General features: G+C 45.9%; 1 pseudogene; it reads left to right on the forward strand.

The window, feature by feature from the left end:
• Positions 1–38,202: 38,202 nt before the first annotated feature.
• Positions 38,203–38,900, forward strand: LOC142785211 (uncharacterized; annotated as a pseudogene).
• Positions 38,901–72,089: the final 33,189 nt, after the last annotated feature.

Consider the following 72,089-nt stretch of genomic DNA (forward strand, 5'->3'; position numbering starts at 1 on the left):
CCACAGATGCCGGTGTAGATTCGTCTACTGATTTCGCAGATGAGCAGTTAAAATTTTCTGCGACTTGATCTCCGCAACCTTCAGCCGCGTCCTCTGCTTCTGTCACGTCCATAATGTGGTTCGACGCATCTTAGGCCTCCGCTGACGCAGTCACTGCGGAGTACGAACGGACGCATTCCGCGTCCCTGTGCCCGAAACGCCGGCAGCGAGAGCACCGTGGCACCTTACACTCGCGACGCACATGTCCTGTTCCGCTGCAACGCAGACATTGCATGGGCCGACCTGGGGCTAACACTAGGGCTAATTCACCGGCGACTCGTATCTGATGAGGCAGGTCCTGAACTTTCATACCGCTTTTCAACTTAATAAAAACAGTGCGGGTCGTCGAATTTTCTCATTTACTCCTTCCACACGCCAGCGTTCCCGGGTCACTTCTGTAACTTTCACGAACGCTGCCAACGCCATGCGGACATCTTCGTTCGAAACGCCGTGTAACAGCCAGTGAAGCCGCAGCCTCACTTTCTGCGTCTGAGCGTCGATAACGAGGCAGTGGCGTCCCTTGGCCTAGAGTTTTTTCAGATCAGTCAACCTCTTCGTCGCCTCCTGGCTGTTAAAGGTGACAGCCCACACATGGTTGATCTGGTTAGCGCCCAATGCAATTACGTCGGGAAGCAGTCGTTTCTTGTCCAGGACATCCCGGAAATCTTCGACCTTGAAAGGCCTCACTCGAATATCACCGTGCAAAAACACTGTGTTCAAAACAATACGTCCTGTTGGCAGATTCGGCAAGACGATATCAAAATCCTTGTCACTTTCGTCTGTATTCCTGTTTCCGCAGCCACCAAGGACCGCCTTTGCCGCTCCGCGGGAGCCCATGATTCCTGCGTCCGACGCGTGCGAGTGCCGGCGAAAGAATGACAGACTGCACATGTTACTCGACTGTACTTTCGATAATCCGGTATATATAGGCACGGCTTTTCGACCGGCCGTGTGGTACCGGTAAGAGAGCTCTTTCTTTGCATCGACTAACAACAACGGTTAAAGAATCAAGCGTAAACTTGAAGTGGGTTGCCGGCCGCTAAATTTCACGCCGACCTTTTATTTTAAATCGACCCGATCTCATCTTTTTGATTATCAAATAATTATTTGACTCACCGAGCCCTTTTCCCCACACGTGTTAGCACTGCTGATGCGCAAGTTCATAAAATATACCGAAGTACACACAAAACATGGCAGCTAAATGATTTTCATTGAGCGACGGTGCACAAACACAGTAGCCGCACGTATTCATGACAACGGGCGTAGAAGAGCGGTGCAGATTGCGTAGAAGCTGCTTACCGACGGCGTGCAAGGCCTAATCGAGGAGCACGGCTACGCGATGAAACACAGCTGGCGATCACAGAGTGCACATCTTGTGCAAATTTTGTCGTCATTTCGGACACAAATGAACACGTGTGGGCTATCTGCGGGGTCTTACGGGGACGGGGCGATGTGCAGTGGTTATCCCTGTTAGGGTGAACACGCGAGCGCTTGGCCGATGGCACTATCAGCGCCACGTAACAGCCATCGTTGAAAACATTGCACACGCGCAGCATGTGCTTTGCGAAACACTTTTTCCACCGCGCGCATCACGTCATCGATACGCTTGTTCGTCGTCTGCTAGCCGCATTTTTTGTTCGTTGAGCTGATACCTTCTGCATTTCAAGGTCCATCTGGATTGAAGATTGGCGCTTGAAGAAATAAGTGGGTGTAAGAGGGATAATTATTCAACTTTTTATTAAAAAAATGGCACTTTTGCAATTAAAGTTTAACAAGACCATGAGAACAAATATAAAAACATGAGCAAATCGAATAGCAAGTCATGCGACCACTTACAGCAACGATTGCAGCTATTCTGGACGGTAACGAGTCGTAAAATGATCGAACATATTCCCGATCGACTTTCAGCCTTTCCCACTCGTTGCTGACTTTTGCCCACAACTGGTCCGAAGTCGCGGAATAAAGGGGCTTCCTTGCCAAAGATGCCTTCAGACGGCCCCACACGTTTTCTATCACATTCAGGTGCGCTCCTTTTGGAGGCCATTCCAGTAGCTGCATGTCCTGCTCCGCCTGGAACTCCTTGACAGCCCGCGCCGGGTGTAACGATGACCGGTCCTGTTGGAACATGTAATCACCGTCTGGAAATAAACTGCTTGCATATGGCGACAGCACATTGTTCAAAATGTTGCAGTATTGTTCCGACGATAAGTGCCCACGTATATGTTGTAGGTGCCCTAAACCATATCTTGAAACAGCACCCCACACGCTCACACTCGATCTCCCGCTGGCAGAAACACCTTGAACGTTGTCTGGGTCGTTCCTGCGTGGTATTTTGACATTAACTAAACCAATTGCTTTTCAAAGCAGGAAGTTTGCCTCACCGTGTGCCTGGTAGTCTGCAAACACGCAATCTTCGGTCTTGTCACGTCGAAAACGTCGACTCATCCGAAATGATGACGCGACCGCACTCTTCTGATGTCCATGCTTCGTGCAACTCAGCGAGCTGTCGTCGTGCGTCCTTGTGTGCCGCCGTTCGTAGTGTCCTCTGCGCTGCGACGCGACTGCGAAGGCCCGCAGTACGCAGGTCACGTTGAACAATGGTGCCCAAAACATCCAATTCCAAGTCCTCGCGTACTGCTGGGGCTGGCAAGAAAGGGTTTCGAACAGCAGCTGCAACTATGAGGGCGTCTTTATCGTCTTTGGTAGCTTCAGGGTGGGGCGCGCAGGGTACATCCTGAATGCGAGCTTCATACTTGCAGGCTTGAATTATCTTGTTCACAGTCTTCAGGAGCCTAAACACTAAAGCGCCAATATACCGCCTGGAATAACCTTTCAGAGAAAGATCTACGATTGAGCGCCGTTCATCATCAGGAACCCTAGCAATAATACGATCTGGCGACAAAATGAACGGCTGCAAAAGATGTTTGGTTTTTTTTTATATACGGCGTTGCATGCACAACAACTTTGAAGGGAATGAATAGACACGCTCTCATAGATATACAAGTTTTTTTGTCTTGTTCTGTTCAGGCACAGATACCTAAAGAAATCTTAAAATGCAGGATGCATGGGCTTAGAAAACAAAAATGCGGCTAGCAGACGATAAACAAGTGCATTCATGACGGCATGCGCGCGGTGGAACAATTATTTCGCGGAAGGCGTGATGCGCATGCGCAATGTTTCTAGTGATGACCGTAACGGGGCGCTGACAGTGTCGTCGGCCACGTGTTCACCCGAACAGTGCTCATCGCTGCACATATGTACTTCCGACGAAAGAGACGGCCCGTCTCGGTTTTCTTCGTGCTCACCGGCAGCCGCTTGTTGGTTCCATCTGACTCGTATCAGTGCTCGCCTTTACGCTACATGTTTGAGAACAGTTGACTCATGGGGCGGACAATACGGGCTGCACTTTACTCCAACAGCCATCGTCCTCTGTGGAATCAAGTATATGCGATGCTTCATTCACCTGCCCCGGCGACACACTCTCATTGGTCACTGGCGGCCGCGGCTCGGTGCCGACGACTTAGTGAAGCGTTTTCCTTATCGCTTCTCCAGCAAGCAACCACGAACGATGACACCAGATTCATTTTGTTAACACTGGAAGATCTTCACGATTCGGCACGGAAGCGAAGTATCCGCGACGTGCAGGTTCGGAGGTGCTCAAATGTGCATGGTCGCTCGATGATGTAGGAAACACATGGAATCCATCAGCTCAACCAGACACACAGATCCCGAGCTTCTTGCACTGTCTGTCTCCAAGGCCACCGCAGAGCAAAAGCCAACAATTTGCGAGAATATGCAGGACAACTTTCCACAGGAGATTTTCTTTTTTTTAGAGCCCCCCCCCCCTTTTTTTTTTCGTTCACAGAATGCTGTTCTCGCTTGTTGTGCTTATGCTGCCCCCAGTTCCAGTGAAAGTGCGTTCATTCGAGGTCAGCCAGGAGGCACGACGATGCACTCATAATCATATGGTGGCGTCACTCATAAGCATATGGCGGTTTGGGGACGTTAAATCCAACATATTGATCGCTCTTTCAAGCCGGGCGACCTCTTCAAAAAGAAGAGGTGCTGTCGACCGGAAGAAACTGTCCTAAAAATAATTACATTGAAGGTGTAAACCTGGCTCGGGCCAACCATACTTCACGTCCGAGGAGCCTTTTGGGAGTGCGTGAATACGTGGCTTGGTACGGCAATGCATGTGAAACTGAGGACCCCTCTGTCCGCCCTTGTCTCGCATCTGACGTGTACGGCTTCACGCAAAGCTTCCGAAGTATTCAGGGGCCTGTTATGCAGAGCCCCGCGATAGCCTGCAAGGGTACGTTCCAAACAGGGGACGTACTAGCTAGAGGGGCATTAGCAATTCAAATAGGCACTAAACATTTCGGGAAGTTAAACTGCTCGCACACAGTACGAGGGAAAGTGGCTTCAAGGCAGGTGAGAGTATTTCCGGAAGGTAAGATTTCTGGACAAGCGAATGTTTATGGCCCTGCAACCAAATTGTTGTGTTCATTCACACAATGTAGTTTAGGGTGTCTCTTCTTTGTCTTTTTTTGCTTGCAACTTTGCTTTTTCTGAACTTTTGGAGAAACCAAGTGAGACAGGAAGACTGCAAATTGAACAGCAATACTTCGACACATGTAAAAAAATCAATGAGGTAAATGAGTACGAAAACTAAATTTGTCTTCGTACTCAATTTTAATTTCAATTTTAATTTGTCTTCGTACTCTATTGCAATTTGTCTTCGTACTCGGCTGTAATATCTATTATTACAGGCGAGTAAAAAGTATAGCTGCAATGAAGTATGGTGTGGTTTGTAAATTCAAGTAAGTTCACTCTTTTCGTTATGTTATACTATTACTAAGGTATATTGACCGCTTTCACGGACCAACTATTGTCGTGACCTCAAGATACTACAGATGACTGAAAATTATGTAACTGAAACGGTATGGAAACGTTGAATCAACAAAACCAGCCAGCAAGTCATTAAATTGCTGGGGCAAGTATAAATGTTACTTCTAACTTGTGTATTGACTGAAGTCCAGAACATTCTGGGGTTTTAGGCTCAGAGTTGCGTGCTTTTTTTTTCAGTTTAAATTTCTCTCAACTCCCGCCGTAACTATTGCAGTATTGCTGAGAACCAGAAATAATGTCAGCAATGCGCTCCTTGCCTGATTGATTTGTTGACTTGGTTGGTTTGTTGATTGTTCCTCAGAGTCCTTGTGCAACCCATCACGGGAGATGGGCCACGAAACGGACGGTGCCTCATTTGTGAGATGGAAGTGTTTTACCAGCCGGATTATTTAGATCCGGATGTTTAAACAAAGAACCCATTGGTAAATGATAGATTAGAAATAAAATAAATACAGGTATTACAAAAAACGAACAAGCTAATATTTGAAATAAAGTGAGTTCATGCCTTAGCTTAACATTCCATTCGTTTTGTTGCCATTAGAAATTCGCACACAGCCTCGCAAACGTTCCTGTGGCTAAATCCCTTTCCAGATTATTTGTTTATTTATTTATTTATTTATTTGTTTATTTATTGTACCCTCAGGACCCGAGGGCATTACAGAGGTGAGTGGGGATATACATAACGGAAGCAATGTAAAACAGCAAAGAAAAAAATACTCACAGCAGATAAGTAAGTGGAATAAAGTAGATAAGTAAGTGAAATGAATGACAACAATTCAATCAGGAAAAAAGTATACTAACAATAATAAGCTTATATATACACACAAATATGTATACATATATACAAACATATATATAAATATACACAATCAATTAGACAAGATATGAAACATATTATTATCAGTTATATAAGCGATATCATGGGAAGATCATTCCAACTGAACCAAGTTCTGGGTATGAATGAGTCATGAAAACATTTGGTGTGACATGATGGAACTCCAACTTTATTGCGGTGATCAATGCGAGCTGATATGTATAATGGCCTTGTTAATAATTTTTGTTTACTGCGAAGAAAAGGACCACCGGAAGGGATATATTTAAAGCCAACCTATTAAGAGGTTCTTCTAACAGTCTCTTCCTTTGGTTTGTATATAACCTGCATGTTAAAAGGAAATGGTGATGGCATTCAATCTCTTTGCACAGGAGGCATAGGGCAGATAGTGCCAGACCAGACCTGTGTAGATAAAAATTTAGGGTGGGGGGGACTCGGCATCGTAGCCTCGTAATTGATATCTCCAATTATTCTGGAGGAGCACCATTTATTTTTCCAGGGTACTTAAGTTGGGAAAAATCAGATGTTGCCAAGTGAGATTTTTCAAAATGATCTGATATTACAAATTTTCCAAAGCGCGCCACGGCGACAAATGCTAGCGTCGGCAATATAGAAATTATGGGATAATTATGTGAGGCCACTGCGAGTGCATCTGCATATGCATTGAGAGTTACACCTTTATGCCCTAGTATTCACACCAAGCGAATGAGTCGTAAATGTCTTGGGCAAGGGCATAAATTATTTTTAAAGCATTGGACATATTAGGCGCAAGTAATGAAATACACACAGATAAGAAGCCTGAAAGAATAATAGGATCTGTTATTGATTGAGGTTATTTTCGTAATGTTAGAAGCATTGCAAATAATTCCGCCTAATAAATAGGTGTAAAATCAGGTAAACGAATTGAAAAACACCAGGTGGTCTTTCAAAATGGCATTTAGGTCTCTACCGGGAAGAGTTTTGCAGTTATTAGGAAATATATTGTCGAATTCTATTTTCATTGTTTGAATAGGTGTTCTTAGTACCCGCACTTTACAAATGTTAACTTGTATTGTTTCCAAGAGCTTTTGTACGACGATCACTTGTGGACGCTTTGATGTAGACCACTGTTGTTAAAAAATTTGATTGCTCATTCTCAGTAAGAAAATAAGAGCCTCTCGAAAAATTCATCTTCTTTGCTAATGGCTCAGAGAGGTCATTACAGCCATGAGTTACCTCAGGTTAAAAAAGGTAAGGAAACATGTATCGACATACATACATACATACACGCATACATACATACATACATACATACATACATACATACATACATACATACATACATACATACATACATACATACATACATACATACATACATACATACATACATACATACATACATACATACAAACAGACAGACAAACAGACATTGTATGTCTATGGATAGCGCGATTCACTTATTTGAACGGAGCCTACGTGAAAATTTTCTCAGCGGTTTTCAACGGGTCCGTCAGTAGTAATGGCGCTCTGTGAAAAGCCATGCACAGGTTTAGTTTTATGACGTTGAGCAGTAAAATAGAATAAAAGTAAAAGAATTCTTGTGTGGTCATGATACTTCATACTATTTTCAATGAATTCAAAGTGGGGCCATTTTAGTTCAGTTAAAACATTGGATCCATTATTTAAGAGCCAAAATAAAGAGTATACAGCTTTCGTAGACTATCATATCTTGAAATATTTTTCTACTTATGTTCTTTTCTTCTCCGTATATAAACGCACCTATGCGTTGTCAACTGTTGCCTGACTGCTTTTTTGAAAAAAGCTTCTTGTGCTCGCTTTAACAATGAACAGCCTTGCTTCTTTCTTTTGTTTTCAAAAATAGAAAGACGCCAACGTAGTTTGAGGCAAGAAGCATTGATCACCTCCAACCTCATTGATTATTTAAGGTTGGTGAGTGCCCAGGAAACAGCCACGTCTCAAGATTTCCCAGATTAAAATCGCCGCTTCCTGGTCACCTCGCAAATAAGGGTGTTCATGATCTCCCCTTTTCTGTTTTTTTAAAGAAAACGTAATTTTGTTTAATGTGACCAATTCCGCTTAAATATATATTGAGCATCTCTCATAGCCAACTTCTTTGTGGTGACCGGAGCTTATTGTATTGACGCTGGTAGAAGTCATCCACGGAAAACGATGGGCTCTCGTTAACGTTGTTTTTTCTAAACACAACGTGCCTTCACTGAAAGCCACTTGCCAGAATAAAATCATCTTGCAGAAATCATTCACAAGTAGCCGCCCCAGTAAAAAAAATAAGTGCAGCAATCAGAGAAACCTCGGAAATGTTACGCTACGTCGTAGTGACAACCACGAACGTTTGCTCCGTGAAGCACCATTCCTTTTCTCCTTTTTTCTGTTTTAGAGACATTGTTATGTCGGGATACCTGAAAATAGAAATTTTGGCCTGTTTGTCGTTCTGCGTATTCTGTTCTTTGTGTTGCAAAGAGACGTAATGGTAAGAGGCAAAGTCTCGTGTCATGATTGGGATATGCACAAAGATAGAACACTAAAAAGACACAAAAACAACTCACGTTTCTGTCCCATCTCTCTGAATGAGTGTTATTTCTTCTTGCTCTTTGATAAAAATTGGTCGTAACTTTCGGCCTATAAAAACCTATGACAACTTTTTATCCCGCGACCCTTATGTTGGTGGCGGAAAACAGGAACACCTGCGCTTGATGTTCCATTTGTAGCAGGCACACCTGCTTTGAAGTACCAGGCATGGGGAAGAAAACTGAACGTTGTCGCGAATTCGAGCAAGGTGATGCAATTTTTTTGCGTGGCCTTTTACTATTGGGGGCTGCATCATTCTTAAGAGAGCATGTTGGAAATAGTAGCGTCATAGCGCAGTAACAGCAACATCGTGCCAAAGTATATGTAATGTACACCAACCAGCAAAAGTTTCTGAGACGTTGGCTCCACAGCAAAGGCGAGTGTTCGCTCTGTTACTTCATTGTGCTTCTAGCCATACTGCTGAATATGGCCGCTGCAAAGCAAACTGCACGCTGTGACATTCATTTCAAAGTTACTTTACTATACAAACTGAGAATACATATTTTTCTAGAGCATTTGCCGCCGACTTTTGCTCTTGGGTTACAAAATTATCACTAGCTGGACATGAGATATGCTGTGATAACGCTTCAAGCGACGCCTTTCATTTTTTTATGCAGTTTCAGTGGTGCACTTTCTCTCCGCAGAAAAAAGAAGAAACAGCTATCTATAAAGTACATGAATCTTGGAGGCTTGTGTTCATGGTTAACAAAACTGCACCTGTACTAGCCGCTGTTTGTGCGTGTGTGTGTGTGTGTGTGTGTGTGTGTGTGTGTGTGTGTGTGTGTGTGTGTGTGTGTGTGTGTGTGTGTGTGTGTGTGCTTAAGAGGTCTGCACGATATTGCTCCGGTTCATTTTAAGAGCTTACGATATAGGCTACACTTACAGCCTCAAAAGAGTGCAGGAAACTATGTTCGTGGAGCTAAATGCTTGTCCCATATTTCACTCTCTTTTCAGGAGTGCTGGAAACTTTTTGCGTCCCAAAGTGAGCACCCTTTCTTGACAGAGTGCCGGTACTCTGGCCGAACGAGAGTGAACAATCTCCCTCACCGAAGCAGAGTTCAACTTTTGAAACAAAGTACATTCACTCTCTTCGGGAGTTACACTACAATTTTAAAAATTTACATAGTGGTCGGTCTAAAGTGAAGCAACTTCCCCGAAGAGTAAGTCACTTTTGCTGCTAGAATTAACGTTTTGAAAAAAAAAGATCTATCATTTTCTCCAATTCAACAGAGAACGTGCAGTAGAGATTGCTTGAAGCTCACGTCACGCATACAGGGTGGACATTGGCGCACACATTATAATCGTACAAAACGCAGAAACACTGGCCATGTACCTCTCGCGATAGGGGCAACCATACATCAACCGGCATTTGTGTCCATTACGCCTAGCCCCTTCTAGCGCGTGTGACACCACATCTCTATAACGCGAATTCCAAGAGCTGTTATACCATTAGAGCACGTCTGTCTGGTGATCGTTGGGTACTCTGTAGGCCGTTCGATGTTTTATTATAGAGCTACATGGCATTTAACACCGTTTTCTTTACTACATTCCAATAGACCTCTACCGGCGTACGTCACAGCGTGACGTCACCGGTGCATTTGCAAGGCGGTGGTTAGTAAAACACTCCCGCCAATGGCTAAGTGGGGTGCAGTCGCTCGGTGTTTGGGGCATTTACTTTTTTTCGGAAACTTAATCTTCATTCAACAGTGACAACAATAGCTGTGGTATTGTCATAAAACATCTAGGTGTGTGATAAAATGCGTGATGAAATACTCGCCACGCTGGCTGGCTGTTTATCTCGGAGAAGTGAACAAACTTGGCGGCCTGTGCGAGGAACAGCGGCATCTTTTTCGAAAATATTCAGTGTTTAATGAGGGAAGTAGTGTGCGTTGAAAAGCATCGACAATATTGGTTCACCTTTACGGACGGTGAAACTGGGAATATTGTGCGGGGTGTGTGCAGTGTGAATAACGCGATGCGTCCTGTTGGGCGAAAACACTGGTGTTCGTTGTGGGCCGGTTTCAGTAACCGGTTGTCGATGGAACTTCACGATCTCAATTTGTACTCAAGGTAAAAATACAGTTTAAGCGATCATCTGCGAGTGGGTACATCTCAGCATATGCGCAGTGTGCAGAAAAATAAAAGTGCATGATCTCCGGGTGATATATACGACTACGCATGAGCTATAAGCAGGTTGGGGCGTTGCCGAACCTGCATATATGCTTCACCATGGCTATAACTCGTATTATTGAATACTGATACGTGTTAATGAAAACAGCGGAGATTTTCGTTTAACATCTACTTTGTATTTTACGGCTCGATCCTTATGAAGTGACAACTTGCATTGGAAGCGTCTCAGGTCGAAAGGAGCAATAGGTACGAAAACATGATTGATTGATATGTGGGGTTTAACGTCCCAAAACCACTGATGATTATGAGAGACGCCGTAGTGGAGGGCTCCGGAAATTTCGACCACTTGGGTTCTTTAAAGTGCACCCAAATCTGAGTACACGGGCCTACAACATTTCCGCCTCCATCGGAAATGCAGCCGCCACAGCCGGGATTCGAACCCGTGACCTGCGGGTCAGCAGCCGAGAACCTTAGCCACTAAACCACCGCGGCGAGGCGAAAAGTAACCAGCCGTGAGCAGGAATCGAACCTACGACCTTCGAATAACGCGTTCGATGCTCTAACCACTGAGCTACCACAGCGGCCGTACGAAAACATGTTATAGGTGTCAAATAGAGCAAGGTAACTGCGCCAGATAACATTATATATTATTATTGTGTCGGGTTTTACATCACATGAATTTTCATTGGGTTATTTAGAAACGCAGCGGCAGAATAACACTAGTGTTTCTCTTTTTTTTATTCATCTCTGATCAGATTTTTCGGCAAGGAGTAAGAATATTTTCCGTATCGTCACGCATAGCAACTTAAAATCACGCTACCACCAATGCTCTTCCTCGTTTAAAACTACATTGCACATGCCACGATGTAAATTGAATAAATTTACATCCATGCAATGCAAATAGTTCTCAAAGTGCCAGTAACCGTGTGCATTCGAACCATCCCCTCTCGAAAAAGATCAGCTTTTTTACGGCTGCCATCTATGTGGGTGAAGCCCACTGCGTGCTCGTCGCGTCTCTCGGTACTCCAAACAAAATTTCCCCATTCATCCAACTACGGCGAGCAAATTTCCACACTATGAGCAGTGACCCTTCTGCGACCCCCTTCTTTCAAGAACTGTGATTTTAAACCATAGAAATGTAGAAATTTCTGTCAAATGAATGCCGACACTCAGCTCTGCTATGCAGAAAGATGCCCCCGGAGTAACTTTCTTGCCAACAGGCACCTGCTCCGATAGAGTGTATGGGGGGTGGAGTGCCTGCAGTGACGTCACACTGTTTACAAAGAGAGAGAGGTCTATTATTAGCATGAATTCTCTCACATCCGCTCAATGCGATGAAGCCACTTATGCCTAAGTATCAGAGTTGTAGCTAGGTGCTTACACAGTTAGGACAATGTTTCAGCATTGCTGGCCGAGAAATTATCTACGAACGTTACCATCCGGCATCCGATTCACCTTGCGAAGCCATGGCGTGTACTAGAACGCCAAAAAAACTACACTTGTCGGCAAAATCCCAACTCAAACGCATGTCTGGCTATCCTTACACTTTCGTTTGCCTCGGCTACATATCAATGTAACCTTGAGAGGCTTGCGGAATTCTCCAACTTCCACCTTCACGATCCACATCCGGCGACAGCGGTCCAACTATATGTCACGCGTACGAGTTCGACTCTCAGTAAATGTAGGCCTATCGCTTATCGGCCGAAGGCCTCGTATGTGTCATCGGCGCTTCCGGGTTTACTAATAAGTATTACCGAGGAATAAGGATCACTATGACTGTACAGTAGAACCTTGTCATCTTCGCCCATGTACTCAGATTTGGGTGCACGTTAAAGAACCCCAGGTGGTCAAAATTTCCGGAGCCCTCCACTACGGCGTCTCTCATAATCAAATAGTGGTTTTGGGACGTTAAACCCCACAAATCAATCAACCTTGTCATCTTTAATTTTGAATTACCTATTGTTTCTTGCGTACGCTCTCCGCACAAAGAATGATAAGCGTCGATGCGACGCGCTTTTAGCCAGCGACGCAGCCCACATGGGTCACTGACGAAAGCCGCCGGGTGCAATCGCCGGCACTTCGATGACTCATACGTCCAAACACAGGCTTGTCGTTCAGTGTGAATTCATGAAGTAACATGATCCAGCACATTCGTGCACATGCAACTTGGGTTTTAACAATTAGCTATGTATTACTTGAAGTCTTGGCTTTATCGGCATGTCATGCACGCACGGCAGCTGTTTTCATGTTATGAAGGCGCAACGTTTAGTCTGAATAGAAAGTCACGTCTGCGTTCAAACTGTGACCCGTGAAACGGAACGTCGTCTTCTCTTTGCACCAGTTTATACGCAGCGAGGGTGGCAGATTACTTGCCTAGTATTGGCTAGATTTTTTAAGGCCAGATTTTAGGGGCGAAGCTCCTTATAGCGGCACCTGTTTGTCCCTCGTAGTCGTAGTAGAAGTCGTAGCGGGTAACCAGTCTTATATTTTGACCTCCAAGGTGGTGCCGGTGACAGATTTCTTCTGTGCGTTGTTGAACAATAGAAAATTCGCAGCGTGTGCGTTAACTAAAAGCCGAATCTTCCTGTCTTTCATTCCCCCTTAGCAGCCTTTGACATGTACATTGAGCACCATCTGACAAGAAAGGGTTGCCACGTTATATTCGCTGGGCATAACCTTTTTGGTTTTATAAAGGTTTATCAAGCGTTGGGCCGTAGTGCAATGAATACGGTGAACTATAATATACCATGTACCTTAGATGGTGAAAGGTAGGAAGTAGACACGAAGCGCAAGCCGTAAGAAAGTGTGCGTGTGTCACCTCTCGTTTAGTCCTTGAAATATGCACTGGATGGCGGTGCATATGCGGAATATATGATGAAAAGATGTGAGATGGTGGTACTTGGAGTGTTGAATAGATGGACGAACGGACACACAGACAGATGCATGGACGGACTCACGGATGGCTGCACCGACGGATGGACGCATGGACGGACGCAGGGGCGGATGTTTGGACGAACGCAGGGACGGACGCACAGATGGGCGTGCGGACGTACGAACAGATGCACGCACGGACGGGCGAATGGCTGCACAGTGGTCACACAGACGGACAATAACGGACGGAAGCAAGAAAGAATGGACGGACGGATGCTTTGCCCACTCTCCATCATTCACTTCGTGGATATGCTGCCATTTTTTCTTCATTATATGTGTAGAACCTCTACCTTAACCTAGTGGCAATTTCTCTGTGCCGTAAAAGAAATCTTGGCCACGTGTTCGAAGTAGCTGCTGTTCCTTGCTTCGAAGGAATCGCTGTAGGTGCTCCAGGAACGAAACTTCATGATCACAAAACTCAATTTTTAAATGCGAAGTATTTCTTGGCGAACTTCGGCGAGTTTGAGCGTATCTATTTATCTATCTATCTATCTATCTATCTATCTATCTATCTATCTATCTATCTATCTATCTATCTATCTATCTAGCTGCTTACGACTTTTAGCTCTCCTGGCCATTTCAATCATGGGATTGATACCAAACTTGGTATGGCATAACATGACTGTATGAAGAAGATTTTTGACTAGTTATGACATGAAAATCACGACATGTATGCCACGAATGTCATGATTTACATTTCAAGGTTCTGCAGCTCTTGCGGTCGTTTCGTTAACATGACATGTTGCAAAACTGGTACGGTATGGCATGATAGCATGGCAAACACAAACGACAGACCCCAACTTGAACATCATGCGATGCGTGTCATTTAACAATATGACTACATGCCATTCTCATGATGCGCTCGTGGCCGTTTCGCTAGCGTCACATACACCAAATTTGGTATTACAGTACGTAAATGGATGACGAAGGTATGTGGCTGGTGCAAACATGATAATGAAGAGATGCGTGTCATGTAACAACATGACTACATGCCACGCTCATGATGCGCTCGAGGCCGTTTTGCTACCTTTACATGTAAAAAAGTCGATATTACGCGACGCGAACGGACGACATACGTAAATGACACATCTAAACATGATAATCACGACATGCGTGTACCGACATAACTACATGCCACACTGACGATGCGCTCGCGGTAGTTTCGCTAGCTTCACATATCCCAAATTTGGCATTACGTGACGCCAATAGATGATGAAGGTACGTGCCTGGTACAAAAATGATAATAATGAAATGCCTGTCATGTGAGAACATGAATGCATGACACAGTCAAGGCGCCAATACATTTCGACGTGACGCGGTGCGCGTGTTCGCTGGCATTCATTTCGCCGTGTCACGCTGGCGTTGCCAGCCAGGCGCCGGTCCTGCCATATATTCGCAGGCGCGTGCCGTGCTGCGTTGCTTTGACGCATGCGCGTTTCAGCGCGTCCGGCATCCCTCCGTCACGAAAAGATGGAAATGCAGTGTTGTCTGGGTAACGCGTCGGCACGTAATGCAGCATGTCGCATTTCGCACCAGTTGCCACCGGGCCGCACCAACAGACGCTGGTCGTACCTGGCGTCAGACTATAGAGTGCTCGCTTTTTGCTCACGTAGACTACGCTGTGCCCAGACAACAGCTGCTCCTCGCCGCGACGCCGGTGCCACCCAACTCCATCTGACTCGCCCACGTTGAGCCCTACCTTCAGAAATCGCAGCAGTGTTAATCATAGAAGTGGTCGAAGTCGAAGGAACTGAGATCGCCCCTGAAGACGCTACCCTCAAAGCCGGATGGATCTCTAGCCACCGAAACAAGCAACGCAAGCATGCCTCGAACGCTCCGGCATCACCAACTGGCCAGGGAAGCGTGTCCGATACTCCAATGCTGAACGGATCTGCCCAGCGTCTCTCTCACAAACCCAGGCAACCATGTCTGCCAGATGATCACGTAAAAGTTGTGATTCGCCCGAGGGACGGCCTCAATCTCTCCAAAGTGAGGGAAGCACAACTGTGCGATGTTATTCTACGCGAAGTGGATCTGCACGCAACGCTACTAAAAGAGGACATTTACCGCACATGCGTTGAAGCTAATCTCATCGTAGTAAGCACACCTCATCTATCCAACGCAAAAATCTACAGTCGGATCTCCGAACTACATGCGGAAACTGAAACCTATCACGTTCGAGCCTACGTTACTTCCCCTGAGAACACAGCAAAGGGTGTGATCCACAATATTCCCCCCTACGACTCCCCTGAAGACATCTCAGCAAGTCTTGTTCATGACCGAAGCCCCACGATACTACAAGCTCGCCGAATGGGAAAGACAAACACGGTGCACATTGTATTCGATGGCGACCAAGTCCCTTTCCATGTCTACTATCGAGGAGCCGAATAGAAATGTTACCTACATAAGAAGCGCACCGAAGTCTGCGACAAATGCGGGGCAGTCGGCCACCACTCGGATGTCTGCCCCAAACCAAATGCCATAATCTGCACGCTGTGTGGCACAGCGAACCCTGCTACTGCTCATTCATGCACCCTTAAGTGTCTTCTGTGCGGCCAAGCCCACCAGACAGGTGACGAAACCTGTCCTCAACGCTACCAGACACCTCGCCTTCTCATTTATCGTCGCCAAGAAAAAGCTAAGCTCCAACAACAACAGTACCTCTCAACCATGATTTCCACGCAACATGCTCATCTGGAACGCCAAGAGGTGAAGCCTAGCGACACCCGCTCCCGCAGTACCAGTCGAACCTCGAAGCGTCGTGGCTCACGCAGCCGATCAAAGCAGCGACGCAAGAATCAGCCCCAGGAGCTCCGATTGGGTTCTGCGGCACCCGAGGCTTCGGATGGTCCCCCCCTTCAGCAGCGGCAACCCACTCTCACCCTCGCCACCCCTACAGTAATCTGGGCTAGCATTGCCTCCCAACCTGCTCCTATACATATTACAGCATCTACAAGTACACACACGACCACACCTAATAAGGAAGCCATGTTAAGTACTATCGCAATGGAGCTGCGTTCACTCCGTACGTTAGTACAAGAACTTCGCGTTGAAAACGCTGCTCTTCGGAAACAACTTGCCCAGCAACCTCCGTCCTCTTCTTTGATTCACGCTGCTGACCTGCACGCCAATACCACCCCCACCTCCTACCCCCTAAACGAAAGGCTGCAGACACAGAAGAATCAGCCACACCATCGTCGCAACCACCTACCGCCTCAGCACCCATTTTCCTGTAAAATCTGTACCGCATCAGCAACCCCACGAGACGATTCAAACCATACTTGAACGGCAGTTACCGATAATGCTTGAACAGGCCATCACGCAAACGCTAGAGCGATCGCTCGATTCAATCCTCACAGCAAAGTTAGAGCACCAACTCACTTTAATGCTCGACGGAAAGCTGGAAGCTCGAGCGACCATTATCCAGAACAACCTTGAAGCCACACTTTCGAGTATTCTTGCCAGCTACAATAGCAGAGTCACGGAGCTTGAGCGGTTTACACATCGCTCTCGCTCACACTCGCATCAGAAGCCTTATGGCCGCATTAACCAAGATGGCCGTGAGTAATCCACACACTCAGTACAGCATCTGGCAGTGGAACTGCCGTAGCTACCACCGTAAGAGGAGCGTGCTACAACAATTTTTATCCACACTCAAAGAAATGAGATACACCAGATAATATTGCTTTACAGGAATCAGGCAGACAGGCTAAGCTGGTCGGATACGCCTCCTTTACGGCTACTCAAGCCCCTGACAGTCGCGAAGTCCTTACCACCCTCGTGAAACAAAATATCTCTGTAATTCAACACTCCTCGCTCTCTGATACAGTGCCACACATTATATTGGAAATCCTCTCTTCATCTCGCCGGACATCCACCAGTATGTTCTTGGTCAATGTTTACAGCAGCCCACGACAACCACATCTCTTTCACAAGCTCCTATTTTATGTCAAAAAGTGGGCAAGAATTGCCCCCCTTCTCGTGGTAGGGGATTTGAACGCTTCCTCACCCACTTAGGACTATATTCACGACACCAGAAAAGGGCGAATGCTGTGGCAAGACACCCACAATCTTGGCTACACCCTTATCACAGATGCGGCATACCCTACGCGGTTGGGCAACAGAGTTGCCAGAGACACCACTCCTGACCTCACTTTCACTGCAAACATTACGCATGCAGAGTGGTCCAACCTTCATGAATATCTAGGCAGCGACCACTACATAATACAAACGATTGTCAAGGCTGGCCCGCAGCGCAGGAAATCCAAACAGCTTGCCCTCGTTGACTGGGATGTCTTCCGTGAATTGTGGGCAACGGCCTCTCCAGAATGTGCCACCTCGATCGACCAATGGACAGCTTCCTTCCTACGAGACGTTGAGCGTGCTACCAAGTCTCCCACAGAAGAAGCCGTAGGCGACACGGTAGACACCAAGCTGCTGTACATGTGGGAGGCCCTCGCTGGTCTGCGCAAGCGCTATAACTCCAACAAATTGAACCACTCATTACACAAACGAAATGCTATATTAACGCGTCAAATTGAAGATTACGCTTTTCAACTCTCCCGCCAGAACTGGCATCAGCTTTGTAACATTATGGAACGCTTACCTGAAATATTACCTGGAAACGTGGAATATTTTACGTAGTATGATAGAAACAACTTCGACAAAAACTGCTCAGCGCCACTCCTTAATCACCGCTCTGCACAATTATCCAGGTACCAATGAAAACCTTATCCAAGACCTATCTAGTCGGTACATTGTCAGTGCTACTTCGGTTGATCTTACATGCTACAATGGCGTGGATAATCCAGCCCTCGATTCCCACATTACAAAAGCGGAAGTGAGGCCCGCAGGTTCACAACCGAGACCCCAAACAGCGCCTGGCCCGGATAAAATTACGAATAAAATCTTACGAAACCTTGACGAAGAATCACTTAAAACGCTCACATCTTATCTGCAAATGGTTTGGGAGTCGGGAGAAATACCACATGGAAAACCGCCACAGTCATTCTGATACCTAAACCAGGAAAACCACTCACTATCGAGAACCTTCGGCCAATATCGCTCGCATCCTGTGTCGGCAAGGTACTCGAGCATGTTATTCACACTCGACTACAAAAGTACATGGAAGAACATGCCCTCTACCCGAATACAATGCTCAGATTCCGCCCTAAAATTTCGACTCAAGACGTGATGCTGCAACTGAAGAGTCACATTATCGACGGTGAAGACGGCTCTCGGTGTGGGACACGTGCTATTCTGGGGCTAGACCTTACCAAGGCTTTTTACAATGTGCTACATTCATCCATCCTTGCCACCCCCGCCACGTTCAACGTAGGCGCCCGTACCTACCGCTAAATCAACAACTCTTTAATGGACAGGACAGCCACACTCTCGGTCAAGGATTTGCCTGCACCTTTCATCACTCTCGGTGGGAAAGGGACACCAAAAGGGTCGGTCCGCTCTCAATTCCTTTTTAACCTGGCCATGCTTCACCTTCCGCCACTTCTAGAAGATGTCCCCCACCTCCAACACAGCATATACGCGGACGATATCACCTTGTGGATTGCCAGAGGTAGTCACGGAGAGATACAAGATGCACTTCAATTGGCAACTGATAGAATCACAACTTACGCTGAACAACGAGGATTGTCCTGCTCGCCCAAAATGTCAGAGTTACTCGTCTATCCACCTAGATCTCCCTACAACAGAGACCTTCCCACGATAAATCTGCATGTGCAACATCACCCTATACGAACAGTCCATACCATTCGCGTATTGGGCTTCCGCATTCAGCAGAACGGCGGCGATTCGGAAACACTTCAACTACTACACCATCATGTCTAACAGACTACTATGCTCATCTCCCGCATCGCCAATAAACAACACGGCATGAAAGATGCTAATCTCATACAACTGGTGACCGTCTTCTCCATAAGCAGAATCCTTTACGTTGCTCCATTTATGAAACTTACGCTCACCGACAAGAAAAAAACTAAACATAATAATCAAACGCTGCTACAAGTGCGCGCTGCATCTCCCCATGTCTACGCCTAATGCGAAACTCAATGACCTAGGACTTTAAAGAGCCCCAGGTGGTCAAAATTTCCGGAGCCCTCCACTATGGCGTCTCTCATAATCAAATGGTGGTTTTGGGACGTTAAACCCCACAAATCAATCAATGACCTAGGACTTCACAATACTATAGACGAATTCATTGAAGCCCAACGTATATCGCACTACGAACGATTAGGCCAAACCCCTACAAGACGTCATCTCATGTGCTCACTCGGCATACCTTACGTCTCCCAGTTTGGCCAGAAACTCCCAATTCCTTCGCACATTCGTGACACTTTCGTGATTCCCCCCATACCGCGCAATATGCACCCTGAATATAACGTGGAAAGACGAGTAGACCGCGCCAAGCAACTAGGCAAGCGTTACGCGAAAGCCACGTACGTGGCGAATAGAGACGCAGCGGAATATTTTACGCATCGGGTCATGGTCCTCGCTGTCGCAACCGGGCCGCAGTACATAATTACCGCAACTGGCACCATTCGCGCAAACAAACCAGAAGAAGGCGAAGAAGCAGCCATCGCTCTTGCCTACGCTTCAACCCAAGCATCCTGCATCATCAGTGACTCCAAGACTGCCATCCGCAACTTTACCAAACGTTTGATCTCCCATCCGGCGCTCCGAATTCTCACAAGTACACCTCTGTTACGTTGTCGCCGCGTTGAGATCATCTAGACTCCGGGCCACTCGGGGCTTGCGGGGAAAGAACACGCTCATGACGCCACCCGAGCTCTCGTCCACCGGGCGCGTCATCCAACCTAGCACCACCCCTTGCGACCTGACGCGGCTGAGCGAGAGATGATGGTCTCCTCGTTTCGCGACAATGGGGCGGACAGAATGGTTACCTTTGGAGAAATCCTAATGTATTACCGCAAGGCCAGACTGAAATACCCACCACCAGACAAGTGCCTTAGTAAGCAGCAGTCCACTACCTGGCGTCGATTACATACACGCACTTTCCCCTGTCCGCCACTGTACAGCCGTATTTACCCCGCTATTCACACACCACAATGCAAACGTGCGGTGCACCTAACACTGAGCCCGACCATATTATATGGGCCTGCCCCGAAGCTACTCACTCAGTTAAAGACAGAACGAACCCTACATTCACAATCACCATGGCCGAGCAGTGGGAGGCTTTGCTACTCAGCACGTGCCCGGAGGACCAGCTCTGGGCTGTCCGGCTTGCCGAAGAAGCCGTCAGGACTCAAGGCCTGGCCGCCGCCTGAAGAAGGGGGCTACAGAGGGGCCCGTCTCCCGGCCCCCGCCCCCTTTGATTCCAGCAGGGACAATTGAATAAAGTTTCTTCTCTCTCTCGCTGTGCCCAGCGTACGGGTGCGTCAACGTTACGTAGGAGTATATTGGGCCCTTCATGATGCGCTCGCGGGTGTTTTGCTAGCTCTACATATATTAAATGTGGTGTTACGTGGTGTCAATGGATGACGAAATATATTAATGTTGCAAACATGATAATCCTGACGCGCGTGTCATGCAAGAACATAACATACCGTGCTAATAGCGTGCTTGCGGTCGTTTCGCTTGCTTCACATATACTAAATTTGGTATTACGTGACGTGAATAGACGTCGAAGCTAAAGTACACATCCGAACATAATAATCATGTCACCGAAGTCATGTACGGCATCAGTTGTCTTGTGCTGATCTTACCGTTGTGCTGATCTTAAAGTGACATATCAACAGTTCTCATTCGTGCTTCGTATACCATTGATTCACACTGTACGTGGGAGCTGCCAATTTTTTATTACTGAAAGTTATCCTCTTACCTTAACGCATTGTTACACCTGGGGCGTCGACGCCTATTGGCGTCTGGTTACAGGTTATATATATTGCTTTGCGTTGTCTGTGGTGATATGCAGGCGCTAGTTCGTACTCCGTCCTTGCTGATAGAGTGCCAGTCCCCAGCCATGCCTTATCGGCATGAGAGTTGCATAGAACGGTAGCTCCACCCGAGTAAATAGAAGAGCGTTCGCAGTCTCTTTTACTCTGACTTCAAGGAAAGAGTAAGTTCCGCGGCCAATTCTGCCCTACCCCTCGTAAAGTTAAAGAAATTCTGGGAGAATAATACAGCTCCTCTGCCCTTGAGGTGCTCCCCCGAGTTTAGTGAGTGCATTAAAAGTCGTTGGATAATTTGGAGCTTATGACAAAAAACATGGGCTGGAACGCACACGCACGGCCAGATCTTGTCTTTGAAATATATGCTATCACTCTCCATTCTTTACAAGCTTGGGACAAAAACTCCACATAATAGAAATAAGAAGACTTTCATCATATACCTCTTGACAGCATGATTTCTCCGAGGTATTTCTTGATATTCATACGAAGATCTGAATCCGAGCCTCTAATAAAACGAGTATTTGAGAATCGATCTTTGCCTGTGCGTTTTTACTACACCACCTTGCGAAGGTGTGCATGTCTATAGCAAAAATCACATAATACATGTATTCTAAAAAAAGGTGAAAAGTGTCATAGCAGTCAGCAATGTTGTTTCTTTTTCTCGGTTTTACAACCAGGTGTACCTTCTCAGTGTCGTCTCCTAACATTTTAGAGGCCTATATTAAGAGATACCTCAGAGAAATCTGTAGAAATAATTCTAAGACAAATAGTATACACATACAGGATATTTACAGGAGGCCTAAAAACTGCAAACGAAGACAAAAAACACACTCTCACGTCTGCGATGGCTCTTTTTTTAACTACATTTGAACGCTACGAATTAAATCGCACTATTCAGGCGACTCACTACTGTTTGCAGCAAAAAAAAAACATTGCACAAGTAGGCATCGAAAAAACCTTGCACAAGTAAACGTATATGCCTACTTGTTAGTAGGCATATACAAATATTTATGCCTACTTGTGCAAGGATTTTTGTTTTTTTCACTGTAAACAATAGTCAGTCACCCAAATGGTGGGATACCTGTTATATTAACCTGCACTATCATCAGAATGCTGTGGTTGGTAGGATAAGATATTTAGGAACTGTGTTGAAAAGTAGGGATAAGTATTGATTGGTATGTGTGGTTTAACGTCCCGAAACCGCATATGACTATGAAAGATGCCATCCAGAGGACTCCGGAAATTTCGACCACCTGGGGTTCGTTAACGTGCACCCAAATCTGATTACACGGGCCTATAAATATTGGTCTTAAAATGTACAATATAAAAGTTACATTTACAGTATAAGCACAGGTAGTATATACGATACGTTTTTTAGGTGCTGCTGAATTAGAATAAAACAAACGTAAACACTTTTGCTTCTGAGATTAAGACGTTAGCATTCATTGTTTTGGCAGGGAACACAAAAATATCCTTAATAATAGTTTCGCCGAATAAAAGTTTTTTTAATTAGCAGGAATTTGGTAAGGGCCAATAAGGGTTTAAAAATTGTCTGCATTCGTTCAATAAAATTAAGACTTGTGTGGCATCCAAGCACATAAATTTCTCGCATAAATGTCCAAAAGAAGGCTATTATTGGGATCGCCATGTTTATTTTGTAATATGGTCCCGCCGCGGTTGTCTCGTGTCTAAGGTAATCGGCCGCTGACCCGCAGGTCGCGGGATCGTATCGCGTCTGTAGCGGCTGAACTTTCGATGGAGGCGAAAATGCTGTAGGCCTGTGTGCTCAGTATTGGGTGCACGTTAAGGAACCCCAGGCTGTTCATATTACCGGAGCCCTCCACTATGACATCTCTCAGAATCATAAGGTGGTTTCGGGACGTTAAACCCCACATATTAATAATATTTTGTGATATGCTACTGGTTACTGGTGGAAAAAACAACGATTGCTCAGCACGTGAACTAAATAAACACTTGCATCAATGAGCATGAAAACTAGCCTAAAACTACCATTCTATGAAGAGTAGGAAAATACAATAGCAGTGGCGTAACCATGGTGAGGGTAATTAGGATGGGACATTTTATATAACATATTGCGTGGCACACTGCGTGGAATGGGCTCACGCCAGGGCATTATGTTTGTGTTACTAGCAAGCGTAGAGAAGAAGAATAGTTCAAAGGCTTTATGATGATGAGCGATCATCATCATCAGCCTGATTACGCCCACTGCGGGACGAATGCTTCTTCCATGTTTCACCAGTTCACTCGGTGATGTGCTTGCTGCTGCCACTTTATACCCGCAAACTTTCTAATCTCATCTGTCCACTAACTTTCTGTCTCCGTTCCCCCTCTTGCCTTTTCTGGGAAACTAGTCAGTTATCCCTAAAGAAGTAGCTATTCTGCCAACGCACTGCTTGCCTGGTCCAAGTTCATTTCGTGGCCTTGAGTTCAACTATCACATCCTTAACCTAGGTTTGTTCCCTGGCCCACTCTGCGCTCTATTCGTACCTTAAGGTGCATTCAAAAAGGGTGTATTCAATCAAGAATGCACCCTCTTTGTAAGCTTCCAGATTTCTGCTGGATAGGTAAGTACCAGCAGGAAGCAGCTGTTATATTTAATTATTTATTTATTTATTTATTTACAGATACTGCAATCACCATTTGGTGATTTTAGCAGGGTGGTACATGAAGTTAGTCATAAACAAATGGCAAGTACAATGACATATAATATATACAGGTTATACAATGTGTATAGGGCAAATACAAACTTCAACTGGCAATAACATACAATAAAAATAGCAGACTACAATTATACAAGCATGTACAGTGGTATGTAATGCTATTTAAAAATTTAACTGGTTAGTGCACTTTCTAATTCCGAGGAAAACAATGCCAATGAGGGTGCTGAAACAATTGCATTAGTTAGTTTGTTCCACTCGACTATGGTGCGAGGAAAAAATGAATACTTAAAGCAATTATTGTGTGTGGGAAAGGGGGTTATGGTGAGGTCATGTCTCTGCCTGGTAGAGTAGCCAAAAGAAAAAGAAAAAATATCGACTAAGTCTACTTGATATTGGCCGTTAATTAGTTGGTACAGAAACTTAAGCCTTGAGTTACGGTATCTTAATGATAAAGGTGAAAGTTGAGCTCTGCTTAATAGGTCAGTAACAGAAGTCCTCGAAAAATTATTGTAGACAAAACGAACTGCTCTTTTTTGCACTTTTTCTAATTTGTTAATGTTAGTCTTAGTAAAAGGATCCCATATAATAGCGGCGTAATCTAATATTGGTAAAACAATTGATTTGTACGCAAAAAGGCGGACAGAAGGAGTGTATAGTTTGAGAGCACGAAAAAGAAAAAACAGTTTGTAAGTTGCATTGACCGTTACATGTGTAATGTGTTTGTTCCAGCAGAGATCAATCGATATGTAAAGCCCCAAGTACTTATAATTAGTGACTTCAGTCAAAAAGGTGTTGTTAGCATTGTATCTGAAATGCAAAGGTTTTTTCATGTGTGTAATTCGCATAAAAACAGTTTTATCAAAGTTAATGACCATCTGCCATTCCTCGCACCAGAAGGCTACTTTTTGAAATGCCTGATTTAACAGAAGTTGGTCGGATGTGCTATGAACCTCAGAGTACAAAACACAGTCATCTGCGTAAAGTTTCACTTTAACAGGAATTTGTTCTACAATATCATTAATGAACAAAAGAAACAGTAGAGGCCCTAGAACTGAGCCCTGGGGATCGCCAGAACCAACACTTACACATTTTGAGTTGCAATAGCGAAAAGAAACAAGTTGTCGTTTAGTTAGGTAGAAAGAGAACCAGCCCATTAACTTTTTTGTTTTTAAGTATTTTCTCTAATTTAAAAAGTAATTTTTTGTGGGAAACCTTATCGAAGGCTTTGGCGAAGTCCATAAAAATAGCATCTAATTGTTTGCCGTGGTTAATACTTTTCGCAAAGTCATGTACGGTTTCAACTAGCTGAGTGCAGGTTGAAAAACCTTTTCTAAATCCGTGCTGATGTCTAGTTAAGAAATTGTGTTTGTTGAGAAACTCTATGATATGATTGTGTATTATATGTTCTAATATTTGGCAACATGTTGAAGTTAATGAAATTGGTCTATAGTTACCGACCTGGTTTTTGTTTCCCTTTTTGTGTAATGGTTTAATTCGGGCAGTTATCCAATCATGCGGTAGTTCACCATCGAGTAATGATTTACAGAACAGCATGTGCAAATACTTTTTGTCCATTCTGCATACCTTTTTAAAAAGTCATTGGGTATATGCAACCAGGCCAGGTGATTTTTTCGTGTCTAGTTTCAGTAACATGTTTAAGATACCCCTTTCCGAGATAACTACATCAGACATGGGAGGTAAGGAGACATCAAAGGTTGGCAAGGTACCATTGTCTTCAGTGTAAACAGATCTGAAGTGTTCATTAAAAAGGTTCGCGATTAATTCAAGATCACTTATCTCTCTGCCATTGTCATCAAATATTTCGCATTCATTTGACTTAGGAGACATTGTTCTCTAAAACTTCTCTGGCGATGAAGTAATGAAGCTAGGTAAGGACTCACCGAAGTAATGCTTTTTATCTGAAATAACCTTAAGTTTAATTTGAGATGTCAATTCTGCAATTCTTTCTTGACAACTGAAATCAGCACAATAAGTTTTACTTTTCTTTTTTAATCGATTTACCTTCCTTCTCAATTTAAATGTCTCCCTAGTTATCCACGGGTTCTTGGTTCTGGGCTTTTTACACGTGGTTGGGACATAACGCTCAATGCTTTTGCTTACAATGCCCGTAAACTTAATCCAAAGATCATTTACACTATCATCACTATCGGCAAAATCATCAAAATGAAAAGAAAGGATATCGAGTATCGACTCATCATCGGCTTTACGAAAGTTATAAAAAGTAGTCACCTTGGGTTTTTCACAGACAGAAAGATTTGACACGGTTAGCACTACAGCAAGGTGATCGGAAATACCGGGGACAATGTCACAAACGCAATCATGTGTTATATTTCCAGAAACGAAGACAAGGTCTAGAATTGATTTCGAGCTGCCTTGAATCCTTGTGTAACTTTCAACTACCTATATACCTTCCTCTTCAAGGATAGTGGCAATTTACCAGTGAAGATTTGATAATGCTTGCCGTATGTACTCCACCCCTTTTTTATTCTTCTAGTTACTTCATTCTCACGTTAGGCTCCGCAGTTACTACCTGTCCTAAGTAGACGTGGCACTTCCACATTCTGCACGATCTCTAGGTATGCACTTTCGCCATTATGGCTCCTCTATGTGCAGTTACTGTTCACTCGTTTTCGGTAGAAGGTACTCAAGATAAGTAAATCAATGCGGTTGTGTGCTCTACTAATAACTCTCCCTGGCATTTCTAGTACCGATGCCATAATTCCCTACTGCCTCGTATCCAACCTGCTTGTTCCCTAGTTTGGCAATGAGGTAGCCCATCAGTATATTGTCACGGGGTCGTGACGTGGCCGAAGAGAGGAGACTTCTTGTTGCAATTTAACTGTTTATTTGGGCGAACCTGTGCCCGGTAAACAGAAAGTCCAATTACAGCAGCAGTCTCACACAGATAGCAGTTCAGACTGATAGCGGCGAACGGAGCGTCGGCCTTCGATCAACAACTGACAAGCGGCGACGCGCGTCGGCATTTATACTCCCGCCGTCGAATGTTCTAGCGCTATTGCTGGCGGCGGCGTGCGTTCCAGAACAATCTGTACCATTCGCACTGTGGGCGTGATTTTATCGAAATGATCTACTACAGTCCGGAACCCTCTAGAAAACTGCAGGCGCGGTTTGCGCTGAGAATCGTGTGGTGTTTTGGGACGATAACAAAAACTTGGGGAATGGAACGTGGCATTGCCCCCCTCTGAAAAAGGCATCGTCTCGATGCTTTAACTAAAGATGAAGGTACAATAATAATGCAAGAAAGTACAATGAATAAATTACGATACAACAATAATACAAAAAAACACTGTTTCAGTTTGTTAACGCGCATGAAACGGCTTGACGCGTGCGACATGGACGACGTCAGGTCGGGATCGCCGTCGTTGAGAGTTCGTGATGCCGTCGGGGACAACCTCGTATTCAAGTGGGCCGAGACGTCGAACCACCCTGTACGGTCCGAAGTACCGTCGCAGAAGCTTTTCACTTAGTCCACGTCGGCGTATTGGCGTCCACACCCAAACACGTTCACCGGGCTGGTATTCCACGAAGCGTCGTCGAAGGTTGTAACGGTGGCTGTCGGTCGTCTGTTGATTCTTGATAGGGAGCCGCGCTAGTTGTCGGGCTTCTTCGGCGCGATGAAGGTACTCGCTCACATCGAGGTTTTCTTCGTCGGTGACGTTGGGTAACATGGCATCGAGCGTCGTTGCCGGGCTCCTTCCGTAGACCAATTTGTATAGAGATATCTGCGTCGTCTCCTGCACCGCCGTGTTGTATGCGAAGGTCACATACGGAAGAATGGCATCCCACGTCTTGTGTTCGACATCGACGTACATTGACAGCATGTCGGCGATCGTCTTGTTAAGCCGCTCGGTGAGGCCGTTGGTCTGTGGGTGGTACGCTGTCGTCCGGCGGTGGTTTGTTTGGCTGTATGCCAAGATCGCTTGAGTTAAGTCGGCAGTGAATGCCGTTCCTCTGTCGGTGATAAGGACCTCCGGGGCGCCGTGACGTAGGAAGATATTTTCGACGAAGAACTTAGCTACCTCGGATGCACTGCCTTTTGGCAGGGCTTTTGTCTCGGCGTAGCGGGTGAGGTAGTCGGTGGCTACCACGATCCACTTGTTTCCGAAAGCCGACGTCGGGAACGGCCCCAATAGGTCCATACCAATCTGCTGGAAAGGTCGGCAAGGTGGATCAATTGGCTGCAGAAGTCCCGCTGGCCTTGTCGGCGGTGTCTTGCGTCGCTGACAGTCCCGGCATGTCCTCACATAACGAGTGACGTCGGTTGTAAGACGCGGCCAGTAGTACCTTTCTTGTATCCTCGCGAGCGTGCGAGAAACACCGAGGTGCCCTGCCGTCGGATCGTCGTGCAGGGCCTGCAGGAGTTCTGGTCGCAGAGCTGAAGGCACCACAAGGAGATACTTAGCCCGAAGCGGTGAAAAGTTTTTCTTTTGTAAAAGACCGTTTCGTAGAAAAAACGACGCAAGTGCGCGCTTGAATACCTTCGGGACTTCGGCGGTCCTGCCTTCGAGGTATTTTATTAGGGCCTTAAGTTCCGGGTCGGCCCGCTGTCGTTCAGCGAAGTCGTCGGTAGTTATCGTGTCCAAGAAGTAGCCGTCATCCGGGTCGTCGGGTAGTGGTTAGTCGACAGGCGCACGAGAGAGACAGTCGGCGTCGGAGTGTTTTTTGCCGGACTTGTAAATGACAGTAATGTCATATTCTTGAAGTCTCAGGCTCCATCGTGTGAGGCGACCTGAAGGGTCTTTCAAAGTGGCTAGCCAACACAAGGCGTGGTGGTCGCTCACAACTTTGAAGGGCCTGCCGTAGAGGTATGGGCGAAATTTTGACGTAGCCCAGATGATGGCGAGGCACTCCTTTTCTGTTGTGGAATAATTTGGTTCTGCTTTGGATAGCGATCAGCTGGCGTAACTAATAACCCTTTCAAGTCCGTCAGCCCTCTGCACAAGAACGGCGCCAAAACCTACGCTGCTTGCGTCAGTATGTATTTCTGTCTCGGCGAATTCGTGGAAATGGGCAAGTAACAGAGGCGTCTGGAGGCGATGTTTAAGCTGCTGGAAAGCGTGTTCCTGTGGCGTTTCCCACTTGAACTCCACGTCGGCCTTTGTAAGGTTAGTGAGAGGATCGGCGATGCGGGCGAAGTTTTTCACGAACCGCCTATAATAGGCGCACAGGCCCAGAAATCGGCGCACGGCTTTCTTGTCAGTGGGCGGCGGGAAATCGGCAATGGCGGCTCTTTTCCGTGGTTCAGGACGAACTCCAGACTTGCTGATAACGTGCCCCAGAAACTAAAGCTCTTCATACGCAAATCTGCACTTTTATGGCTTCAGTGTGAGTCCGGAAGTCTTGATGGCTTGAAGTACAGCTTCAAGGCGCCGAAGATGCTCGTCGAAACTCGAGGAAAACACGACGACGTCGTCCAAGTACACAAGGCAAGTCTGCCAATTCAATCCAGCCGTTACTGTATCCATAACGCGTTGAAAAGTTGCAGGCGCTGAGCAAAGGCCGAAGGGCATCACCTTAAACTCGAAGAGGCCGTCTGGTGTTATAAACGCCGTCTTCTCTCGGTCTCTTTCGTCGACTTCGATTTGCCAATAGCCAGTCTTGAGGTCCATTGACGAAAAGTACTTGGCGTTATGGAGCCGATCAAGTGCGTCGTCTATTCGTGGGAGAGGATACACGTCCTTTTTTGTGATTTTGTTCAGGCGGCGATAATCGACGCAGAAACGTAGGGTCCCATCCTTTTTCTTCACTAACACCACGGGGGATGCCCATGGGCTCTTGGACGGCTGGATAATATCATCCCGCAGCATTTCATCAACTTGTCTCTTGATGGCCTCACGTTCTCGCGTCGAAACCCTGTACGGACTCTGACGGAGTGGTCTGGCATTTTCTTCGGTTATGATGCAATGTTTTGTGATTGGGGTCTGCCGAATTTTCGATGACGACGAAAAGCAATCTTCGTATTGCAGGAGCAGGGGCTTGAGCTGTTTTTGCTTATCGTTCGGAAGTCTGGGATTGACGTCGAAAGCTACGGGAGGGGCTTGGTTCCTCTGAGCAGGTTCCGCAGAATCGGCGAGGGCGAAAGCACTGGTGGCTTCGACAATTTCTTCGATGTATGCGACCGTTGTTCCTTTGTTCACATGTTTGTACTCAATAATGAAATTTGTGAGCATAACCGTTGCTTTGCCTCCCCGCAACTCTGCAATTCCTCTTGCGACGCAAATATTTCGGGTGACCAACAGATGCTGACTGCCTTCAACGACGCCTTCGAAGTCAGGTGATTCAGGAGCGCCGACTGAAATAATGACACTTCAGCGAGGCGGAATGGTGACTTGTTCTTCCAGCACATTTAAGGCATGGTGTCCAGACGGCGTGCGCGGCGGTAGTGCTTCTTCTGTGGATAACGTTATCGACTTTGTTTTTAGGTTGATGACAGCACCATGGAGGCATAAGAAGTCCATGCCAAGGATGACATCTCTCGAGCAACGCTGTCGGACTACGAAGTCTGTAGGATAAATACGGCCGTTAATGGTGACTCTCGCTGTGCAGATTCCTGCAGGCGTTACGAGATGACCTCCGGCTGTGCGGATTTCAGGGCCTTTCCAAGCTGTCCTAACTTTATTTAACTTCGCGGCGAACGACCCACTGATGACAGAATAGTCGGCTCCAGTATCGACGAGAGCGGTCACCCTGTGGCCGTCGATAAGAACGTCGAGGTCGCTAATTCGCCGTCTCGCATTACAGTTAGGGCGTGGCGTCGGGTCACGGCTGCTTCGGCTTGTTCCGCTGCTTCCATGTTGCGTCGTCAGGCCACCTTCGGTAAGTGAGCTTTCGCCGTCAGGGCTTTGCCTGGTTGGCGTTGTGTTCGGAAAGCTCCGTCGCGGCGTCGTCGTCGTCGGAGGATCTTCGGTAGTTCGTCGCACAGCAACCGCACCTCCACCGGTTGCTGCCCTTAGTTTCCCGGATACGGGCTTGGAGACCGGCCCCGCGTTAGGCCAGAGTACTGTCGGTGGTGCGGTGACGTGCGGCGGCTGGGCGACGGCGAACGCGAAGGGCTTCGTGGTGTCCACCGAGTTCTTGTCAGGTAGTCGGCGATGTCACGTGGTCGTTCACCTGGCTGTGGGCGCGGTGCATTGACGGCGAAGCCACGCAATCCCATCTGTCGGTACTGGCAACGGTGGTATGTGTGTCCGGCCTCGCCGCAGTGGTAGCAGAGCGGGCGATGGTCAGGGGTGCGCCAGACGTCAGTCTTCCTCGGTGCACTGCGCTGGGCCGCTGGCGAACGGTATGCGTCGGTGGGGGTGGTGGCGTCTGTCGACGGAAGTGCGATGGGGCGGCGTTTTGGCGTAGATGGGGAGGAGCGTTGAGGCGCAGTGCAGCGGCGTAGCTCATAGCTTCCGGCTCGGGCAGCGGTGTTTGGGGAATTTGAAGCGATTGCCGAACTTCTTCTCGCACAATGTCGGCGATCGAATCTACTTGAGGCTGCGCCGAAGGCAACAGCTTGCGCAGCTCTTCCCGCACGATCGCTCGGATCGTTTCACGCAGGTCTCCGGAGGTACTGGCTTGAGCAGCAGCGCAGTCTGCAGTCAGGCGACGATTATACTGTCTGGTGCGCATGTCCAGGGTCTTTTCAATAGTGGTCGCTTCGGCTACAAATTCTTGGACGGTTTTCGGTGTGTTTCTCATCAGCCCCGCGAAGAGCTCCTGTTTGACCCCTCGCATGAGGAAACGAACTTTTTTCTCCTCAGGCATGTCTGGGTCAGCGTGACGGAATAGTCGGGTCATTTGTTCTGTGAAAATGGCGACATTTTCATTTGGTAGCTGAACCCGGGTCTCTAATAAAGCAGTGGCCCTCTCTTTTCGAGCGATGCTCGCGAACGTTTGCAGGAATGCGCCGCAGAAAACATCCCACTTTCGGAGCGTGGACTCCCGATTTTCGAGCTAGGTCCTTGTGGTGTCTTCTAAATAGAAGAACACACGACGCAGCTTTTCGTCATGGTCCCAGTGGTTGAGGGCGGCCACACGGTCGTATGTCTCTAGCCAGGACTCCGGGTCTTTGAACGATGACCCACGGAAAATTGGTGGTTCCCTGGGTTGATGCATGACCATCGTGGGCTGGGACGCTGTGGTTGTCATTGTCACTGCAGTCGCGGTCATGGCCTTGGTCTTCCGCGGCTTGTCGTGTAGAAGCCCGTACTCCGGTGGTAGCCCTTGCTGTCGGCGGCTTGTTCGCTGCTCCTGGTTGGCGTTGGTGTCTTCTCCGCGACGTGGGCTGGGTTCACGGCTTGAAGGGGGCGTCCGGTACATGAACGAAGCAGCACCTCCACCAAATGTCACGGGGTCGTGACGTGGCCGAAGACAGGAGACTTCTTGTTGGAATTTAACTGTTTATTTGGGCGAACCTGTGCCCGGTAAACAGAAAGTCCAATTACAGCAGCAGTCTCGCACAGATAGCAGTCTCAGACTGATAGCGGCGAATGGAGCGTCGGCCTTCGATCAACAACTGACAAGCGGCGACGCGCGTCGGCATTTATACTCCCGCCGTCGAATGTTCTAGCGCTATCACTGGCGGCGGCATGCGTTCCAGAACAATCTGTACCATTCGCACAGTGGGCGTGATCTTATCGAAATGATCTACTACAGTCCGGAACCCTCTAGAAAACTGCAGGCGCGGTTTGCGCTGAGAATCGTGTGGTGTTTTGGGACGATAACAAAAACTTGGGAAATGGAACGTGGCAATATTATACTCAGTTTTTACGTTACTCACTGCCTGTTTCATGTATTCATAAAAGCTTTCAACTAAATGGCGTAATAGCTTGATGTAGGCGCGTGGGACTCTGTCACCTACATCATGTATCTTTGAAGTTATTACGATAGCTACCGCGCTTTTAATAATCCAGTATTATTCCTCTATGTTACCACCTATATCGCTGTGGATAACAAACTCCAAACCCCTGTTCTTTTGTGTCAGCCAAGCCACGATAGCAAAGGACGTGCACACTTTGTAGCTCTGCATAGGCCTCATCTCTCCTCCTAACCTCACTGAGGCCTATTGCATATCGTTTAACACCGTTTTGCTCCTCTAATAGCACAGCGAGACTTTTGTCACTAGATAACAATATAGCGTTAACGTTGCCAACTTGAGATCTCATTGGCGGCCTGTCAAAGCCCAGTGATTCTCAGCACCCTCTGACCGCCGCTGTGGTCAGCGGCTTCGCAGTCCGTGGGGCCTGAGGGATAAGGGTTATTTAGTGAATTTATGTGGAAGGTAGTGGGCTAGATACTACACCAAGGTGGCCAATCTTTTTCTGGTAAGAGAGTGTGTTACCGGTAGTGGTGACGTGTGAAGCCGCACCTCATTCCTAATACAAACCTATCATCATGCAGATAATTTTTAATTTGGTGGGCAATAGCGTGGTACTCGAAATAGAACCATGGTTCTTTCGCACACGAGTCTGATAACATAATCACTACGCCATCGCTGCATAATGAGCAACAGATACACAGAATCGTTTTAGGGGCGAAGATTCTTAAGGTGCGGGTCGTCACTTCTCTGGGGTTCTCAGAACACCATATAATGCCGAATTATCATATTTTGTCGACAGGGAATTTTCTAAGAAAACTTTTCAGTACAAACGCGTGAGCAAACAGCCACAGCGATTTTTCAAAACTCCACATATTTTATCTCCCGCAAACTCATGAGGATAGAGATCATTACTATTGCTACCACAACTCAATAAAAAAATAAGTCCCCAGTAGGTCATGTATACAACCAAGCGGTATTAGCGTGTGCGATCTATTTCTAGCTCGATAACACAAGGGCCTAGGTCATAGTTTGGTAGCTCTCCTTGACATTTGGCTATGTTACGCCGAGGTAAAAACAACACATTTTTTACACCATTGGCACTTCGTTATGGTGAAGCTACATCTTCTAGACCGGAGCTAACTTCAGGCTAGCTTATTCTGACCTGTGTGCCTGTTCGCAGTGGAAGCCGTCTATTCCGTCGTCGATCACATCGTACAAAAACACGCCTAGCATTTCTTTATCTCTACCAGTTTTCTTGTCTAAGGGGCCTCTTGAGAGGTGACCAGAGCAGTTGTCCTGCTATAAAGGATACAGATCATGAAATCGCCACCTAATAAACCACACCCCCAAGGGGCCAACGCTGATTGACGGTACCGTGAAGCAATGGGATTCCACGCCGCCGCAAGGCAACAAGTGCCTTATTAAGTTTAGGACCACACTTATACGTTTTGTCATTTGTACCATCTTCGTCCGCTTAAGCATAGAGAGACGTACTTACTTAGTATGTTTCTCTATGGCTTAAGTGCACGTATATGAGTTTTAGAGGCATACAGCATAAAAGTATATAGTTCTCATCATGTGACTGCAACTAAAGGCAGTCGCACCATCTCCCCCTAATTGATTGCTAGCAACCGCCGGTGTTATCTGCGCAAGTATTTGTTCCTCGCCCTTTCAGCAGCACGCGTTGCCTCTGGAACATATGTAAGAAATGTCAGCTGTAAAACTATTCAAACTTTTATACTGCCTATTTAGTAAGTGAATGCAGGTTTAAATTACAATAGTAGCAACCTCACTTTAAGGAAAAAGAAATGCAAAAAGTGTGTGTTCGCTGTCTTTCACCACACCGTTAAAATAACATTGGTGTACTTAAAACTAAATCAGTTCTCCACGTTGCACATTTTGTATAAATAATCTGGTTGTCTGTGTGAGTCACTAGCTGTTGCATTGAAAGCCCACCTGAGCCCCTTTGCCAACGAAAGAATGCTTACACTCTAAGTCGAAAAAGACTAAAAACTGGTATGGCATCAGTTCTTCAGCCTCCGAAAACTTAATGGGCTGCCAAAGATTTTAAACGAAGTTTGAACAAACTGCGCGAGTTCAACAGCAGTTAGACTGGTTCCCCCTTGGCGCTTACCACAGTTGGTTGAGATGTTGGTCCCCACAGGAAGCTCTAGTGAGCTTTATATGGTTGAACCACCTAGACGAAGGTAAATTATTGACGACCCTTCACTCGTTGGTATAAAACGCTGTAGTGGGGCCAAGTATATATATATATATATATATATATATATATATATATATATATATATATATATATACAGAAGAATAACTTCGGTTGCCGCAAGGTTATAAATATGAAAGTAGATGCGCTTTCACATAACAACTGTTTATTGTGCCGACGTTTCGATTATGCCTTGAAAAAGACGGGGTTCCCGTCGAAACGTCGGCACAATAAACAGTTGTTATGTGAAAGCGCATCTACTTTCATATATATATATATATTAGTATCTTGACCTCCCACGTAGTGGCGCTGGGGACTTCTACTCGGCTTTATAAATCAGTAAATTTTGACAGCGTACAGTAGCTCTATATTATAAATCCGCCTAATGTGTAACTGCTCGTTCATCAGGGAAACACAAATTACCAACCTAAACTCGATCTTGTCGGCTTAACCAGCGTTACTAGTGCTCATGCATAAGTCTGAACTCGCAAACATCGGAGGGGCGCTTACGCGAGAAGGCCCGTGAATAAGTCAATGGTGCCGCCGATGAAGCCGTGCTGGCTTCTAGCGTATAAAGTGACAATAATAGCAAGCGTCTCCTATGCTGTTTTCCTCGATGTTCTTTTACACAAAAATCAAAAATGTGTAGGTGTGTACAGTTCGAAGCGTACTATCAAGCGAAGTAGATAAACGTATGCTTACAACGACGAGAACGCTCGCGGGCACAGGACGACGCTAGGGGTCAGTCGAAGCAAACGTGCTTCGCATGAGCTCCCACCTCGATTCCTCATCTCACCCGGAAAACCTCATTTCCGCCACCTATGAAGTACTGGACCGTTTTCTACTAATCAAGCGCAGTCGGTGGATAACCGGTTTTTAACCGTTAGTCCATATTTCCTGAAAGTCTGCTTGTTTGAAGATCCAAGGCGAAGAACGCTGCTCTAAGCCTAAGCGGCGTCGGGCCGTTGGCCCGACGAAACGCTACTCGCGTTTCCGCGCAACGCGCGAGAATCACTGACGACGACGCAGCTGCGTCAACCGGAGCCACGACATCGATCGAAGAAAAAACTCAAGGCGGAGAAAATGCTACCAGCGTCTCTCAAAAGAAGCCTTTTGACAACGGGGGATGGCTCACTGCAACGTACCACAACTCAATGCTGATCGCCGTTCCGGAGACCGGGGCCGAAGCGGTAGACAATTCAGCGTCGAGCACACCTAAACAGAAAGGGAATCCTCTTCGCAAAAATAAACTGCCTCCACTGCCGAAAACTGACTTCAAGGTCATCATTAGACCGAGGGATGGGCTCAACATCGGTCAATTAAGCACGCATCAAATGGCGCGCGCTATAACTATGGCATGTGGTAACCCAGACATCAGCAACGAAGGCAACCTGATTATACGGCTGCGCAATGGATCAACATCGCCATAATTAGCACTCCAAGCATGGAGACCGCAAACATTGTGCAGAGCCTTCGAAGTCTACGTTTTGGTGCAAAATGCTATTCAGTGATGACTTACGTAGCCGCGCCGGACAACTCGTGCAAGGGTGTGATTCACGGACTGGACGCCGGGACCATGCCAACCGAATTACTAGCCCATCTTCGGGTGCGTACCCAAGGAGTGAAAATACTTTATGCAAGAATGCTTGGAAAATCCCAAAGTGCCGTCATTACCTTCGATGGCAAGATCGTCCCGCTCTATGTTTACTACTACGGTGGTGAAACACGATGCTACCTCTATCGATCATCGCGGCAAGTTTTCTATATATGCTTCAAGCCTGGCCATAGGGAAGACGTATGCCCAACACCAGACGCTGTTGTCTGCTCAAATTGCACCGAGCCAGTCATAGAGGACGGACAAACCTGTGAGCCTCGGTGCGCACTATGCAAGGAAGCGCACCCAACGCGTGCAAAGGAGTGCAAGGAGCGCCTCAGGAGACAGAGAAGCCGACGACCAAGAACAAAAGATCGGATGGCCGCCGGAGCACAAGGCGCCGATAGACGCAGCCGGGCCCGGAAACGCTAGTTCAGCAGAGATGGAAGCTCACCATCCAAATCCCGATAAGCATCTAAACCACGGTCATGGTCGAGATCGGCGTCCAGGACCCACCAGGCTCCAGAAGACAAAAAAAATCAGCAGAAGAAACCCTCCACCAGGAATGAAGACGACGGTATGGTGGGCAGGAAAGCGCCTTTTTTTCTGCCTCTCCCACTGCTCGAAACAACACGAATATGCATAGAGTAATAGTCGGTAAGAATTGCAGTGCGCCACCTAACAACGAAGAAAAAGATTTAAGGCAGACTATTCAGACACTCAGGGCAGAAAACGCCAAACTCTGGCAGAAACTAAAAGATCTCATAGATGAACTGAAGGCCCTGAGAACAGGACAGATCAATGCTAACCCCGATCAGACTTAACGCTGACAGCCACCATAGGGCGCCAGGAATTCACAACTACCATGGCTGCCATAAAAATGCCCTAGCAAATCTTGGAAACCTCATCTCTAACATCCAAGATGAGGCGCGCATGGATAGAGAACGTCTGATGCAACTCACGGCCATGAATTCCAGAGGCAAACCCTACGCTCGGCCATCACCTGAGTATGGCGAGCAGCCGTAAATGCTCGGTCAAGTTAGAAATCCTCGAAATATGGCAGTGGAATTGTCGTGGAATCTGTCAAAAGCAAGGTCTTCTGAATCAATACATCAATAAATTCACAACTTCACCAGACATCATCGCCCTCCAGGAGACCGGCTGCTCACCGAAACTCACTGGCTCTTCGGTTTATGAGGGTTTTGGCCAAAGTAAGGTCACTACTTTGGTTGTCAAAGCGGTCACCGCAATTAGACATGACATCGATGCAACAGACATTGACCGCGTTCTCATTCTGTTCTGTGCGCGATAAGCCGTTCACTGGGGACGTCGTATGGATTGACTGTAGCGACTGTTTTCAAGCATTTCACGCCGGCAAATGTGCTGGAATTTCTGAAGCAACTATCAAGTTGAAAAGACAGACATACTGCGATGCATGGCGCTGCCCTACCTGTAGACGGTCAAGGTTGCGAGCAGCGTCAGCTGAATCAAAAGAACCGGGCAGTGAGGCCGACATGCAAGATGTCCGAATTTGGATGAAAGCTATTAACGACAAGCTGGATAAACTAGTACTGCTCAAAGAAACAGTTGAGAGCATTGACGACGCGGTGCAATACTTGAGTGAGAAATACGACGAAATACTAAAAAAACAGAACAAAACGAGCGTGACGTCAAGGACCTTAAGTGCAGATTGGAAAAGGTTGAGATGCGGGACCAAGAAGTAGCTGAAGTGCAGGCAGAAGTAGATAATCTTGAGTGGAGGAGCCGCAGTCTCAACCTAGAATTCCATGGAATACAGGAAACGGAAAATGAAAACTTGCTAGAAGCGATCAATGCAATGGCAATTAAACACCAGTTCCCGCCACTCGCAGAAAGTGATGTAGTCGCCATTCATCGGCTTCCGCCCAGAAAAGATAAGACGCCGGTCGTTATCTGTCGTTTTGCGAAGCAAGCGGACCGAGATTTCTGGTGGAAAAACAGAAAGAAACTGAGCAGCCTAAATGAGCACTTCTTCTTGACGGAAAACCTGACCAAAAGAGCGCGTGCGCTGTTGTTTGAGACAAAGAACTGGGCTAAAGAAGCGAACTTCAAGTATGCATGGCACTCAAACGGGAAAGTTCTAGTACGTAAAGCTGATGGGGAGAAAGCCATACGCATCGCAAATGCTAGTGATCTAAACAAACTAAGCTAAAGAAAGAAGAAATGATCGGCTCAACATGGCTTGCGTAGGAAACGATTGTTATGTGCTTCCGGAAGCGTTTTCGCAGAGTTTAGGCAATTTCTATTCAAACTCGTTTAAATGTTTTCACTTGAATGTGCAATCGGTAAATAATAAACAGTCCGACCTTAGCCTTTTTTTCGAACAATTAAATCATGTATTCGACGTCATAATGTTAACTGAAACATGGTCAACAGATGAAGCCAGCGTGTTTTGCTTGCCTTCGTACAATACGTTCTACCATAATTGAATTTCTGGTCGTGGCGGTGGCGTATGTATTCTAGTGAAAAAGGTCCTTGACTGTGACCTAACTCAAAATTTCACCCACTCTTGCAACGACTTCGAATTTTTATCAGTTCTATGGTGTCTAGAAGGGGGAGGTGACGCCAACGAGAGGCGGAGGCCGCTCCTCCGTTTCAAGCCGGGCGTAGGTGGCGCTGCTGTCCGTAATGCGATGCTCGCTGCGCGCAGCGGGCCATCGAGTAGCCGTGCGCAATGCGCGCGGGCGTCTGATTATTTTTTTTGCAAGCAACGTGAATAAGCTTTAGGGGCTCGTTGGTGTGGTCTAGAATTTAGTATTAACGTGCACTGCTTATTTGGATGAGGACAGGGACAGTGAAAAACGATATTGCGCAATGGCGCACTGTCAAGTTTGGTTGCTTTCCACTGTCCGTTCTCGTACATATGTGCAGCTCACCTAAACGCATTATATTAATTATAATTGGGCGTGACGATGATTCACGGAAACAATTTTAACACCGAAGTTATTTTTTGCTAGTCCAATACTTCTGCTGCGCACAAGCTCAGCGCTAATAAAACCTTTTATTCATGAATTGCGTGCGGTTCCACTCCTCAAAAATGCGACTCGGATTCTGAACAAGCAAAGGAAAGTACAAGAAAGTACAGGACACGCTCGGTTCTTCGCGCCGAATTTTTGTAGGCAAGCCACAGGTTGACGTTCTCGATGTCCTCTTCTTCGGCGCTTTTTTGGAGAGGTACGCAGGGACATTGGGGAATACGGTTGGTACCGCGTCTGCTTTCAGGAGTGGTCGCTCTCGGGGTATCTCCACAATTTCTCCCTTTATCACGTGCGTCAAGCAACGGTCAATGTACTGCTCGTCGAAATGATGTTCGCACAGCGCCGACCTCGCGTCCAAAGATTTGTCGGCACGGGGGACGGCTCGTCGCCACGCTTCGAAGCGCACAGGATCCTTCGGCACAGAAAAAAAAGACACATGCTGACCCGGCTGCCTCGACGACACGTAGTCTGACGTACAGCCAGGCGCAAAACAGTGAGTCTGCCTCGCTTTCTTCACGGTGGAGCTCATCGTTCCGGCAGAGTTCGGAATTCACATTTGAGAAGTCACCGCTGAAACACAGCTCGAAAAAAAAACGCGGCTTAATAACCGCAGCCACGAAGAAAAAGGGCCACTCTACCGACGCAACGAGAAACTCCGTACACTTCCACAACCGCGATACACGACTGCGACTCGATCACATCGACAAGCTGGCAGCAGCGCCACCGCGGCGCTTGAAACGGAGGATCGCGGTTTCTCGGCGAATACGCGAGCGCTGACGCCACCTCCCCCTTCTAGCCACCATAGTTAAACTACAAAGTGTGGTTCTTGCCGTTTGTTATAGACCACCAAATGGCGAAACGGCATTCTTTCTGGATTACCTGGACACGTTTTTTGCGTTCACTAACACAAATCGCTTAGACATTGTGTGTGGCGGTGACATGAACATAAATATGCTCAAACAGAAAGCTAAATTAAAAAGTTGATATTTTGCTGAAATCTCATTGCTTTTCAAATATGATCACTGTCCCTATGACAATCACACAAATGTCTTCGTCCTTGATTGATTTGTTCTTAACAAATATACCGACAGAAAACCTCAAGGCTGGTGTTATTACTGTAGATTTGAGTGATCACTTGCCAATTTACATTTGTTGTAGGAAACACTTATGTGACAAAAACAAACCGAACACAATTTTCACCCAGCGTATAAACGAACAAACTCTGAAAATATTTTCGGAGATGATTTTGAGGGCTCCTTGGACGAATATACTTAAAATGAATGAGCCAAACAAGGCGTATGAAGAATTTTTGAACGTACTAAAGCCAATTTATACTGCTTCGTTTCCTCTGGTTAAAACAAAGCAGAACAGGAAAGTTCGTAAACTCTGGATCAACGCGAAACTTCGGAAAAGAATACAAGAAAAAAACATGTTATTTAGCCGCTATCCTAAAACGAAAGACACTAAACTGTTTAAAGAATTCAAGGTTAAACGAAATCGCCTAAATAAAGATCTCAAAAAGGCAAAACAAGAATATTATAACAATATGTTTAGTTCAGTTTCTGGGTGTTCAGATATAATGTGGAAAAGGCTAAATTCTCTCTTAAATCGCAATGTGTCCACGGGTTCAGTACATAGCATGAATCTTAACGGCGAGGTCATATCAGGAAAACCCTTGGCCGACAATTTCAATAAATATTTTCTAAATGTCGCAGAAAAATGTGATGTTAGTAGTAACCTTGGAAGTGTCCCATTTATCGACAGTACCATTTTTCTTGATCCGACAAGTGAGAATGAAGTAAAAGAATTAGTTTTGAATTTAAAAAAACAGTACAACACTTGATATTGACGGGATACAAGTTCAACCTATAAAGCATGTCATTATATTCCTTCTTCCTTATATAACGCATATATTCAATTTGTGCCTTGGCCGGGCTGTTTTTCCCACTAAAATGCAAGTTGCACGTGTTACCGTCCTCTTCAAGAAAGGCGATAGAAATAACATGTCGAATTACCGGCCTGTGTCCATTCTGCCAGTCCTATCGAAGGCATTAGAAAAACTAATATTAAAACGGCTGACTAATTTTGAAAGGAAGTTTCAGTTGCTTCATGACTCGCAGTATGGTTTCCGCAAAGGTTTCAGTACAGAATATGCTCTCATGGCACAGAAAGAGTACATTTATCAGCAATTCGAACAGGGAAACGTTGTGTTGGGATTGTTCGTAGATTTTACGAAAGCTTTTGACCACATTAACCACAAATTACTTATAGAAAAACTGGAACGGTACGGTATTCGGGGAACGGCGGGATGATTAGTACAGTCTTATTTGCAACACCGTAATCAGATTGTTAGCCTGGGTGGTTGCAATTCCGATTCTTTGTCAATCGTTGCAGGAGTTCCACACGGAAGCATTTTGGGACCTTTCCTCTTCAATACTTACATTAATGATATCGTGAACATCTCCTCTAACGTAAAATTTATAATATATGCAGATGATACGAGTATATTTTTAACAGGAAAATCAGTGAACGAAATAATAACACATGCAAATCTACTGCTGATTAGATTAGAAAAATGGACAAGAGACCACAGTCTAAAAATAAATGTTGCAAAGACTAAGGCTATGGTATTTCATGCTAAAAATAAAGCGGAAATTGTAAAACAAACGATCTTTTTAAATTCCACCCCTGTCGAGATAGTTCCTTCTCTTAAAATATTAGGTGTAATATTTCAAGAAACATTATCATGGGATCACCACATACACTTCTTAGCTACGAAGGTCTCTCAGGTAGTCGGCCTTGTGTACCCAAACAAGCACTTGCTTCCTCGGAATATTTTGTTGTTAATTTACAATACCTTATTTTTATCAAGAATCAATTACTGCAATCTTCTTTGGGCTCTAACTTCTAAAGAAAACATAAACAAACTTCATATGTTGCAAAAAAGGTTTGTACGGGCGGTAGAGAACGTGCCACGTACTTATCATACTCGTTCCTTATTTGAAAAATACAACCTAATGCCAGTATTAAAAAAGTATGATTTTCTTCTGTCCAAGAAATATAAGCAAGACATAAAAACTTTAACCCGTTTCTAAAGCAGTTGGCAGATTTATTACTGAAACAGCCTAAGTATAATACCCGGAAAAATGAAGTGTAGACTGTTCGAATCTTTAGAACCACATACGGTCTTCAATCGTTGGGAAATAAACTTCCAAGGTTACTAAATGAACTTAGGGATAACGAAATTGACTTAGAAAAAATCACCTTTAAACAACTGCGGAATCATTTCCTCCAGACGTCATGATCACTCGTTTCTGTTACTTGTAATTTCTAAAGAATGTATTTTTGTATTTTTGTTTTTGTTGACGTGTATTTTGTATACTGCTTTGTGTTTTTTTTCACGATGTGTTTCTTGGTGTCTTGTTTGTTGCCAAAGCAATAAATTAGGCATATTTCTTCTTTTTATGGTGCTTTTTTTTGTGTTTTGCAAGGCAAATGCGCCTGTATTTCACATTGCGAAATTATTTGTTTACGGCATTATATGTACCAATATGTTACACCTGTACAGTGTTGATTGCTCATTTTTGTCGTATACATGTTTGTATGCTTCGCTCGGATGTATTACGCAAATGCTTCCTTTTTTAAGGCAAATACGCCAACATTTTTTGCATCTTTTGAAATAGATTTTTTGTTGTTGTTGTTTAAGCACTAGACGTTTCGTTTTTATCGCACATGTACAGTGATGATTTCTTTCTTGTCATAGACCTGTTTATTTTACGCGTATGATCCCGAATGTTTTTATGAAAGTGTTACCGCTGCTGCGATGTGTTCGGGAAGGGGGAAGGGGGGCCTGCGGCCTTGTCAAGCTGGCATCACGCCAGCTTTTTCTGCAGGTCTCCTGCATCATGTATCCTTGATGCGAAATAAAGTCATTATTTTTATTATTATTATTGAAATCATAACGAAACAAAGAGCCGATGAAAGCATATTTCTCCTCAATATCTACAGCCCACCAAGCCAGCGGAAAACCAACTTCAGCTTCCTTCTGCGCATTGCACAGCAAGCAGCAGGCAAAAAGGGCCTTGTCATCCTTGGAGACTTCATTGCGTGGTCAAGAGCTGAGGACATGTCAAGGAAACTCAGAAAGGCAGGGATTTGGCCGGAGAAGCTGATCGCAAAAGACTAAGCCTCATTACAGACCACACTCAACCAACGCGAGTGGGTAATAGTATCAACCGATATACGTGTCCGAACTTGGCGTTCATTAAAGGTGTCAGGGAGGCCCGAAGGGAAATCAGTGGGGAAACGCTTGGCAGTGACGAATGCATTTTGCGTATCCAGATAGAAACCCTCCCGGTTAAGAAACGACATGGCCTGGCTCGACGAACCGACTGGGAAGCTTTTAGAAAAACTTGGTCAGAATTCGAGGATAAAGAAATTGTGGACATGGAGAGTTGGGTCTCGGGAATCAAGGCAGACTGGAAACGATTAACCCGAGAAGTTACCCTATCTACAAACACGCCCGAGGGGGACAAGCATCTCCTACACCTCTGGGACGCCCGCCGGGGCCTATTAAGAAGATGGGAGCGGCAGAAACACAACCGCAAACTGAGACTTAGGATCGCCGCAGTCACCAGGGAAGCCGAAGAGTCTGCGACGGAGCTGTCAAGGCGCAACTGAGACCAAAAATGCAATGACCTACAAGGTACCCTTGGTTGTAAAAGGACATGGGAGTTGCTGAGGGCCTTCATAGACCCAACCACGACCAAGACTAAAACCTGTAAGACGACTCAAAAGATTGCACACCAATTCAAAGGCACAGACCGGGAACTGCTAGAATACATTAAGCTGTGCTATATTGGCGATACAACGAACACTGACTGCAACCTGGCATACACTGGTGCAGCTAATCCCGCTCTGGACGAACCCGTTGTCACAGAAGAAGTTCGACATGCTATGTTGTCGGTAACAAAAACACTACGCCAGTAAAGGATGGCATCAGCAACGCTATGATACGGAACCTCGATGACAAATATATCACAAGGCTTACAGAATTCACCAACAAACAGTGGGAGAAGGGTACCGTTCCAAACGACTAGAAACATGCGGAAATAATAATAATTCCAAAGTCTGGAAAGGCACCAAGCTTAGAAAATTTAGGACCCATTTCGTTGACTTCGTGTTTGGGAAAAGTATACGAGAGAATCGCGCTTGAGAGGCTGGAGACCTACCTGGAAGACAACGAACGCATGCCGCACACCATGTGTGGCTTCAGAAAATGCCTCTCAACTCAGGACGTCCTCCTATAAATCAAGGAGGAGGTGCTTACCGATGTCCCAAATTATGGCGAAAACGTACTACTTGCACTGGATTTTAAGGCTGCTTTCGACAATGTCAGTCATAAGGCTGTTCCAGAGGGGCTTAGCAAATTAGGCTGTGGAAAGCGAATACGCAAGTACATCAAAACTTTTCTTAGTAACAGAACCGCCACAATCGGTATAGGAGGCATCCGCACTGATACGTTTGATACGTCTACAAAAGGAACATCCAAGGTTCTGTGATATCGCCGATTCTGTTCAACATCGTTATGATCGACTTAGCTCGGAACCTTGGAAACATTGAAGGACTCAGACATGCCATCTACGCAGACAATGTTACAATCTGGGTGACAAGAGGATCTCTAGGCCAAAAACAAGATTTTCTGCAACGCGCAGCTGATACAGTTCACGACTACGTGCGTCCACGTGGCCTCGTCCGCTCTCCGGTTAAATCAGAAGTTCTGAGAGTCTACAGACAAAGATACGATCTGCAAAACTCCATAAACGTCTATATAGATGGGAAGAAAATTCCAGATGTGTCCCGAATCAAGATTTTCGGCATGTGGATACAAAGCAACTGTCGTATAGACCACATCATCAGACAGCTTTCAAACACTACAGAGCAAATCACGAGGCTGATCACCAGAATCTCTAACAAAAGACGGGGTATAAAATCGGAGGACACTTGTAGGCTTGTACAGGCCATCGTGGACAGTAGGATTGTATACAGTGTCCCCTACCAAACACCACTCCCACAGGAAAAAGAATAATTAGAGGCAATCTTCAGAAAAGCCTACAAGTGCGCCCTTGGTCTACCTGTCGGCACCTCGACAGAGAAATTCGTTAAACTCGGGATAAACAACACAGTGCAAGAACACATCGAGGCGCATCTTGTTGCGCAGATAATGAGATTAATGTTGACTGCTACGGGCAGGCATACGTTGCAGATATTGAGCATGAGGGATGCTTGCGGAGAAATCAATAACACGGCGAGCATACCAAAGGACATTCGCCAGATCACTGAAGTCAGCCCAATACCTCGAAACATGCATCCAGAAATCCATAAGGCTCGAAGAAAAGCCAGATCAGAAGCACAAGCAAAAATTTCAATGCGAGAACCGACGTATTGTACGTTGACGCGACCACATAGAGAGAGCACTCCGGGACAGTTGTAAGCGTTGTTGATCACCAACTTAGGTAAGTCATCAGCACTTCGATCAAAAGCAACAACATCCTCGAGGCTGAGGAAGTAGCGATCGCGCTCGCCATCACACATCAGAGTGAAGAGTCTACTACAGAAATAGTTACTGACTCGCAAGAAGCGAGTCGACGGTACAGCAGTGGACACATATTCAATGCTGTCATCCGCATAGTCAAAGGAAGAAAAATGAACTTCTCGAGCTGCTTCATTACGTGGACACCAGGCCGTGAAACTGTGACAGGAAACCAGCGTGCCGACGCCAATGCCGGAGAATACGCCGACAGGGGGGAGCACAACGAAGAGGAATCAGCCCAATTTACTAGACGCTATGGAGCAATTTTAGAACACCAGAGAGCGCTGAGGAGGATATCCCGCCTCCCCACAAAGACCTCAACAGAGAGCAGTCGGTTGCCTGGAGACAGCTGCAGACTAATACGTACCCCAATCTCAGTCTTCTGAGTAAAATCTATCCGGGAATATACACCAACAAATGCTCGCTGTGCAGAGAACACCCCACACTTTACCGCGTGAAATGGGCCTGCCAACACACACAAGTAGTGCCAAGAAACTGTACACCAACACTGGAGCAGTGGGAGGCTGCTCTGTCCTGCTCTAAGCCTGAAGAACAAGTGAAGCTGATCGACAGAGCTTGCAAGAAGGCAAAGACCACAAGGGCGCTGGACTGAGGGCTCCACCTTCACCGGAAAAAAGCCATTTGTAATAGAGTTTTGCATTCCATTCCATTCGAGGGCACAGTTCTTGCACCATGCTCGTAAGCAGCGCCTTTTTTTTGCAATGTCAGTTGCAGGTTGATTCGTGTCGACGCTCGCATTCGCACGGTGTTTCCGAACGACTGTTGCACAGAGAGAAAGACAAAGTATTTCAAACTGTATTTAGATCCAGGAGACATTATTTTCTGTAAACTAACCCTATGCTACGTTTCTTTGCGTCTCTGTGAACCACATTGTGGTTTGGGGACTTTAAACCCCACAAATCAGCTACGTTTCTTTCACCTTCTCCACCAACGCACCAACACCGGCCACGGACTGGCTTGGTGCCGACGATGCACGAAGCTTGCTTCGTATATCGCTTCGAAGTTAGCTAAACTGACTCTGCAGAAACACGACCACTGCAAAACCACTAACCTCTCTTAGCGCTGTAAGTGTACTACGTACTTCTTCCTAATTAAACACACTGAGAGGAGTTTCACTTGGTGTCAGGGGTTGGTCGCTGGCACTTGTTTAGGCCTGTCTGTGCCACGAGCTCAACAAGAAAAAAAAGGAGTGATCTCGTAATTCGCTCTGCAGGCGCGAGTTGAACTTTCTCCTCAGAACAGCTGCGATTCAGTTATTAGTGCTTCAATTTCATTCCTGGCGTAAAGCCACACAACTAGTTTTCACGATAGCCGGCAGGACCGAGAAGCGCAGGGCGTCGAAAAGGGATTGACGTGCGGTTTCCTTCTGCGTTGATCCCTTAATTTCGTGGCGTTCGCGCCCGACACGCACTATAACGCATTTACTCCCTGTTGCAAGAACCATCTGTCCATTGGTTTAACAAATGCAGTTAGTTTAACTTCGACCAATTTTTGGCTTAGCATGAAGTGACCTTAGTACATATCTATCGTAAAATTGTGGCCGCCGAAATTAACAACCCTAACCCTACCGTCTTCACTTCTCGCCTCTTTCTGTTATATATAAAGAATTAAGGTAGTTTCACATTAGCGCTGCAGGCGTGAAAGAAATTTAGAGCTGGACAGCCTTATTTGCCTCTCTTCAGTATTTTTCTCTCTCGTCTTTTTCGTTTACTTTTATTTCTTGTTTTTCTGCCTGTTTGTCGGTATTTGTACTTTTTCTATTTGCTTTCCCAAGTTTCTTTCACTTTTTCTCGCCTTAATATTCTCTTTTTTATTTTAATGTCTGGTTTTACCTAACGGGCTTATAAAGAGTGGTTAACGATTTAGAGTGCTCGGTATTCTACTATGGGGGACCATATGGCCTACCTGGGGCCTCATACTTCACGAAGCCCTGTCGACGAACATTGCGTGTTTTTAAAAAGTGTGTAACAATTTAGAATAATCGGTGTTATACTACAAGAGAACCGAAAGCGTCTCTTAGGCCTCACACAAGCCACGGCTGATAGATAAAAAACAAGTTTCACGTAGCAACCGTGCACAACCTAAAAAAATTGGCAGATCTCACGTACAGTGTTAATCGATGATATGCAAAGCATGATTGAGAAACGTTGATATGTCACTTGAAAATCAGCACAACATTACGAGGTGGGGGTAAATGATGCCGGGATGACTTCCGTGCCATGATTATCATGTTTGGTTGTGTCGTTCACCTTTGTCATCTATTCACGTCAGGTGATAGCAAATTTAGTACGAGCACGCTATGAGCGTGGTATGTTGTCATGTTCTTAAATGAAACGCGTGTCAGGATTATTATGTTTGCACCAGTCATAAATTTCGTTATCCATTCACTTCACGTAACACCAAATTCGGTATATGTGAACCTAGCAAAATGGCCGTGAGCGCATCATGAAGGGCCTAATATATTTCAATGTAGCTTTCTTTCTTCTTTCTTTATTTTACCCTCAGGGCTTTACAGCATTGTAGAGGGGAGGAGCAAAAAGCAAAACATACACGTATTAAGTCAGCCAACGCACAATAACACAAAAGATTCAATAATAAGTAAACGAGAAAAAGTGAAACGGGCAAAAAGCAAAACATACACGTAACAAGCCAGGCAACGCAAAAAAAACGATGCAAAAGATTCCATAAAAGGAAAACGAGAAGAAAAAAAAGAGAACGCGGTGTAAAATACAAGTTACGAATATGATGAGGAATCATCGCGTTCGCAACATGAAATTCAATATTCATGGAAGATGTTAAGGCCTGACGCACCGCGTCAGGTTCAGTAATACTGGCGGTTGATGCTGACAGAAGATTCCAGTCGCGACATGTGTTAGGGCAGAAAGATTGGGAAAAGGTGACGGTGTTACTTCGAGGAATATGCACTTTGTGGGGGTGATCTATGCGAGATGTTATGAAAAATGCAGGCTGTAATAAGCGCGATTTTAGAACGAGATTGTGATAGTATATTTTTTGGAACGCGCAAAGGTGAGCGATTTTTCTACGCATGACAAGTGGAGAGAGACTAAGCCTGACCTTCATGGCAGTTACACTAGATGTTCGATTATAGCTGCAAAGAATGAAACGTGGCGACCGGTTTTGGATTGCCTTCAACTTGTTAACGAGTGTTATGTGGCCGCGATCCTATACACATGCAGCGTACTCCAGTAGAGGACGGATGTAGGTGATGTACAGCTGTTTTTTAAAAAGTCGGCGCAACAGGAAAGTTTCGGTTTAAGTAACCGAACATGCGATTAGACTTGGATGTGACGTGATTAATGTGGTCGGACCATGATAGCGAGTTAGTAATGTGAACACCAAGATACTTATAAGACCAGACATATTCAAGAGAGGTGGCGTTCAGGCTGTAGGAATAGTTATAGATAGATGTGTGGTTACGTGAAACTCTCATTGCTTTACATTTAGAAATGTTAAGTTCCATTTTGCAAAGGTTACATCAATGTAAAATGTTGTTTAGGTCTGCTTGTAAGGTTTCGTTGTCGTTATGATCAGTAATTGTACGGTAAATGACACAATCGTCAGCAAAGAGGCAAATAGGGGAGGATATGTTATTAGGCAAGTCATTATTATAAATTAAAATAGTAGTGGGCCTAAAAAAGAACCTTGAGGTATGCCTGAATGCACGGGCACATTAGAGGAATTAATATCGTTAGTGCAAACGAACTGTGTGCGGTTAGAAAGAAATTTTTTTATCCAGTCAAGTAATAAAGGGTCTATGCGCAAGCAATGTAATTTAGGTAGGAGCAGTTCATGGTTAACCTTGTCAAAAGCTTTGGCGAAATCTAGGAAAATACAATATAATAGTCGCACCTGAGTCAAGTGCAGCGCGGAGACCATTAGTAAATAGTATTAGTTGTGTTTCCCAAGAGAAAAATTTGCGAAAACCATGCTGAGAGTTATGAAAGAGGTTATTTGATTCCAAATGTTTAACGAGGTTTGAGTAAATTATGTGCTCCATTAGTTTGCAAGGGACCGATGTGAGAGAAATAGGACGATAATTACGGGGGTTATGTCTTTCACCAGACCTATGGAGTGGGATAACCTTAGCGGTTTTCCAGTCTTCAGGTAGACAGTTATCTTGGAGCGATTTAGTAAAGAGGCAGCCTAAGATAATGGAACTGTATTTCTTAGTATTCTGAAGAAATTTGAGGTAATTGAGTCAACTCCACATGAAGATGATCGCTTTAGGTTATCAATAAGTGTCGTGATGCCAGTTGTATTAAAGCTAATGGGATCCATAGGAAGAACGTCGAGATTCTGCATGCATGGACGATTGGTAATGATGAAGTCGGAGAAAAAAGAAGCGAACGTTTTATTCAGTAATGAAGCACAGTGATCTTTTGGGACTGGATTACCGAGTTCATCAACAAGGCAAATAGTTGAGTCCTCTTTCGGCTTAAATGTGTTCCTAATTTTTTTTTGGATGAGCTTGTAACATTGCTGGTAGTGTGAAGTGAAAGAAATGGTGTTTGGCACTATTGAGAGCGTCATTGTAGTACTTAGCTGCCGTTTTATAGACAGACCAGCGTTCGGATCTTTGTAATCATTTCGCGGCACGAAACAGCCGTGATTTTTTATTCGACAACTTTTTGAGGTGCCTAGAATACCAAGGTGCGTTAGAATTCCTGTATCTAGTTCTTAGAGGGACATGCTGGGCGGTTAGTTCTGCAACCTTTACTTTGAATGACTGCCATAGTATTTCAACGGGTTTGTGAGAATATTTTAAAAGATATTCATCGAGAAAAGAGCAGAGACTGGAGTTTATAGGTTTAAAGTCTGCTTTGCTATAGTCTCTTATCTGTTTCAACTGTCTACGTGGGTTAGGTGCAGGAAGGGTAATGGTAAAGTGAAGTACGTAATGATCGCTTAAGCCAGGGGTGTGTGTTACAAAGGAAGCGATATCAGCAACTGATGTTAGTATCAGGTCAAGTAGTGACGCTGTGGTGGGCGTTACACGCGTTGGCCCAGTTACCAACTGAGACAGATTAAAGTCGAGGAATGCATGAATAAAAGTGATAGCTTCCGCGGATGATGAAATGGAGGACAGGTAAGGTTCTGGCCACTGAATATGTGAAAAATTGAAACCAGCAGCAAGAAAGACGGGCACAGCAGGAAACTTGACAGTGATTTCATTCACCGAATCATGAAACGCCTCAGAAAAACCACTGGCACAACTTGGAGGACGATAACAGGCACCAGAAATTATTTTCTTGAAATTGATTGTTACACAGCACCAAATTATTTCCAAGCTACTCGCAGTTGAAATTAGGAAACACTCGAATGTTTCATTTACAGCAATCAAAACACCACCACCGATTCTCTCGTCACGGTCAGGTTGGTCGGTACACAACAAACGTTTTGTTGCAACGAAACAGCTAGTTGTTTTTTTTTCGTTTGACAACCAAGTTTCACTTATTATAACGACATGTGCATCCGAATCGTTGATTAGAGCACTGACAATCTCTTTTTTATTACTCTAAGGCTGCGAATATTGGTATACAGAACAGGTATAGGAAACAAGACGCCACCACCCCTCACGGCATGCTATTTTTTTGTGGCTTGCGTTCTACTAGAGCGCGTTAACCTAGGCGAGAGAGGGGCATTCTGACAAGAGCGGGAAGTTGACGCAGGCTTACAAATATTGTCAGAAGGTTCTTCGCGAACACGCTCATACACACTGTCTTCGCCTGGATCGTAAATATAGCACTTACCACCTGCGAGAAGTTTGTTGCGGGTTAACTTAGTGGTCATGTTAAGTGTTTTGCTGAACTCACTTAGTTTTTTCCGGGCAGTGCCCGTAGCGAGTGAATAGTTTTGCTTTATACTTAGTTCAGTTCCAGAGAACAGAGAACGCTGTGAGAAAACTAAATGTTTACTTTTGTCTGCAGCAAACTTAGCAATAATGGTTCTGTTACTCCCTGCTTTGTATCGTCCCAACCTATGGGCACGTACAATGCTATCTGACGAAAGATGCAGCTGTAGTCTATCCAATGCAAGCGCGATAACTTTTGCTGATGATCGCTCCCAGTTTTCCAGAGGATCATCTTCAATGCCAAAGAACAGCAGGTTGTCCCGCCTAGAACGATCTTCAGCATCTTCATGTCTAGCACGCAATGAGGTTAGTTCTTTTTGCATTGTAGTTACACATTCACGTGTGCGGCAGACGTCTCCCTTAAATCTCTCGAAACAAGCTCTTTGTTGTTCCACTGACTGCAAGCGCTCATTAATGCCCAATACAGTGGACACTAAAGAAGTGTGGGCAGCTTTAAGGTCGTCTATTGCTTGCGCAATGTTGCTTTGGTTTGCCTCAATTCGAATGCATCGAGCATTTGCTTCTTTCACCATTTTAGGTATTTCATCAGTAGGACAGGGATTTTGCTCGACGTCTCCGCACAACGCCAAAAACAAGGCAGAGTAAGGTTTAGGCAGGACGCTGGGGCATGGAAGCACAACAACGAATCGGTTGTCTGATCGAAAAGACTTAAGAGATGGTAATGAACTGCAGCTAACCTTCGCAATGATGAACAAGAATTGTGAGTGCCACATTTTGGTTGTGCATCCATGCCCACTGGCGATAAGATTAGATGGCATTTTAAAGGGTCCGGTAGGCGTGTAGTCGATGTTGCTGTGGCTGTGACACTCCGAAGAAAGGCGAACTGTAGGAAATTGTACATGGCATCGCTGTCGGTCCTCAGCAAGAGTGGTTGTGCGCCATGAATACACCAGCCAGGGGCGTTGCATGAAGATCCCTTGCCGAAACCACCATCAGTCGAGTCCGTGGACGCGGCGCCGTCCGTGCAGTCGGGAAATCCAACGAAACCAAGAAGCTGCGCCATCATGAACAAGAATTGTGAGTGCCACATTTTGGTTGTGCATCCATGCCCACTGGCGATAAGATCCGTTAGATGGGCTTTTAAAGGGTCCGGTAGCCGTGTAGTCGATGTTGCTGTGGCTGTGACACTCCGGGGAAAGGCGAACTGCGGAAAATTGTACATGGCATCGCTGTCGGTCCTCAGCAAGAGTGGTTGTGCGCCATGAATACATCAGCCAGGGGCGTTGCATGAGGATCCCTTGCCGAAACCACCATCAGTCGAGTCCGTGAACGCGGCGCCGTTCGTGCAGTACCCCAACTCGAAAGTTGTCTTCACGGACTCCCGAAAAGCATGTGCTCATTACTTGGTAGGAGAGGTATCCCCCCTAGCCAGCCAAATTCTAAAACGGGCTCTCGCTGATCCAGCCCCGAAACGCATCGTATGGGCTCCTGGCCATCAGGGCTTACGAGGAAATGAGGCCGCTGACGCGGCAGCCCGAGCGCTTACCCACCGGGCTCCTCACCTTGGCTCTTATGACTCGGAGGTCAATACACCGCTGCTGCGGTTCAAAGAAATTCTGACCTATTATCGCTACACTCACCGCCTTTACCCGGCTCCTGCAAAGGGGCTGGGTGAGGCGGAAGAGCGAACTCTAAGGCGCCTGCAGACAGGTACTCTACTCTGTCCTGCAATCCTAAAACATTTCGATGCGAACACAGATGGGCGGTGCCCACACTGTGGGGAGACGTGTGATATTTTCCACATAATATGGGCGTGTCCGAAAAATCCCCACCTACCCCCTTCCCCTACCCCTTCCCAAGAGGCATGGGAGACTGCCCTCCTCAACTGCTCATCACTAGAGTCTCAACGGGCTCTGGTGAGACGGGCGCGAGTAGGGGCCTCGTCATGCAGTGTACCGGACTAAGGACGCCGACCATGTAGCGGGGTCATGCTTTGGCCTCGTACCTCTTTTTTTATAATAAATGTTTTTCATCATCATCATCCGTGCAGTCAGCAAATCCAACGAAACCAAGAAGCTGCGCAATAATGAACAATAATTGTGAGTGCCACATTTTGGTTGTGCATCCATGCCAACTCCTTTGACGCACGCATACGCTGGGCACAGCGACGCTACGTTAGCAAAATTCGAGCATTCCATAGTCTGACGCCAGGCGCGACCAGCGTCAGTTGCCGCGGCCTGACGTCAACCGACACGAAATGCAACATGCTGCATTTCACGCCGATTCTATAGAGTAACATTACTCTACGCTGATGCGTTACCCAGACAACACTGCATCTCTCTCTTCGTGGCGAAGGGACGCCGGAATGCGCTGAAACGCGCATACGACAAAGCATTGCAGCGTTGTACGCGCCTGCGAGTATAAGGCAGGACCGGCGCAAGGCGTAGCAACGCCAGCGTGACGCGACGAAACGAACGCTTGTGAGCACGCACACTGCTTTTACTGTGCCATGTAGTCATGCTCTCACATGACACTCCTCTCACGATTGTTATTTTGCATAAGTCACATACCTTCTCCATCCATTGGCGTCACGTAATACTACATCTGGCATATGGAAGCTAGTGAAACAGACGAGAGCGCATCGTCAGTGTGCCATGTAGTCATGTTGTTACATGACACACATGTCACGATTATTATGTTTGGATGTGTCATTTACCAATGTCGTCCGTTTGCGTCGCGTAAAACCGACTTTGGTACATGTGAAGCTAGCGAAGCGGCCACGAGTGCATCATTAGCGTAGCATGTAGTCATGTTGCTACATGACACACATTTCATACTTATGTTTTCGCCTGTATCATACCTTCGTTATCCATTCACGTCTCGTTATACCGAATTTGGTATAAGTTAGGCTAGCAAGAGGAGTCCGCTAGGGGGCCAGGCAAGGCTGACGCGCCTCGCATGGGCTCCGTATTCTACGAAGTTTTTGTCGAAAGAAGACTGCTTTTTTGGTGCCAAGAGTGGTCTCTCTTGAACTTCAGCAAGTTGCCGACGCTGCTGGTGAGTGCCTCAAACCTGTTTGTTCTTGAGGAGCTTTGCAAACATCAACTCTTGCTGAGCGGAGGAACGCCGCCTCGTTAGCCCTAACGCCACCGGCACCGGCTTCGGGCTCGCGCTTCGACGCGCGTGCACAAGTTTTTCGGCAACGCAATGACATACATGGTGAGTGGCACGGATTTACCTGCCACAGAATTCAACCCAGAAGAATGGAGTGTAGTCCTGAATGCCCGACAACGCTCACTTCGACAACAGTCAAAAGAAACTGAAGGAACGCAGTAAAGTAAAGCGGCGCCAGCTGCCGAAACGCCAGCACGCGAAACGGAATCACCGCCCAGCGTTTCCCAATGCTCGACAGCACAGCTGTGGCACGTCCTCGCTTGAAACGACTGCCACGGTTGCCAGTCGATGACTTCAAGATTGTCTTTCGTCCGAGTGCGGGCGTAGATCTGGCCCAATACAACGACATAGAGTTACGAGCGGCTGTAGTCGCCAAAAGCGGACTGCACTCTGTGGTTGCCGACGAAGATCTTGTGTGCACCAATCTGGCCGGAAATATTTTCACCGTGTCCACATCTTGCGCCGACCGAGTTGCCAACTATGCAAAAATACGAGAACTCACGCTACGTGGTAAAAAACTGGGATTTCACGCGTACATAGCTCCCCCGGACGGGGCACGGGCAGGGATCATCTACCGCGCTTGGAATGGTGAATCACCTCAGGACTTGCTTCAAGAATTACGTCGGGCAAATCCCCTTCTACCAATAGTCCAAGCAAGAGACATGAAGCGTACCTCACGCTCAGTGCTCATTCACTTCATGGCTGAGGAGCTTCCTCCGTCAGTCAAAATGTTTGGTATCCTCTACGCCGTTTTCAACTTTCGACCGAAGGTGGAAGCGTGCCTAAACTGCAGACAAGTCGGCCACCGACGATATGTATGTCCTTTGCCAAATCGCCTCACGTGCTCAAGCTGCGGACAGAAACACCCGGAGGACTATTCCTGCACCCCGCAGTGCGTCATCTGTGGGGACGCTCACAAGACGGGTGACAGGACATGCAAGCAACGCTTTCAGCGTGCTTCAGCCGTCTCTCTCGGCCACGACAAAGGCCGCAACAAGAGCACCATCAGGAGCAGCCCGAGTTCAAGCTCGAGAAGGAATCTTTTCCAAGCATCGATGATAGAAATCGTAGCAGCAGAAGCAAGAGTCCTGGACGAAGCCGTAGCAGCAGAAGCAGGAGTCCTGGACGAAACCGTGGCAGCAAAGGCAAAAGCACTGGACGAAGTGCATCACAAAGCCGCGACTTCAGCACCAAACCCGAAAAGGTGAGCTGGTCAAAGCAAGCCTCCTGCTCCTGTTGTATGCTCTCTGACGCTAAAGAAAATTCTAAAACTTAGGAGACTATTGAACGTCTATTGCGAGAGAATCAAGAGTTAAAGCAACAGATGGCTCTGGTGCTGGAACGTTTAAGTACACTTACAGCTGCCCCACCCGCGTCTTCTCCACCCCTATCTATCTTCCCCTCTGTCATAGAGCCTGATATGGCAGCAAAATCAGGGACCGATATTATAGATTCCTCTCCACAGCCAGCAAAAAAGAAAAGGACTGAGCAACCCGAGTCATCGGAGGACGATTTTAAAAGCACCAGTCAAAAAATTCGGAAAGAACACCGCGAACTCAAACAAAAGGTTGATTTAGGCTTTACCCAAATTGCCGAACGCTTCAATAAGATAGAGAATATTCTAGACGTGTTAGTTGCTCGGCTCGAATCTCTCCCACAATCTCAACCCTCTCCAGCGCCTTCGCAGCCATAACCCCCTCCTGCACCCTTGCCTCATCTTCACCCTCTTCACTCTGCATATGGCAATGGAATTGTCGTGGATTAAGAAACAAGAGAGACAACTTCTCACTTTATATACAGCGGTCTACACGGGCCCCTGATGTCATCTCCGTACAGGAGCCTTTAAAAGCTTGCAAACTCCTCGGCTATCAGGCTGTACATTCGCATCCTAGCTCCCCATGGGCTACCACATATATACAGAGAAATATCTCGTTTATTGCGCATGATCTTTCCGATCTTTACAGTGACTGCCTTCTTCTTGAACTTCTCCCATGTCGTGCAAGACAAGGCACATATTTTATTTTGAATATTTATTCTCATCCTAGAGATGTCCTCACTGCTGTTTTGAAGTAATTGATAGGGCCATTCAAATATCAAACTCTGCTCCCATAGTTGTAACGGGTGACTTTAATGCCCCGCACGTAGATTGAGTTTACAGGAGAAACACTCGGAAGGGCACCAGCCTTCTTCAATACATTCAGCGAAACAGGTGCACTCTAGTCACTGACTGCATGCTACCAACACGAATTGGCAACAGTGTGAGCAGAGATACCACCCCTGACCTTACTTTCACTAAAAATGTGCGGCAAGCTAACTGGACACACAGTGGGGTCAACCTCGGCAGTGATCATTACATCCTAACAATTACACTGCCCCATGCCAATTTTCGTCCACAGTTTTATTTAAAACATATTGTTGACTGGGATAAATTTCGCGAAATCCGAGACCGAAACCCGAAAAAAGAAATTCAAGTAGAATGCCCGTAAACCCTGGATGACCAGTCAGCTTACACGACAAGTTAAAAAGAAACACAAAATGTTTGCGGTGTTCATTAAAACGAGAGACACCGACGTACTAGCACAGTACAAATCACTGCGCAACCGCTTGAATAGAGAAATTAGAGTAGCAAGAACTGCTTATTACAATAACTTATTTGACAAAAATCTTTCTAAAAAGCCAAAAGAAAAATGGAGATGCTTAAACATGCTTTTAAATAGAAACACGATCGGCAGAAATATAACAAGTTTAGTAATTGAAGGCAACGTAACGTCCGGCTCGCATCTCGCTAACACTTTTAATAAATTTTTCTCTGAGGTAGGTCACAGTGATTTCAATGCTGGAATCTCTAGTTTTCTAGGCGACAAACTAGGACCATCCTTATTTTTTGCACCAACAGATGAAACGGAAGTTTTTTCTATATGCAGAAAGTTAAAAGATACCTCTAGTCTTGATACGCACAATATTCAAAGTCGGCCAGTGAAGTATGTTCTTGATATAATTACGCCTTGTCTAACACACATTTATAACACCGCGCTTACAACAGCTCATTTTCCTGCTGATATGCAACTAGCCAGGGTGACCGTGATTTATAAGAAAGGAGACGCCAACGTTTTGGGAAACTACAGGCCAGTGTCTATTCTTCCGTATTTCTCTAAGGGGTTAGAACAACTAATCCGCGTTCGACTCAACGGCTTTCTTCTTAAACATTCCGTAATAACTGACTGTCAATATGGCTTTACGCAAAACAGATCTACGGAACATGCGCTACTTGTTCAAAAAGAATATATATTAAAAAATTTTGAGACACAGCTCTTAACTCTTGGTATTTTTGTTGATTTCAGCAAAGCCTTCGACTGCTTAAATCATGATATTCTTTTTGCAAAATTAGAGCACTACGGTGTACGTGGACACGCCCTTAACCTATTGAAGTCATACCTGGGCTCACGGTCTCAATACGTAGTCATTAACAATTGCGCTTCACAGACTCTAAGTATTTCAAATGGCGTCCCTCAGGGTAGCATTTTGGGGCCGCTGCTATTTAATGTATATATAAATGATATTCCTAATATCAGCACTCATGCGAAATACATTATATATGCAGATGACACCAGCCTATTTTTTTCCTCTAATGACATAGGACACTTAGAAAAAATTGCAAACGATGCGCTCTCATCACTTGCTATGTGGTCTTCAGTTAACTCTTTGAAAATAAACAAACAGAAAACGAAAGCAGTACTTTTCCTACCTAAAAGAAAACAAGTGTTTCTACCTCCCTGCTTATACCTAGGTGATACTGTGATCGAGTGCGTGGACACCTTTAAATCATTAGGAATAACATTCAGCAATACAATGTCATGGGATGCACATGTTAATAATCTTTCCACAACACTCTCTAGAATAATTGGAATCACTTCTCGTAACAGATATATTTTTCCAACCAAAACAAAACTTACTTTGTACTATGCATTTTTCTATTCCCATATAAGCTATTGCCTACTAGTCTGGGGCAATACAACGGTGTCAAATATAATAAAACTACAAGCCCTACAAAAGAAAATGCTCCGCGCAATTGTGAATGGCTCCTACGATTCGCCCACTAAACATATCTTCCTACAATATAATATTGTACCAGTCAACAAATTATTCGACTACAGATTTGCATGTTTTTATAAAAGAATAATAAGGAAAAATGACCCCTTTTTATCTAAAATTGCTCCACTTACGTTTCGCCACTCATCATATGATACTAGAGCCCAAAGTAGTTATGTATTACCAAAGTGTAGAACAAATTATGGTTTTTCTATGTTGAGTTATATTGTGCCAAATTTCTTAAACACATCATTTTATGACTGCCTGAATACTATGTCTCTTTCTGCCATTCGCAAGAGCATTATTCAGCAATATGTATCATTGTAATATCAAATGTACTCATGTCTTCATATGTTGTACCAATTCTATGTTATTGCTTTATAGTGAAATTACTGTTGTCAATTATGATACATAGGTCTTTTTTTTGTTGTTTTTGTCACTTTTTTTTTTTTTTTCGCTACCTACAAGACCTGGTTGTTTTACTTACAAGACCTGGAACAGTGGTTGTTTCTGCTTAGTGCCCTACTGCTGACATGTGGGGATGGCCAGGCTCGTCAAGCGGCGTAAAATTCGCTGCTTTTTTCTCGCCATCCCTAGTTTGTATGTTTGTATGTGCAAACTGAAATAAAGATTTTGATTTGATTTTGATTTGATACAAAGACTGGGCGTCTCAGCTTAAACAGGATGTAGCTCTTAGCGAAAAAGTAGCCCCCGCAGCACATATCCGTGATCCAGTAGACAGCAGGCTACTCCACCTATGGGAGGCCTATCAGAGCTTGGAGAAGCGATGGCTCAAGCAAAAATATAATCGTAAACTAAAACGCAAAATGTCACAAACACTCCAGCTTGTAACTGAACACGCGGCCGAACTTTTATCGCAGCAATGGAACCAGATATATAACCGGCTCGACGGTACTCTACATATGAAGAACTCTTGGTCCCTGCTTCGCCATATGTTAGATCCATGCTCCTCGCGATGTGAAAGTAATAAGCGAATTACGAAACGCTTGTTTGAAGTAGAAAAACAAGGGCAAGACGTTGAAACTGCTCTTAAAACAACGTATTTCCCTGACCCAAGGCGAGAATCGTTACCTACCTACAATGGAGCTCCCAATGCAGACTTGGATGTACCAATTGCAGAGGCGGAAATTTGGGCTGCCCTAAGCAAACTTCGCACCACATCTGCTCCAGGACTAGATGTAATTACTAATAAAACACTCCGAAATTTAGACTCCAAGTCAGTGCCAGCTCTTACCGATTACATGAATCAACAATGGGAGCAGGGCACGCTGCCCCAGGAATGGAAGTCAGCTAAGGTGACTTTCATACCCAAACATAATAAGCCGTTAGACCTTAATAATTTGAGACCGATCTCTCTTACCTCATGTACTGGAAAACTGCTGGAGCATGTAATTCTCAATCGTCTTAATCACTACATGGAACAAGAAAAACTGTTTCCCTCCACCATGTACGGCTTCCGAGCGGGACTCTCCACTCAGGATGTCATGCTGCAGCTTAAGGAGGACGTGCTAAATCCTACTTTTCCACACATCACCAGAGTCATCCTTGCATTGGACCTGACTAAGGCCTTTGATAACGTTTCTCACTCCTCGATTTTCCAATCTCTTAGTGAACTAAACGTAGGCTCTCGCACGCACAGGTATGTCTCTGCCTTTCTCAGCAATAGGTCCGTCTGCCTACAGTTGGGCACTTTCAAAATCGATCCCTTCATGCTAGGTAGCAAGGGAACGCTCCAGAGATCGGTTTTGTCCCCGTTCCTTTTTAACGTTACCCTCATACCGCTAGCGCGGGAACTTGCCAAACTTTCTTCTATCAATCACTCCTTGTACGGGGATGACATCACCATCTGGGTCAATACTCGCAACTATGGCGAAATCGAATGGAAGCTTCAGTTGGCTGCTGACATTGTTGTTAAACACGCCAACAATATTGGGCTCACCTGCTCGGCGGCTAAATCGGAACTCCTAGTAATTTACTTTAAAAAGCAAGATACATGTCACATTCAAGTCATGCTTGATGACACCCCTATTCTCAGGGTCAATAAAATGAATATTTTATGCCTTAATATTTCCGAAAATGACTCGAACGCTGACACAATAAAGTTAATCCGCTCCTCAGTTCAAAATACAGCTTCCCTTATTAAGCGCATATCCAATCGTCATCGCGGCATGAGGGAAGCAGACACACGCCGCCTTATACAGGCCTTTTGCCTATGAAGAATTACCTATTCTATCCCCTACCTCTATCTCTCACTTACGGAGACCGAGCAACTTAACAGACTCATTCGTAATGCCTATAAAACTGCGCTCTATCTCCCTAAATCAACAGCCACCGATAAACTACTTCAACTTGGGGTGCACAACACTCTGGGAGAGCTTGTAGAGGCGCATATTTTCAGCCAATATCAAAGACTATCACTCTCAGAAACAGGACAGGTACTCCTGCACCGACTTGGAATCAACGTTCCTGGTCACACCACGGCCACGCACGCAGTTCCCGTCACTGTTAGCAGCAACCTAATAATTCCGCCACTCCCCAAAAATACTCACCCCGAACATAATCGGGCGCGACGGGAAGCCAGAGCCAAGTCCCTTCAGAAGCGCTTCCCTCCTAATTCTCCCGCAGTCTATGTAGACGCGGCCAAATATGTAGATCATCGAGCTTTCGCGGTAGCCGTCGTAGATGGATTTCAAAAACTGGTCGCTAGTGCGTCCCTTCAAAATTCGACAGAATCCCTGGAAGCAGAGGAGGCGGCAATTGCTTTAGCCATTGTTCACTCCTCCACTGAGTATATTTTTTCTGATTCAAAAACTGCAATTCGTAATTTCGCCACTTTCCGAATTCATTCTCCGGCTGCTAAAATTCTTGAATCATCTCGTCCGCCTGGTCGCATATCACCCTCCTCTGGGTCCCTGCGCACTGTGGGCACCCAGGCAACACGGCCGCTCACACCCAAGCCCGAGCACTCGCCAACCGGGCTCACAGCGACCTGCCTTCGCTTCGAAGTGCCAGGGATCGACTCCTCAGCTATCACAATATCACGCTATTTTACCGAAATTCCCGCCTAACGTATCCCCCGCCACATAAATCTCTCTCCTGAAGTGACCAGGCTTTGTGGCGCAGACTTCAAATGGCCACAGTAACGACTCCTTTTCTTCTCTCTCTTTTTACACATGGTGAAACCTCGCCTCATTGCAACTTATGTCCTAGCACCAGAGCCGACTTCCAGCACATATTTATGAATTCTCAAAACAAACCCAAGCCTCCGTGGCAAGGGTCAGAACACCAGGAGCGATGGGAGGCTGCTCTGCGCAGCTCGCAACCGGGTGTACAGCTCCAGACAGTGAGCTGGGCCAGAAGGGTCGCCGAAGCACAGCAGTGTCCGGCCACCTAGAGTGGCCCGAGGGCTCGTCGTCATCCTGATTCCACTTCCCCAACCGCGCCCCCCCTCAAATGATTCCTTCGTGAATCAATAAAGTTGATTACCTACCTACCTACCTAGGCTAGCAAAATGACCACCAGTGTATTAGGAGCGTGGCATGTAGTCATGTTGTCACGTAGTACATGACACGCAAGTCGTCATTTTCATGTTAAGGTCTGTCACATGTGTTTGCCATGCAATCATGTCATACCATACCAGTTTTTCAACTTGTCATGTGAACGAAACCACCGGAAGAGCTGCAGAACCATGATAATTAAATCATGACATTCATGACACAAGATTCATGAGTTTCATGTTATCTCTTGTCAAATATGTTCTTTGTACAGTCATGTTATGCCATAGCAAGCTAAAAGCCATAGGTGGCTAGACAGATAGATAGATAGATAGAGATAGATAGTTATATATATATATATATATATATATATATATATATATATATATAGATAGATAGATAGATAGATAGATAGATAGATAGATAGATAGATAGATATATAGGTATATAGATAGATAGATAAGTAGATAGATAGATAGATAGATATTGTCACGTATTGCAAGAGGGTGACACAAACAATAGCTTTATTAAAGGGCGAACTTGTGCCCAGAAAAATAGGTAAATAACTGAGTCCGCTAAAGCGTTCCACACTAGCGTCTCTCTCGAACACCTTTTTTCACAACCCGTCGATCAGGCCACCGTCGCGAGCCCAAGCACGAGGAGCAATGACTCGCGTTGCTACAGCGCGCGCAGGTGCGCTACGTTGTAGACGCTTGCATAGCGTCTCGCTGGTTCTCCTGGTAGTTGTAGACGCTTGCATAGCGTCGCGCTGGTTCTCCTGGTAGAAGGCAGTCTCTGCGGCATTACTCCCCCTCCGAAATACGCATCGTCCCGATGCGCGGTTGGGGGAAGTACGCAAGGGGGAATGCTTCAGCATCTCTCGAAGTAGGGCTTCATGCGGGCTACATGTACGACCTCTGCATGGTTTTGACGTCTTGAGCGCTCTTGTCCTTCAGGAATAACTTCATAAGTTATGTCACTGAGTTGGCGGATGACCTTATATGGACCAAAGTAGCGTCGAAGAAGTTTCTCTGACAGCCCACGGTGGCGTATTGGTGTCCACACCCACACTTGATCGCCTGGCTGATACTTGACTTCTCTGCGGCGCAGGTTGTAGTGGCTCGCGTCCCTACATTGTTGTTGACGTATTCGATGTCGCGCTAGTTGGCGCGCTTCTTCAGCTCTTTGTAGGAATTCTTCAACGTCAGATGGCTCATAATTGTCGTTATCGACAGGGAGCATAGCGTCGAGTGTTGTAGTCACCATACGGCCATAGACCAGCTCAAATGGAGGAATGCGGGTGGTCTCCTGTACTGCCGTATTGTAGGCGAACGTTGCATAAGGTAGGATTTCGTCCCACGTCTTATGCTCTATGTCCACGTACATCGACAACATATCCGCTATGGTGCGGTTTAGGCGTTCCGTCAACCCGTTCGTTTGGGGATGATACGCAGTACTTTTTCTATGAGTGGTATTAGTCATATTCATCAGGCACTGCATCAACTCCGATGTGAATGCTGTTCCGCGATCGGTGATAACTACCATCGGGGCGCCATGTCGCAGAACTATGTTGTGAACGAAGAACTTGGCAACTTCCGCAGCCGTTCCTCGTTCCAGGCAGCCAGTTTCTGCGTACCGCGTTAAATAGTCGGTTGCGACAATAATCCACCTCTTTCCTGAGGATGACATTGGAAACGGCCCGAGAAGATCCATTCCAATTTGCTGAAAAGGAGTCTCAGGTGGGTCTATGGGCTGGAGCAGGCCGGCAGTTTTCAGAGGTGGTGTTTTGCGCCTTTGACATTCGCGGCATGTCTTCACATAATGCTGTACCGATGCTAACAGCTTGGGCCAGTAATATTTCAGATGAATTCTGGCGAATGTCCGGCTGACACCTAAGTGACCCGAGCACGGTTCATCATGGCAAGCTTGTAATATTTCACGTCTCATGACTTGCGGCACAACGAGTAAGAACTTTTCTTTGTTGCTTCTGAAGTTCCTTTTGTAGAGTACATTACCACGGAGGCAGAACGACGATAATGTTCTCCTAAATACACGTGGAACTTGGGAGTCGTGCCCTTCGAGGAATTTTATCAATGGGAGCAGTTCTGTGTCGGATCGTTGCTGCTCGGCGATATCTGAAGCCTTCACAACACAAAGGAACGGAAAGTCGTCCTCTTCCGAAGAGGTAGAGTCCAGTGGCGAGCGTGATAAGCAATCAGCATCGCTGTGTTTTCTTCCCGACCTATATACAACTGTAATATCGTATTCTTGGAGCCTGAGGCTCCATCTCGCAAGTCGTCCCGACGGGTCTTTTAAGCTCGCCAGCCAGCAAAGTGAATGGTGGTCGCTGACGGCGCGGAACGGCCTGCCGTAGAGATATGGCCTGAACTTGCTAATCGCCCATATAACTGCCAAGCACTCTTTTTCCGTTGCAGAATAGTTCTTTTCAGCTTTTGACAGGGTGCGACTGGCATAGGCTATGACTTTCTCTTCTTCATTTTGCCATTGAGCTAATACCGCGCCGAGACCAAGATTACTTGCGTCTGTATGGACTTCCGTGTCCGCAGTTTCATCAAAATGTGCGAGGATCGGTGGGGCTTGTAAACGGTTCTTTAGTTCCTCGAAAGCTCTCTCTTGTTCCTTATGCCAAACGAATGATTCTTCCTCTTTTGTGAGTCTGGTCAGAGGTTCAGCAATTTTCGAGAAATTTTCTATAAATCGTCTGTAGTAAGCGCACAAGCCCAGAAATCGACGCACCTCCTTCTTGTCTCTCGGCTTGGGGAATCGCGCAACGGCCGCAGTTTTGTCCGGATCCGGGCCAACACCTTCAGCGCTGATCACATGACCGAGAAAACGAAGCTTTTCATATCCAAACTGACACTTTTCCGGTTTAATAGTCAAGCCGGCCGACTGGATGGCGTGAAGCACTGAACGTAGTCGTTCTATATGCTGTTCAAAGGTTGCAGAAAATACCACAACATCGTCCAAGTATACTAAACATGACTGCCATTTGAGACCCGATAGAACACTGTCCATCATGCGCTGGAATGTCGCCGGCGCACAACAAAGGCCGAATGGGAGTGCTTTAAATTCGTACAAGCCGTCCGGAGTTACGAAAGCCGTCTTTTCGCGGTCTCTTTCATCCACTTCAATTTGCCAATACCCGCTTTTTAAATCTAATGACGAGAAATATCTGGCATGCCGTAGGCGATCTAATGTATCATCGATACGTGGCAAGGGGTATACGTCGCGCTTGGTCACGCTGTTCAGTTTCCGGTAGTCAACGCAGAATCTCAACGTGTTGTCCTTTTTCCTCACAAGCACTACTGGCGATGCCCACGGACTGTTGGATGGTTGGATGACATCATCCTCCAGCATCTCTTGCACTTGACCCTTTATGACCTCTCGTTCTTTGGGTGAAACTCTGTACGGGTTTTGATGAACAGGTCTTGTTTGCTCGTCAGTTATTATTCGGTGTTTAACGATCTGCGTGCGACGTACTTTTGACGAGGTGGAGAAACACTCTGAGAAGTCTCTTATGAGGTCCTGTATGATTTGCCTTTCGCCTGATGATAGACTTCTATTTATTGAAACCGCAGCTCCGACATCATCCGTACTTCCCGAAGCAGGTGGTGCTGACGTGAGGCCACACAAATCTGTCGCTGCAGTAAAGCTGTGCAGAAAGGCAATGGCAGTGTCTTTTGCAACATGCTGTATTGCATTTCCGAAGTTTGTGAGCAACACACTGGCGCACCCATCACGTAATTGAATGATGCCCCGGGCTACACAAATACCTTTCTTTAGTAGCAGCTCGACGTTGCTATCCGCTATGCCTTCGGAATCGGCAAATGTGTCATTTCTGACGCCAACCAGCACGCTGCATCGTGGTGGCACGGTTATGTCTTCGTCGATAACCCGCAATGCAGTGCTCTCTACCTCCTTCTCGTCTATGGCCAGCTTCGTCGAGAAGGAAACGCTAGAATTTTGTAGGTTGATTATGGCACCGTTCGCTAGCAAGAAATCCATCCCGAGAATTACGTCACGAGAATCCATCACGAGAATTACGCGACGCTATGCAAGCGTCTACAACTACCAGGAGAACCAGCGAGACGCTATGCAAGCGTCGCGCTGGTTCTCCTGGTAGAAGGCAGTCTCTGCGGCAATATGCTCAAAGTCACCGAAAATAAATAAAACCTTTAACGCTTCGCGTTAAAGGTTTTATTTATTAAAAGGTTATATTGATTGAGAATACTTTACTACGGGAGAGCATGAAATCATTCCGAAGGCCTGCTATCTTGCAAGCGCGGCGCAGTTTTGTGCACGGAACGCTGCTACACTGAAGAACGCCTACATAATCAAAACCTTATCTCATCTTCTATGCACCGCGCATGTAATCCACACCTTTAGCCTGTGTATGTAAGCCACGCCTTCAATGCAATAATACCTTACCACCAACACGATACTGACCTCAGAGGCGGTTCGTAATTGTTACATCCCTTTAAACAACAACAGACGACTATTTCTTCATATTAGTTCTGTAACATATCATTCAGAGCACAAGTGTTTTAACCGAAATGTTGTATCAATCATACTTACACTCTACACACTAGAAAATAATAGAGCGAGATCAGTGCAACTTTAGGCGGTGCTCCTGACAAGCACTGACTTGCTCTTTTGTGGGTGCTCTACCGAAGGAACTGTAACGAAAATGCCGCCCGCATCTTGGCGCGAACTAGACTTAGTGGGTCGCAGAGTGCCGGGGGAACCATTGATAGGTTTGGGAATGCTCAATTGTCAACAAATGCGAAGCACTTTTTAAAAATCTTCGGTAACTCTTAGCGTATCTATCTGTCTATCTGTCCAGCCGCTTATGTTTTAGCGCTCTCGTGGTCCACCCCTTAACTTGGCGTGAACCAAAATTAGCATGGGAGGGTAAGATGGTTTGACGATAATGACGCGCTGATCAAGACATGATTACTGTCACAATCCCGTCACGTATGTCGTCAAACACTTCCAGCCAGACAGTGCAACATACACACGGGTGGGTATGTGCCACTAGTATGCGGATGTGTGCCATAGGTGATAGACAGTTACTACACAGGGACAACAGAACCCACATGGGCGATTTAACACGTGAGCGCTACTGACATCAGTAGCGTCGACCCAACTAAGGCGTGGAATAAATGTCATTGTTAAGAAAAACCTTACATGAGTAGCGTTGACCCCCGAAGATTGAAATTATAAATTTCCGGATCCCAGCAGGAATCAAACTCAAGCATTCTGCGTGGAAGTCAAGCATTATACCACAGAGCTACGCCAGGTCCAAGAACTACTTTTCAAATAGACGCTAATCTTCGTGAAATGTTAATTGTATTTGCAGTGCTGCCTACCCAATAGAGTACATATGTACTCGTTTGATACAGCCGTCATGTTGAGTTAACGTCAATTGTTTAAGCGCCATGCCCTGAAGTTTTGTTTTTTTTGTAGCAGTGTCCAGAGCCAGCATCTTCCCAAGCACGAGCACATCATATCTACGTCTGGTGTTGCTATTACGCTTGTTCCGATTGACATCTTTGTGCAAGTGCAAAAAACTGGTTATATACACATATACACATCAGCAAACTTTCAACATATGTATGTGTGGGCAACGCTTGTACATTTATTCAGATTCATTTCATGACGTGTCGTTGAATGAAAAAAATTGCAACACGGTCACCTTCCCTCCGCGCGCTTCCCTTAAAGTCGATTCCCATGTGCGTGGAATCTGCCCATATTTTTTTGGCCTTTAGAATGCGAAGCATTTCTTAGCGAACTTCGGCGATTGAGCGTATCTATCTATCTATCTATCTATCTATCTATCTATCAAGCCGCTTACGACATTTAGCTCTCCTAGCCGTTTCAATATTGGTATCGATACCAAACTTTGTATTTGACTTATTGAAACATATTTGACTAGTCATTAGATGAAGGTCATGACACGTATGTCATGAGTGTCATGACTTACAATTCATGCTCTTGCAGCTCTTGCGGTGATTTCGTTAACATGGCATATTGCAAAACTGGTATGGTATGATATGATTACATGGCGAACACGCGTGACAGACCCTAACGTGAAGTTCGCGACATGCATGTCACGTAACATGACAACATGCCACGCTCATGATGCGCTCGCGGCCGTTTCTCTAGCTTCACTCATACCAAATTTGGTAACACGGGACGAGAATGGATGACGAAGGTATGGTATTTGTGCAAACATGATAAACATGAGATGCATGTCATGGAATAACATGACTACACGCTACGCTCATGATGCGCTCGCGGCCGTTTCGCTAGCTTCACATGTACGCCCCGCCGCGGTGGTCTAGTGGCTATGGTACTCGGCTGCTAACCCACAGGCAACAGGATCTAATCCCGGCAGCGGCAGCTGCGTTTCCGATGGAGGCGAAAATATTGTAGGCCCGCGTGCTCAGATTTAGGCACACGTTAAAGCATCCCAGGTGGTCGGAGTTTCCGGAGCCCTCCACTACGGCGTCTCTCATAACCATAAGGTGGTTTTGGGACGTTAAACCCCACATATCAATCAATAATTCATTAGCTTCACATGTACAAACTCGGTATTACGCGACGCGAACGGTCGACATAGGTAAATGATACACCGAAACATGATAATCACTTAAAAAAACAGCGCCAATAACAAGGGACAAGAGAAAGAAGGAGACAGACAGTGCCGCTGTCTGTCTCCTTCTTTTTCTTGTCCCTCTTATTGGCGCTGTTTTTTTAAGTGAATCATGTCGTACCAACTCGCCCAAGCAACCACGTTAGCTACTTTTATGATAATCACGATATCCGTGTCCATGCAGCAACATCACTGCATGCCACACTTATGATGCGCTCACAGCCCTTTCGCTAGCTATCATATGCCAAATTTGGTATGACGTGACGTCAATGGTTGGCAAAGGTATGTGACTTGTGCGAACGTGATAATCGTAAGATGCGTGTCATGTCAGAACAAGAATACATTTCACAGTCAAGGCGCCAATACATTTTGACGTGAGGTGGTGTGCGTGCTCACCGGCGTTCGTTTCGTCGCACTACGCCGGCGTTATGACGCCAGGCGCCGGTTTGCGTTGCTTTGACTTATGCGCGTTTTCAGCGCGTCTGGCGTCCGTCCGTCACGAAAACAGGGAGACACAGTGACGTCTGGGTAACGAATCGGCGCGAAATTTTCACCGGTTGCGTCGGCCCGTGCTGACAGACGCTGGTCGCATAGGTCGTGCCTGGCGACAGACTATAAAGTTCTCGCGTTTTGCTAACGTAGCGTCGCCATGCCCAGTGTGCGCGCGCGTCAAAGCTACAATGGAGTCTAATGAGTCTTTCATGATCCGCTCGCGGCCGTTTTGCCAGCTCCACAAATACATAGTGTTCTTGTGATTTCACTTGCGCCGTTATCGCCCTCTCCTGCCTGCCTGGGTACCTTTCTGGGTACCTACGGCAGTGGGCGTGCTGCAGTGTGGTTTATCTGGGGCTCAATCTCTGTCTGTGTATGATGTTTAAAGGGAAGCATTGTGGTTTTTTGTTGTCGTACCTTAACGAGTTTATCGGACCAGGAAGGTCTCATTTGTTCACATGATACAAGACCAGAAAATCAAGATGTGCGACACGTATACAAGCCACCGCGTACACCGGCTGCCCGTCACGATCTACGATGGCTTATCTCGCTATCACTAAAAACAAGGGAAACCGCGTGGCCCAAGAACAAGGGAAGGCCCTCCTAAGTTTCTTGAGCCGCAATTTTAAGAGTGGATGAGCGAAGCGCAGCAGCTCCCATCAAAAACGAGTGGTGCAGAGCTAGGCAAGTTTACAAGAGATATAATAATAATATTATTATATTGCTGCGGCCCATGCCACCAAAGGAGCAGCGCCCCTCGTCCCTCCCCCCCCCCAAGTGTTTTAAACAGTGCTGATGTTGAGCGTATTTGATTGAAATTTTAGATAATGCCGAGGAAAATATTATGCGAGGCAGATAGAGACTTCGCATGGTGCATGCCGCAGTAATGCCGGTCATCACTTTTTTCGCGTATGTTTTGACACCTTTCTCACCTCGTATTTGACACTTTTTCGTACGCTAATGTACATTCGAGTCCCTGAAAATGATGAAGACTGTGTTTGGGAATCAATTGACAAACTTTTATAAATCCTGACACCCCAACTGAAACCGATCGACTATACTTCAAAGTGAACTAATATTGTTTTACTTCTATTTTCACAGTTTGTTTCAATGCAATACCCGAATTTCCGCGATGGACATCACGAGTTTAGCCGCCTCCCTGACACGCTGATTGTGCACGCAGTGTTTGTGCACAAGTTTCTATGTACATTAGTATCTTAATAAGCTATCTCTGCACTTACCCAGAGTGAATTGACACCTGAAGACGCAAATATCACCAAGATTCTTCAAGTAGTTTTTTTTAATCCACGCCAGCCAAACACGCAAAAATCGCAATGCGCGTTTTCAGTTTTGGGTAGTAACTTTTGGCGAAGAAACACCCCGAAGCTATGTTCCCTCTTCGGGGACTACTAAATCAACTTGCCTCACTAGCAGCCCTCAAACTTTCATCGTGAGGCAAAACTCAATGGGCGCAAGCACGAGGAGACAACATGGCAGCGGTAGGTGACGGAGTCAGTAGGTACCCGGGCATGTCGGCGGCATACTTAAGAAGTGACGAAGGGGTGCTGCGTAACGCACGTGCACACTATGTATACCAAATTGGGTGTTACGTGACGTCAGTGGATGAGGAATTATACGACTGGTGCAAACATGATAACCTTGGCACGTGTGTCGTGCAAGAAAACATACTACGCTAATAGCATGCTCACGACCATTACGCAAGCTCCACGTATAGTAATATTGGTATCACGTGACGAGAATAAATGACGAAGGTAAACGACACATTCAGACATGACAATCATGACACGGAGGTCATGTACGTAATCATTTACCTCTACGTCGTAGCGTTGTGCTGATAATAAAGTGACATATCAACCTTTCTTCTTCGTGCTTCGCCTATCATCGATTCCTACTGTAAGTGGGATCCGCCAGTTTTCTATCTATAATATCTATTTATCTATCTATCTATCTATCTATCTATA

Source organism: Rhipicephalus microplus, unplaced genomic scaffold (assembly GCF_043290135.1).
Source record: "Rhipicephalus microplus isolate Deutch F79 unplaced genomic scaffold, USDA_Rmic scaffold_19, whole genome shotgun sequence".
In the NCBI taxonomy this organism is placed as follows: domain Eukaryota; kingdom Metazoa; phylum Arthropoda; class Arachnida; order Ixodida; family Ixodidae; genus Rhipicephalus; species Rhipicephalus microplus.